We start from the raw sequence: 72,089 nt of genomic DNA on the forward strand, positions 1-72,089 counted from the left end.
TTACAAAAAAGCGTAATGATAGAATCAATTCTAATTCAAGGCCCCCTAAACAGTCAGGAATTCAAATCCTACTACACCCTAACAAGTGTAAGGTCCTAGGATTTTAAGTGGCCATGGGCATTTAAGGAGAGTACCCTTTACGATGGGATCACCCTCCTTACAGTGGCGACTCCACTGGGGAATTAAAGGTTACATGATTAATTCGTAGTTATGGTCCAAGGTTTCCAACACCAAGTTGCCTATGGGTTGTAACAAGAATTAACTTGGATAATCTCTAATTAGAAGCGAGACTTGAGCGCATATCTTCCTTTTGCACAAGATTAAAAACCAAACAAGCAACATTGCATCATGCATAAGCATAGCACACTTAAACAATTGGGGATTGGCTCATTGACTAGGGGTCGCCAACACTAGGCTTCTATCCCGAAATCAATAACAATCATCCCACCCATATTGTCAATAAAATGTTGGGAGGGTGATGCCATAAGTTAACACGTTGAGTGATTGATTTGTGCGCCGTTTCTTAAGATATGGTTCCTTTGGACACCCAATCCTTTTTTGACCTTAGAACGACATTGAGTGAATCTTGACTTATGGCATGCTTATGTGATTATGTGACTATATGCAACGTGTTAGGATAGTATTCTTTTTCTCTTTTTAGTTTGGTCTAGGTTCCCAATTACGAAGTTATTTCTTTGTGATTTAGTGTCATATTCAAAGGATAGCATAAAAAAATCAAAAAAAAAAAAAAAAATCGAATAAAAAAAAAATTAAAAAAATGCTCGAATTAAAAAAAAATCCTGCGAGAAGGTGGCGCGCGCAACTCAGTGAGCTGCGCGACCCCTCCCAGCGCAAGAGGTTACGTTGCACGCGACAGCCGCGCGCAATTGAGTCACTTGCGCGCGCCCACTGGACGAGTCAATTTTGATTTCACAAAAAACAAATTGACTCGTCCGAACAATATCTTCATTGAAGAATTGTTAAGGGTGATGTTATCCGTTTGAATATATTTTTCGCCTTTTTTTTTCTTTTTAAACAAGCGTATCGATTTACTTATCCTTTTGTACTCCTTTAGGGCCGGTTTCCAAGCTTGGGAAAGAGGACCCCCGGGCACTCGCATTCTACGTTTACCACCCAAAGATCAACTCCTTTCAAACCACTTTTCTTCAACAACTAATCCTAGTCCAACAACAATGCCAACCATCGAAGAACTTCAACAAGAGATTCTTCGTTTGAGAGAGGAAAAGGCTCAAGAGGCCGAGGAAAGAAGAATTAAGAAAATGGAAAAGGCTGAAAAGAAAAATGCTGAAACTTTGGCCTTGCAAGAAAAGATGGAACAATTATCCATCAAAGAAAAGTCGTTGGAGAAGATAGTTCTTCCTTATACAATGGGGAACAAGTAATTTGACGCAGAAAAGTTTGCTCATCCCCCAGAACTTGCTTTACCGGAAAAGTTCGTAGCTACGGACTTGCCAATATTTAAAGTGACCAATAATCCACAAAATCATTTAATGTGTTTTACTGGCACTATGGCATTAAAGGGAGTTGATCCTAAGCTTTATGTTTTGACTTTCCCTTTATCCCTAGACCCAACTACGAGAGAGTGGTACTATGGGCTAGATTCAAAATTCAAAGCAACATGGGAAGATGTAGTTTTGGCTTTCATTACCCAATACGAGAGTAAAGTAGAGTTTAAGTCAACTTTACGTGAACTCGAGATGATTAAGCAAGGCGACAATGAAGGTTTCCTTGCTTTCTATGGTAGATGGCGAGAAAAGGCGGCCCACCTTGCCCAAAGGTCGCATGAACTCGAGTTAGTACAAAAATTCATTGACAACTTTCATGAAAAGTACAACAAACATCTACGTTACCTTGGTCTAGACGCTTTTCAAAAGGTCTATTCTGTGGCTACTAGGATTGAAGATGATCTTGCTAAAGAAAAAGCAAACAAACCTTATCATCATCATCAACCTAAGAATAACTAAAAGAAGGGGAATGATAATGCATCATCCTTTATTGACGTATTTGCGACCTCCACGCAATACAATAACACAAATCGATATAATGATCCTAGAAAAAGATGGACAAAAGAAAGAAAATTTACTCCATTTCCTGTAAGTTATAAAGAATTGTTAGAAAAATTAAATGAAAAAGGCTTACTTGTGCAAACAGGGCTAACACCACCTACTCCACCAGAAAGAAGATTTCCTCAATGGAATGGTAATGCTTATTGTGCTTATCATAGAGGCGTTGGACATGATACTGACCGTTGCTATGTTTTAAAGCACAAAATACAAGATTTAGTTGACGATGGGAGAATTCCCATGCCTAAACCTAACAATAATGCATCCTCCTTAGGGATGTTTCACATCGATGAGGACATTATGGGGAGTGATATGTTCAATCCTTTGGATTATATCACACTTATAGGAGAACCTCTATCCACAATACTCATAGGGGCAACTAATGAAGTATGTGGACTATATGGGATGACGACTTTCAAGACTTATATGTCTCTAAGTATGCCGCCGTCCCACCTCCATCTTGTTTACAAAATGAAACAAATGGAGCGCTTGATTGGGATCATTTCTTGGGGAAATTGCAAGATTTATTGAATCTCTCCTTGGATGAACAATGACATCAAGCACAACTCATGGAACATCATGAAATGGAGGCATACCCAAAGCCTCTCGAAGAAAGTTGGTTTATGAGTCCTACAACTAACTCAAATGAGATAGATCATTTAACTCATTCTGGGCGAGTCTACCAAGCACCACCACCAAATGGATCTTCGACCACACAAAATCAAACTCAAGGTCAAGTACAAAAACCCAATACCACCTCCACTTGAGGTGGAAGATCCATTGGTCAAACAACTTCGCCAATCCAAGGCGAATGTTAGTGTAGGGAATATTTCAAACATTACCCCAAACTTAAACCCCACTGTGATCATACACTAAAGTACAGTGACGTCCAAAGGGAAGGAAGCTAGAGCAAAAGAGTCGCCAACAAGTTTTAGGAACTTGTAAACCGTTCACGAGGTGAAGGTTACACCCCTTAATGATCTAGGAGATCGTCAACTCCAATAGGTCTGGAACCATGACTGGTAGTTCGGGGATGAAGGTACAAATACAACCTAAAAGAGATTGAACTTTCCCTAATAATAGGCCTCTACTTTATTTTGATCGTAATCATGTGCGCTTTCTGACTAACATGCAATCAATAGGATTAACCCTAAACCTGTTTATCTATGTTGGTTGAATATTAATGCACAAATAAATCTATTATTGGCGATCACTTAAATTATAATCATATTAACCCTATACAAGATTATTAATTATCTTATTAAGCGTGATTACAAGTACAAATTTCCTTTAAACATGCCTAAAAGGCGTGATCAAGCAATAACAATAAATATAAGCAACATAATAAAAATAAACAACAATAATAATCATCATAATAATAACAATTATAATCATCATCATAATTAATCATAATTATGTTAAAGCATAATATTAATAGCAAGATCCTAGGCATGATACTAACAAGATTAATAACAAACTCTAGCATGTCACTAAACAATAAAGATCAAATATATAGCCCTAACATGACACTATCATGAATATTAGAAAAGAAAATAGGGCGCATCGCAGGAATCATAATAAGCATATTTGATATTAAAACCTTTTCCCTAAACATGATACTAGGAATCATAATAACAATCTAGACATGATTTCTATATCATAATATAAATTAAAATCAATTAAAGCACTTACTTGGATGCCTCGTATCTCTTTCTAATAACAAAATACACACGTTATTAACTTCAAGGAAAATAATAAAATTAAAGAATTAAATTAAATAATGATTAAGAAATTTGGGACCAAACCCTCATAAATATCAAACCTTTCACATCTAGGGCGAAGACAACTTCGAACTTGGCTAGGTGTGTCTAAATCTAATGTAAGAGGAATTGTGTTTGTAAAAGGCTAGACTAGGCTAGAAAGAGGGAGAAAGAATCAAGAAATTCTTGATGAGAGTTGGTTAGAATTAGATGGAGAATTGATGATTAGAAAAGGGGAGATATGACCTTTATTTATAGAGAAAAAAGAGGGTCGAAGAATAAGAAAAGAATCCGAATTCGAATCGAAATAAAACTCGATGGACAACAGTTTTTGCGAATTTTGTTTTTATCATATCTTTTGATCCAGAAGTCAAAATAAGGCATATAATATGTCCTTGGAAAGATCTTGAAGTCTAATTTTCAACCCAATTAAAATCAGATTAAAATATTTTGTATATAAAAAGATATGGCCGAAATAATGGAAGGGTATCAGTTTTGGATAGAGTTTCATATCTCATTCGTATCTTTTCCGTTATAGCTCGGAATTAATATTATAATATATCATTGGAAAGATAATTTCAAGGTCTATCCAAAAATATAAAATTTGGATAAATATTATGAGGCACAAAAATAATAACTGACTGTCTTTGAACACCTTTAAATTCGAATAGAATTAGGATTAAAAAAAAGGAAAATGATTATAAAAGGAAAGTTTTTATTTAACTCAAATTCTTTAATCTTATCTTTTCAAAAAGGATAATTAAGATCTTTTAGAAACTTATAGAAGGTTCTAATTAATCCTAATTAGTTAGGGACAGGATTAGACCTTTGGACCCTCCACATGATCATTGGGCCGTAGGTAAAACCCAGTTTGGACCCAGTTTAGTATTTTGGCCATAACTTCCTCATTATTCATCGGAATTGGGCTTATAATATATCGTTGGAAATGTATTTTCAACCCCTATCCAACTACACTATTAATGGACCCTTATCATGGACCAAAATAAAATGGAATGCACGTTTTTCATAAATAAGGTAAGAAAAGAAATATTTTCAAAAACAGAAAGAAGAGATATTTTAATAAAAACATCCTCATCACTAGACTTTTCACACTTTCACCTTGTTTGATAATAAAATGACATGAAAGGTATTTATCACTGGGTTTGGTTTTGGGGAGACACAAATGGGTGTCTACAAAAGCCCCCACTTTGACTGAGTTAGGAGAAACGCAAGTTTTGAAAACAAAAGTCAAAGTAGCAATAGGGACGAAGAATGATTCAGAACATTCTGCGATCCTAAACAACTCTTGTAACGCCAATACCTGCAAACTAGCATTAGTTAAAACAGATAAAAGAGTTAAGAAACGCTTATCTTGCACCGTCGAGCACACGTCTCTGAAGGTAACCGATTTGTTGCCGTTGCATTTGCTGTTGTTGTGACAACCTTCCGCAAGCTAGGGAATGCCATCCTGCTGTTTGTTTTGACGATATTTTGCAAGTTGGAGAATACCGCCTGAAGACTACTACGCCTGTAACTGCCTCCAATTCTGCCGTGATAGTCTTCGAAAAGACCACTGCTTGTTGATCCTTAATGCTGCTTGAATTTTGCTGTTGATGCTTTGGGTGATGACAATCCTCTTTTCTTTGGGAATAGTTTCCAACACAACTCTTGTATGATGTATGACAATCCGATTGTGTCAATGCTACTAACAATCCGTCGTTAGAAATGTTGCTACGATGAAGCGACAAGCTCGGAAAATTTGCTAAAATCCAATTTTGAGAAAAGTTGCCAATGCTTCGTAACAATCTGTCATAAGAACTTTGCTACGATCGACAATCACATCTTGGAATATAACTCTCGAAAGCAATCCACCTTGGAAATTTGCCAATTCTATGCGACAATCCTTTTAGGAAAATATTGCCACAATTGACAATCCGTGTCTTGGAACATTTGTAAAAAAAAAAATTCGATCGACAATCCACTTCGAGAAAATTTGCCACTTGCTGAAATGAATGACAATCCACGTTGAGGAAATTTTTCCGAAATTTATGATGAGTACAAACCTACGACAATCCTTTGGGAAATTTTGCCATAAGGAACTGGGTGTATGACAATCCAATATCGGAAAACTTGCCAAAGATCCATGAATGTATGACAATCCGAACTTGGAAAAACTTGCCAAACAAAGAAGGAGCACGACAATCCACGCTTGGAAACTTTACCAGGGATGACAATCCAATCTTGGAAAAATTGTCGTTTGAAGAAGATGCTCTACATTCCATATTTTGGAAATATTGTCAGTTGGAGATGACAATCCAATCTTGGAAAAATTATCGTATAAGTGACGCGCTTGCTTTTGAACCGATGCCTTGGTGTTTGTAATGAGCCAATGCTTAGGCACTTAAGCTAAGTGAGAATTTTTTTTCAGGTCAATCACTTACTACGATTGTAATCGAGCTGACTACTAATCATGTCAATTTGCTTATAGGGGCTAACTGGCATACCAAGGAACTCGAAATTGCTATGTGAGGTCGAAATAACCATTATGAGAGGCTTCGAGCTCTGTTCCTGCTGAAATATCGCTGGCGCCACGAATTGGCTCTGTCGCCAGACACTGGGATCTAGCGCCAGGCGCTGAACTTTGTCACCAGGCGACAACCTTGTCGTCTGGTGTTGGAGTCGGGTCTTCCCTATTTTGCTCTTGCTGCCGTTGTTGCTTGGTTTTTCTTCGAACTTTGAGCTTGGTAGTTTCCTTTCAACCAAATCCGCTCAAATCTTTTGTAAATTAAAGCTCTTTATCTATAATATACTGATCTATGTAACTCCTCTTATCTTGGAGGAATATCCTGTGTCATATTCGCGGTTTTTTTTTCGAAAAAAATTCGGGAATGTCCTCGCTTGTTGGGATGCACCTGCATTTATATCTTTGACTATAAGACTTTTCTTATCTTTTTTTAGGGTTGACCTAAGACTTAGTGTTGCTTGACTCATTGACTTGACATGACTCAAGGTATAAACTTGACTCACTATGACACTACTACAAATCCCGTGATTTCTGGACGCTTTACTTTCGACGCTGGCCTCTTAGCGTCAACATGAAATTGTAAACTCCGTGTTTAGTCGACGCATTTTCTAGTCTAGAAATTTGTGGACAATGAAAGGCGTCAAGGATTCTACATGCTTTGCACGTGACCGTAATTTTCAGCCCACTCAAAACTTAACCGCCCTTCTACACAAAATAACTCCTGTAAAACTCTCTCATTCATTCACAACGAACCCTAATTCGCCGCCAACCCTTCTCCAATCTTCACATTTCATCTCTAAAGACATCGAGATTGAGTGAATTCGGCTAGAAAACTGTGAAAATCGCATCTCTTTGTCAATATCGCCAACTCAATTCATATTGTAGTAACATCCTTGCTGTTGTTATCGATTGATTTTGCTAATTTTTTGCTTATATCTCACTGAAATTTCTTTTATTTATCTTGATATGTGGTTTCTTTTTGTTCAATTGAATCTAAATTTATTTTAATGTTGTGTTTTTCTACCGATTGTTTTTGGTTCTTTGGGGATTTATCGGTTGAAATTGTGTTACAATGGGACAGATAAGTTTCCAATATGAAGCTTCTATGATGCTCCAATATCGTCTAATTATAAGAGGTATTGATTTTTTTCCCCTCTCAAGTTTACATTTTTAGGATTTTTAAAAGTAATTTATCTTAAGTTCAAATGTTTCCAGATCTTGTTGTTGAAGTTGTTCCAGGTTCATTTTTTTTTTTTCTTTTTTTCCTCTCATTTTCAATTCTTTGTGTTATAAATAATCCGAATTTTGCATTTGTACTCCAATTCGTACAATTATTAAAATTCCCAATTTTTGTTTTGTACTAACAGCTTCAGTCTCCTCCGATCCACCTCTTGCACATCGCACAACTTCCGACGCTGCTTGCTACAATATCTTGGAGTTATTAATTCAGATATATTGAGTCAAATTTATCATTTTAGTTATCTCATAATTGTTCTGATAGATCCTTTGTTTTCATTTTCTTTGTAACTTAACTAGTAACAGAGATATTCCCTCTTCTTTCTTGATCTGTTGGGTGTTATTATCTCTGAAATTGTGTAGATTAGGCTTGAATTTCCTGGGATTTAACTAATCAGGTGGCTGTTAGTTTAATCTTGTGAAGCTGGGGTGAAGAAAGCTTGGGGTGGGTAAGGTGTGATTGATATAGTGGGAAAGTCGAGTTCTTTGGGAAGCAAGTTAATGGACTTGGGGCTCCAAATTGAACACGCAGAAACGACTCTAAAAAAAAAGGTGGAATTTAAATATTGTACCATTTTACATGATTATTTAGAGTCTTAGAGATATATTGATGCATTATTTATCCGGTTTGTCTTAGCAATTAACTTGCATGAAAACTGCTGTTTATGGTTGAAATGCACTGTAATTGTTCAGACTTTAATTTAATTCTATTAAGCTTTATTTAAACTAGAAACTGAAAGAACACCATGTAGATGATTGCCCTCTTTCTAGTTTTAATTTTCGCGAAAATGCAAAGCTTCACTATGAAACAAATGGCCTACATGTGTCATAGAAATTAGCAGTGAACTTGTAGATTTTATTTTGCTGTATAGTGCATGCATTCTTCAAGTGAGGTTTAATTTCAGCAAATTAGAATGATTGATACTGATGATGACATTTCTTGGTGCAATATTTTTAGTTGGGTTTAGCTCGTAATATTGTTCATTAAGGTAGTGATAGAAAGTTTTTTTTTTTTAATTTTACTGTATATTCACTTTATGTTACAATCCTTCAAGCTCGATTTGTTGTATGGGCGTCGCTTTCACCCTAGGAAGCTACTGCTGTGTAGAAATAAGAAATTAGGGGTGGGATTAATAGTGCATTGTTATTTTATACAACAAAATGATGACATGAGTTATATGTGAAATGTAAAATGTAAAACGTTACTCCGTAGTATATTGAGCTGAGGAGTTGTAGATTATTATGATCCCTTGCTTGATCTTTGTTTGAAATGCTTGATTTCTCATACATTAGAAATGACTAGGTATCTTTGTAAACTACCTCCCTAGTTAGAAATTTGATGTCACTCGTAATTTAGATTATAAATGGTGAAATATCTCAATGGTATTATTAGGTAGTGAACTAAGTTTCTTACTCAGGCTGACTTTATGAACAATGCACCCAATGTTCAGCACCCAATGGGATAGGATGCATTTGGGCTGCCAATAGAGCAACATGCTATTGATGTATGTTTTTATTTTTATTTATTTTAAATCCTAGGACATGGCTTTATCACATTTTTGTTTACAGTTGCTTTTTGTCACAAACCATGGTCATCAGGTTGAATGTTTTGTGATAATAATTAGGTGATAAATATATTTTTTTGTGTGAAAAGTTTGGTCTTTGATATGAGAACCCGCCGTAAAAAAAAGTTTGCAGTACCTTTTTGTGTGAAAAGTTTGTCTTTGATATTAGAGCCTTGTTTAAGTATTTTTATTTTTATTTTTGGTTTTTGCAAAATGAGAGTCCAGAGAGATAGTTTCTTCATCTGAAATCAGTCCACAAATAAAGGAACAATATTTCATCCCTCATTTGGAAAAGGCTTTAAGTATCAATTTGTAATTTGTTGTGTATTGAGTTTAGATAACTAGGCTTAATCATTCTAATGGGATAGAGCAGTTATATTTTGATTCGCTTCCACAAGAGGTGATTAGTTTGGTGGAATTTGATTGTATTTGACTGATACTTAAATTTCAATATGCTCACTAATTAACCCCTCTTATATTATTTATCCATAGAGTTTTTTCTCTAAATTAATTAAATAAGTGTAATAGTTTTGCTTTGCTATGTAGCTTAATAAACTTAATAGGTGATTAGGGAGTAGTAATATCTGAAATTGATATGAAACTTTGCTTTCTATTTTTTTTTTTCTTTGATGTGATTTATTATTGGTGATTTCTCAACTTAGCTGGGATGAATTCAATTTTCTGAATAAGAAGAGTTCTTGATGTTGATATTTTTTTTTATTTGCAGATGAATTATTTCAGATTTAGTATTAGATTCTAAAATACTCAGCTTCATTATTTTGGCTGTATTAATTTTTATTTACTGTTCAAATATTGCTTTCGTTATAACTATGCTGCTTGTTTGGAGTGCTTGCTTGTTCCAATTGTTTCTGCTCCCTATGTTCCCATTATTGTGAACTGTTATTAATTTTGGGTAGTGTTTTGCTTTTGTTTTTGTTTAGACATGCCATGAGTATTACAGCTTGAGGACAACACTGTTACTGTTACATGAACTCCAAGATTTTCCTAACTGAGAGACTGGCTTCTTACATAGAATTGTAGGCTGAAAACTCAACTTTGCTGAAGAGCTATGGTAAATTGCATTTCTTGGACATAAGATTGATCTTTGTGGTGTTTAATTTTGAGCTTTACATTTTTGTGAAACAGATTCCAGTTCAACTAGAATTTTTCATCGATATTGTTGATGTTTCAGGATGTGAAACAACTTTACATTTTTGTGAAAGAGCTTTACATTTTTCATCGATATTGTTGCTGTTGCAGGATTTTTTCATCAATATTGTGAAACAGCTTTACATTTTTGTGGTGTTTAAGATTGATGTTGTTGTTACAGGATGCTGATCAAGCTCCATCTTGCGTTGTTGCTCCATAATATTGTTGCTAATGTTGTTGGTCCATGATGATGAGGATCTACAAACATCAAAGGGTGTGCTGTGAATTCAAGTCCAACAATGATTCGAAACAATATGAACTTTGCTTTACGGCCCTTGCAAGAAGTTTAAGGAGCAGCTAATTGGAGATCGATTGATTGAAGTTTTTTTTTTTTTTTTTTTTTTTTTTTTTTTTTTTTTTTTTTTTTTGTTGAAGAAATGAGCAGATTTATTCCACTAGCTAGTACTAGTCATGAGTGAAGTGTAGGTTGGAATTATATTTCTTGTACTACCTAATAGCAAACTCATTACATTGAGATATTGTCCATGTACTATAACATATTTATATGCAATAACAAAATTGGCTTAATTTTGTTGTGTATATATTGGTAATACTAGTATATACTAGTAAATTTGTAGTGTGAAATAATTTTTTAGGTAATTATATTCTAGATATTTTTGTAAAGACTCTGGACAAAAAAAGTCACAAACAATGAGAATATAGACAGAAATACGCATCGCCAAAATATAAAACATCTAATATATGAGACTATGGACACAGTAAAGCGTCGCCAAATTTGAGGTTTCAGACACAAAAAAGCGTCAGATAAACTTGAGAAAGTGCGCCAAAACTGCAAATTCGACGCTTCGTATAAAAATTTGGACGTCTTAAAGCGTCGAGATTTGCGACGCTTTTTTGTGACGTCTAATTTTCTCGACTCACATATTTTCGACGCTTTTTTGAAGCGTCGAGAAATATATTTTCGACGCTTTTTTGAAGCGTCGAGAAATATATTTTCGACGCTTTTTAGCGTCGAAAAATTGCTTGAAAAGCGTCTAAAAGGACGGATTTTCTAGTAGTGTGATTGACTGACTCGAGGTGGACTCGACTCGATGTGACTCGTGTGTGCGTAGGGTTGACTCATGAAACTCAATAAGTACATGACTCGAAATGCAAAAAAAAACAAAAATTTCCGTCATTTTTGTGGAGGGTACCGACTTTCTCTCGAAAAAGAAAGACGCAAAAAAAAAAAGGAAGCGAAGTTTTTGAAGGTGCATGTTGAATGAGCTTAGTCAAATGTTGTTTCTCACAATACAAGGATTGTAACATCTTAGACTATCCTAGTTGACTCGATAATGAAAGTATTTAGGTAACTTAGGCGCGGAGGCTAAGTACTTCATACTTTGTGATGCAATGATGATTGATGTTGATATGACAAGGCATGCTTCAACGTTGTGTTATGATCTCATGACAAAGGGTTCCTAAGGGAAAGTATATTTGGTCATGTATATGTGCAGTGTGTGAAAGTGATACTAAAGTTAGGCCGCAAGGGCTAAGTGTGTGGGAAATATATTGAAAAGAGTCAAATAATGGTACTCTTAGGCTGGGTAAGCTAATGATATAAGGATCAAGCCCCCATGTCTAGCTCTAAGTAGAAAGGGATGAGCATTGGAGATCCCTTGATATGATCATGGTGTATGAATGTGAATATGAATGCATGTTTATTACAGTCGTACCCCAATGTGAGGTTGCCTATGTATCCTTTAGGAATCAGGCCAAACGTAGCTCTAGCCGAACCTCGCACAAGTGTGTGTATACCTCTAAAAGGTCTTTTAAAGGGTTGTAACGTGCTTAGGCTAAAGGTTGAAGAAGAAGGGGATAAAAGGCTCAAGACCCTAGATAAGCCCCCTAAGGTGTGCAACCTTGCTTTTGAATCTTTATATTTTTATGCTTGAGGCTTTCTACTCTTTTTCAGCTCTTTTTTGATGCTTTATTTATTTTATTTTAATAAGTTTGGGCAATCCCGATCATGCGGTCTATCACTCACCTTGCATTCATGTTTCTCAGGCACGGTACCGAGCACTCGATAAGAGATACAATCCGAGACGTGTTCTTATCGAATATATTTTCATATCAAAGACATTGGAATACTTGCCCTTTTGTACACTTTTATTAATATTATTATTTATTTTTTTTTCTATTTCAATCTTTTGAAAACACTCAAGCTTTTTATGAAATTAAAAATTGCATAAGTTGCACACCATGCCATCCTAGGGTTAGGTAAATATGGGTTGAAAAATGAAGGTTCTATCGTTAGACGAGGCTCAAAGTGGTTTATCAAAAAAGGATTGCATTTTTGAAGGTGAAAGGTGATACAATGTGGCTACAAGGGGTGCGTCAAATCATTGGTATACCTTGTGCTTAGTTTAACATGGATTTTTTTTAATGCAGTATAATGAAATGATCATATATAAGGAAATAAATGCTCATTTTATTAAAAGGAGAAAAAGAAAGAATCTACAAAATTAATCTAAGGGAAAATAAAGGTGTCTATGCTAGACTTATTGGGAAAAGGAAAAAAATGAAAAAGAAAAAGAAAAAAAGGTTATGAAATCTTGTTGTTGCAGCTCGCCTCTTGTCTTATGTTGTTTGCTTCATCATCACCTAGTCTTCTCGTTAGCTAGAGGGAATGGGATTTTATTTGCTTCTATGAGATCTTGAATGAGATTTTGAAGCATTCATCAGTAGTATGACCGCGTCCTCAATGGTACTTGCAATAAGAGTTGGGATTCCATCTCGAAGATCGATTTTCTGGCGTTGGATCCTCGGTAGGGCCAATAGTTTTGATTCATCCTCGATCATAGAGACGATCGAAAGCAGCATCGTAGGTCATTCTAATGGGTGTGAACTCTCTCCTGGGTTTCCTTTTAGGTCCTTTATTGTCCATGGCTAAGACACCATTATGGTCAAAGGTACTAACATTATTACTAGAGTGGGCGTTTTTGGAAGAAGAAGGATTTTCATTCTTCTTTCCTTTGCAGCCACTGTGGCTACTATTGTTAGTAGCTTTTTGTTTTGCGAGGTCATCTTCGATTTCAATTCCGATGTCATAAACGACCTTGAAAGTATTCAGATTGTGTTGATATTTTAAATGCTTCGAATACTTCTCTTGGAGATTCTTGATAAACATCCTCACAAATTCTTTTTCGGTGGGCGCCTCAATCATCTCAGCGGAAGTTTCCCTCCACTTATTGAAGAAGGAAGTAAAGCCTTTGTTCTCTTTCTGTCTTAGCATCTCGAGTTGTCTATAATCGGTTTCGACTTGAATATTACACTTATATCTATTAATGAAAGCGTTTACAATAGCATCCCAAGTAGAGGTGTTTTCTTTATCAAGAGAAAAGAACCATTGTTGACAAACGGTTTCAAGAGATAAAGAAAACAAGGAATGAAAGACTTTCCTATCAATCCCCTTAATGTTGATTATAGTTCAAAGGATCTTAAGTGAAGATAAGGATTATCTGTTACCTTGAATTTAGGGATGTCAGTGGCATTGAACTTTTGCAGAAGAAGCTCCTTGTGCACCAAGACCCCTTGCGAACTGATGCCCTGGAACTTGTAGTCACTAGATAGCTTGCTCAAGCTTTCTTCCATGAGCTCTATTTGTTGTTGCTTCACAGGGTCATTGATTTGAAGGGTTATAATCTTCAACACCTCGGTTACATTAGTCAATTGATTCCTAAGTTCGTTGACTTCTTCTTGAGTTGCCATTATCTTCTTAGCTTTTCTTTTCCGACTTACTAGTTTATCAAAAAGTTGAACTTGAATGAAGGTGTCGTCCTTGATTAATCGCCCTTCTCTCCTTGACCAAGTTCTTTGGAAAGGGAAATTAGGGATATTGACTGTTAATTATTTGATTCAAACTCTATTCAACATGCAATAGATGAAAGAAGGTAGGAAGAATGAAGGTTGTGATACGGAGAAAGCATGTATATAATGGAAAGATGATGTAGATGGAGAAATATGACAAAATTAGGAATAGATAGTACCCTCAACTCAAATGACGGAAAAAACCGACTCATGCATGAACCTAAGACATGGTCATGGTGACATATATGAGGTGTGTGCTATATATTGTGAGTGAAAGTGACATGTTAAGACGCGTGTCATGACCATGTGACTAGACTATGTGACTAGACTCGAACAAAGACTAAGTTAAGACCTCACGTATATGCATTAAACTGGACAGACTGTGGTATTTTAGTAATACCTTTTGATCTGTGACTTTGATTGGGATGAAACCAACGCCAAATTAAAGATAAAATTCGGGGCTACAGATCCATCAGTTGTAACACTCGTAGTTCTTTCTAGAACTCCGACTATGACCAAAACAAGTTGACTCTTGTGCAGTATACGGGAATAAAAATCCAGGTTGACTTAAAGGAACTATGACTCGATTTTAAGGTATATTTATTAGCTCAAATTAATTAATTAATTATTTAATCAAAGTCCTTTAGTCATTAATTAGTTTATTAAGACTTATTTACAAACACAATTCAAACCAAACGGTTAGTTTAGTCACATATTAAGTATGCACAAGTAAGAGATGCACAAGTAGTCAAGTAGTCACAACATGATGCAATGAGTTTGCAACCTAACCATGGCTCTAGTTCTCTAAAGTTCGGGATATGGGTTAGTCAAAGAGGGTCCATGGTTAATTGTCCGGATGCACCGCGCGGAAGCCTTACCTTTTGAAGGGTTGGCGCGAGTGGATGGGACACCGCGAGTTTAAAAACTCGCTTCCATGGTTTGGTGAATTAAACATTCTCGGATGTACCCTTTGTTGCATAGAGCGTTCAATCAGGTAGATGGAGCATTAATTCCCAGAGGGTATGTCCATATGTAGAACACATATGGGTTTCAGAAAAGTGAGAAAAACTCAATCAGGAAGTAGGATCGATCAAACAGTGCTAAAAAACTGATCAAAATTAGAACGCTTATTTCTGGCTCGGTATTGGAAGAACTTGGCACCAGCGAACAGAGGCCGACGCCGCGATTTGGCCTTAGCGCCTGGCGCCAGAGTTAAATCCTCAGCGCTAGACTCTGTTTTCTAACGCTAGTTCCTACATGCCTCAGCAGCTTTCTGTGCTCGATAAAATTTTCCAGTTTCGCGCAGCATTATTTCGATCCTAGTTGTGAAAGATATTCCTCAAATTTCCTACGTGTAAAAATCCTATATTTTTAACTCATTACGGATGGTCTTTCCAATGAGATCTTTTTTATGCTTATGACAATACTGCTAATCAAAATTACGCACATGAAATACTTAGAACTTTTTGAGTCTCATCCACTTATTCTAAATCATTGCCAAAATAAATTTTAGGAATTAAAATAGAAATCCTCCCCAGTGGAGTAGCCAAAACTATAGGAAATATTTCAAGCATTACCCCAAACTTGAACCCTACTGTGATCATACACTAAAGTACGGTGGCGTCCAAAGGGAAGGAAGCTAGAGTAAAAGAGTCGCCAACAAGTTTTAGGAACTTGTAAACCGTTCACTTCGTACCATCATCCCCGATCCTCCTTTCGTGGTTCCGAACCATATGGAGTTAGTAATCTCATGGATTATGAATGGGGTGTAACCTTCACGGGTCAATCGTTGTTGCCTTAGTTGTCCCTTTATTCGTGGTTGCCTTTTATGATCCGTGAACGGTTTACAAGTTCCTTAAAAACTTGTTGGCGGCTCCCTACTTTATTTGTCCCTAATCGTATTATGTCAATTCCCACTTCCTAATAGTGCCAAGCATATTCACCACACGCTTTTAACGTAGGTGCACTTCGAGCGACGCCTACAATTTGGCGACTCCACTGGGGAGGATTCTTGATTATTTATCAATTTGAGTGATCGGTATTTAATTAAGATGAGTGGATGAGACTTGAAAGATTCTTGAAAAAATATTCCTGTGATTAATTTGGCATTTTTGCATCTGCATAGACGTTTTAACGTCGCATTTAGGTCCGTCTCGTAGGAAAAATTGGATAACTTGGTTGCGCACGAAGGAAAACAGGGCACCAGTCAGATCTTCTGACTGTCGTGCCACGACAAAGTCTGCCGTGTCACGGTACAGTGCACCGTCTGACGGTGCACAGTACCGTGGCACGGGAATTTCTGCCGTGTCACGGCAGTCCTAAAATCAGTCCGGTGGCTTATTTTCTCTTCGCATAGTAAACTTCCTTCGATTTTTCTGAAAAAACGTATGTGTTCTACATGTGTCTTATCCCCGGGGAATTTAAGCTCTATCGACCCAAAAACGCTCATGGCAATAAGGGTTCATCCGAATTATTAAATTCACCCAAACCATGGAGTCGAGTTCGATTTCATCACGAACTCGCGGAGCCGCCCGTTGGCATACACTCTCAAGGGAGGCTGCCTTGCTAACGTGTCCAAACTCTTAACCATGGTACCCTTTTGACACCCAAAGCTTGACCAATAGTTGAACATAGATCTTGACTCTAGATTGCGAACGTTTTTTACATCATCGTGCCTAAATGCTATGTGGTTGTTTGGTGCTAACCTTCATGTGTTTATTCTTTTGTTTAACCCATGACCGAGGGTTTTTATTCTCACATAGTAATTAGTACGGACCTAAAATCGGTTAAAATCTGGAAAAACCACAAAACTGACCTGGAACTGCGCACCGTGTCACGACATGTTCTGCCGCGCCACGGTGAACAGTGCCGTGACACGGGGCTCACTACCGTCTGACGGTAGACTGCACCGTGTCACGACAGTCTGCACCGTGACACGGTGCCCAGGAAAAGTGTCCTGTTAGTCTTTTTTTTTATTCTTGTGCGTACGTATGTGGATGCTGTGTCCGGTTTGGTGTCATGTCTAGCTGTACGGTCAAAACACGCGTCCATAACCTCACCTAATCACTCACATATCGTGTTCATCACACTTTTTTCTTTAGTCGTGCACTACTTTTTGACCGTATTTTAGGGTAGTCTTGTTTTTTGTGTCATTTTTTCGGAGTAAGTCGGAAGGTATCCTCCCTTTAAAAATAAACAAGTAGAATTTCAAGATTATAGATTTTTTTTTTTAAAAAAAAAAAAATTCCCCGTGCCACGTCAGCATCCACCGTGGCACGGTGGAGTTTCTCGTGGCGCGGTAAACAGTCCCGTGCCACGGCACAGTCCACCGTGGCACGGTGGACCTGCAGCAAAAAAAAAAAACCACCGCATCACGACAGCTCGTCACGTGACACGGTACAGTTTTCCGTGTCACGGTGCCCTTGAAATAAGTCCAGTCAGTTTTTTTTTAGTCTTCCGTGTTAATTTGGTCCTCGCGTCAGTCATTTTGGTTATTGTTCACATGTCTAGCCATACGATCATACCACGAGTCTTATGACATCACTTAGTCACTCACGAGTCAAGTATAGTCCACACACTTTCTTTATGTTCCGACTCGAGTCGTGCACCAGGTCGTTTATGATCGTATATTAGGTTCATGCATCCTTTTTTTGTCATAATAAAAAAAATGAGTGGAGTTTTCTCATCTGTTTTTAAATGGATATTTTTTTCCTTCCTTTCCTATCTTGAGCAATGAGTCAAACAATTAAGTGAATTATTTTATTTCACAGTACTTGGTCAACGAATAGGGATAGATTAATACAGTTCGAGTCATTACCGCAACAATCTCTCAGATCTAATAGGCGTTCAAAGAGAACTTTTCCATCTCCATTACTCATCACCTTACAATGGCCACTAAAGAAGATATTGAGAACATCAACAAATCCATCGAGGCACTGTCTTCCATGATGCAAACCCTTACCACTAGGGTCACTACCATGGAACAAAACAAGGTCACTGTTTCCACCCTTGACAAACTGAAGGAACAAATGAGTAAGATTTCTGAGGATTTCACTTATGTGGAACGGCCTCCCACTCCTTTGGATGTGAAGGACAGACTCCCTAAAAAGTTCTCCACTGTTGATATTCCAAAGTTCAAGCCTACTGACAATCCAATATTCCATTTGAAGGCGTTCTCTGCAACCATGGCTCTTAAGGGATTGGACGTAACACTCTTCCCTACGGTGTTCCCTCTCTCCTTAGAACATGCTTGCCAACAATGGTTTTATTCCTTAGATGCCAAGCATACTGCGACTTGGCAAGATGTCACCGACAGTTTCATGAATCGTTACAAGTGTATCATTCAAACTAAAACTTCTGAACGTGAACTCTCCATTCTCAAATCGAAAGAGAATGAAGGCTTCACCACTTACCTGAGCAGGTGGAGGGAAACAGCTTCACTCTTGGTAGATCCCCCCAAAGAAAGAGAGATGGTTCGCCTCTTTATTCAAAATCTGACTCATAAATATAGGGAACATCTCAAATTTCTTCCACTGAACACTTTCAAAGCTGTATACGACATCGGCATCAATATCGAGGATGAGCTAATAAAGACTCCTGGTAGTAACAATAATAACACTTGGAAAAACAAGAAGAACGACCATCCTTCTTCTTCGTCTTCTAACCACGAAAATACTACCAACAATATAAGCCAAGTTGATCTCAATGAAGTGTTAGCTCTTGATACTCCATTGCCCAAGAAGAAAAGAACTTACACTCCTTTAGGAATGACTTATGATGCGGCCTTTGATCGCCTTTACAGTCAAGGCTTAATCACACCTATTGGGCCATTTCTAGAGCCAAAACCTGAAGAAAGGAGCGCCAAATGGAATCCCAACGCCCATTGCAAGTACCATCAAGGAAGGGGCCACACTACGGAACAATGTTGGAATTTGAAGGACGTCATTCAAGACTTGGTGGATGCAAACAAACTTTCTGTCCCTCTAGGCGGCAAGAAGTAATGAACACAAGGCGTACAGTAGATCCTTCGTGCAAGATTTCATGATTTCTTTCTTTATCATTCATCTCCATTCCCCATTCATGTCTAGCATAGGTTTTCCATTTTGAATTTTTATATGTTTCATGTGTTTCGTTCACCTTTTCCATTAATAAAATGAGCAATTTTCCTTTACATCTCGATCATAGAATTTTTCATTCATTCTCAATTAAAAAAAAAATCAATTACCGAACTAAACCCAAGGTACACCAATGACTTGAGGCACCTTTGCAACCATGTCATTCCCTGTTAACCGTTCAATCACATTCCATTTCTTCATCAACCAGTTTGAGCCTCGTCTAACGTTTGGCCTTCATTTCTTCAACCCACATTCACTTAACCCTGGGATTGGAAGATGTGTAATTGTATAACATTCAAAAATCAAGTAAAAAAAAAGGAAAGCAGCAAAGCAACAATAAAACAATGTCTAAAGGCAAGTGTTCCAATGTCTTTGATATGAACACGTCTCAAATTGCGTCTCTCATCGAATGCTTGGTACCGTGCCTGAGAAACATGAATGCTAAGTGAGTGATGGACCGCATGATCTGAGATTATCTACATTGATTCAAAAGAATAAAAAAAAAGAGAAAAAAATAAATTCAAAACAAAAAAAAAAAAAAGTTGAAAATAAACTTGCAAAATTCAAAATTTTCAAATTCAAAATTACACATCTTGGGGATTCTGTCGGGTCTTGAGCCTTTTACCCCTTTCTTCCTTAAACCATCAACTTAACCACATAACAACCCTTGAAAGACCTCTTTGAGGTGTACATACACTTGTGCAAAGTTCGGTTAGAGCTACGTTCGGTCTGATTCCTAACGGATACGTAGGCAACCTCACATTGAGGTGCAACCACATTCATATTCATATCTATACATGATCGAGTCAAAGAATATCCAATGCTTATCTCTATATCCCTACCCATTTAGAGCTAGACTTGTGGGCTTGAACCCACATCACATTAGCTTACCTAGCCTAAAGAGTCATCATCTTTGACTCTTCTCACATCTATTTCCATCACCATAACCCTTGCAGCCATCCTTAGTATCACATTCACACACTTCACTCACACATACATATCCATATCACCTTTCCTTCTAGGAACCTTCTATCATGAAATCTTACTTCAACGATGCACATGTTTCGTCATCTTTCAAGACAACATCAAAAGAGACATTGTATACTTGCCTAGCTTCTAGACCTAAGAAATGTTCATTGTTTCATACATCGCATATTGTGCTTAGCTCCTTGACCTATGTGACATTCATTATGCGATACTCATCGATCACTTCATTTATATACGTGCTTAGCTTCCAAACCTAAGTAACGTTCAAGATCGTTTCTTTACACCATATGTGATTCTTAGCTCCATGACCTAAGTTCATTCATCTATCGTGTCACATGACGTAATTGTCCTTAGCCTCCTAGCCTAAGAACATACATCATGCATACATTATACTCAAGGCGGGCAGTTCAATATGACAAGAAGAATATCCACGTGATTCATTTCGTCTTGCTCAACAAGGAAGTTCAAAACTTCTTCCCTTTTCTTATCATGACTTTTATTTTGGGGAAGTTAAAAAACAAAACTTCATTTTTCACGTCTTTCTTTCTCGGGAGAAAGTCGGTACCCCCACTCATGACAAAAATGACGGAAAATTTTTACTTTTGCATTTTTTGCTTGTGTTAGTGCACACACTCACTCAAGACACACACAATCACAAGTCATACACATGTCATGTCATGTCAAGTCAAACTTGGTCAAGTCAGTTGGTTAAGTCAATCACAGTATATACGAGTCCCTTGGCAAATTTTATTTTGCAGGTCTCATTTACAGCCCACGTCCGGGGACAAGCAGACCATCTACAGCCCACGTCCGTGGACAAGCGGATCATCTACAGCCCACGTTCGGGGACAAGAGAACCATTTACAGCCCACGTTCGAGGACAAGCGAACCAACTACAGCCCACGTTCGGGGACAATCGAACCACCATCATTTCATGACGCAAGGTTCTCGATACACAGAGACTTGCAATCTCATCATCTCTCGACTTTCCTCAAGCATGGAAAGTATTATCCGGTGGATTTCTTCAAGCATAGAAAACCGTCAAGTCGGCTTTCGTCAAGCATGGAAAGCGTTATCGGTGGATTTTTCTTCAAGTATAGAAAACCGCCAAGTCGGCTTTCCTCAAGCATGGAAAGCATTATCTGTGGATTTTTCTTCAAGTATAGAAAACCGCCAAGTAGTCGGCTTTCCTTAAACATGGAAGGCATTATCGGTGGAATTCTTCAAGCATAGAATGACACCAAATTCATACGTCGACTTTCCTCAAGCATGGAAAGTGTCATCCGGTAGGTTTCTTCAGGCTTAGAAAGCTACAAAACTCATCTGTCGGCTTTCCTCAAGCATGGAAAGTGTTTCGGGGTTTTCTGATGTCCTGCGGGAGAGTTACAATTCCGAGACTGGAACCGGACGCCTGTACCTGCAAAATAACGGAGACTCCTGAGAGCTCCGCCTCCAACGGTCAAGTTAGTACCTGATTAAGGAGTAATTAATACGGAAATTAAAGTAATAAGACCTCTCTAGGTGAGAGTGTTTAATGTAGGTAATTTGCTTTGTTAGCGAGATTAGCCGGTTATTAGTGTTCCGTAATGTTTCTGTTCTTTTCTGTTCTTCAGGTGAGATTAATTGCTTGATCCCCTTTAATGAGGATTAATTAAGTATTTATAGTCTTGAGAAGCGTGCCACTCTCTAGGTTTAGGGTTAACCTAGGGCTGACCGGGCCTCTAGACAGGATTGGGCCTTGTTGGCCGGTTTTCCCATTTGGCATGGGTGGACACGTGGCGTGTCTCAATTGGTCCGTAGAGGACGTATCTGTGATTGACACGTGGCAGGCTCCTATTGGCCTACGTGAAGGACACGTGGCGGAACCTGGTTGGTCCACTTGTCAAACGGTGATTGGAGGATAAAAATCCCCTAATCAGAAAGCATTTCAACAAACGTCATCTGGTGGATTCCTTCAAGCATAGGAAAATACCAAACTCATTTGTCACCGATACACTGGTGTCAGATAAGCGTTCTATCCCTATACTCTTTTATCTGTAGAACTAACATTTTTCTGCAGGTATCGGCGTATACAGAATGATTTAGGATCGCAGAACGTCTTAAATCATTCTCCGTCCCTATCGGCTACTTTGATCGTTTTCGAAACTGACGTTTCTACAAACTTAGTAAAAGTGGGGGCTTTTGTAGACACCTAAAAATGTCTCCCCAAAACCAAACCCGATGATGAACAACCTTTCACCGCCACTATTGGTCGGGTTCAGTATTTAATCCCGAGAGTGCTTAAAAAATCATATTTGATTAAATTCATATTTTTGAACAGTCCATGGATTAGTCTTGATGTTTGGTAAAAGCGTAGTTTTAATTTTAGCTAAAACCTTTTTTATTGTTTTATTATTTATTTTTGGCCCAAACCTTTTATTTATTTTTATTTAATTATTTTCTTATTTTAGCCCAAATAATAATAAGTCAGAAAAGGCCCGAAATTATCAATCGGCATTTAAAATGCCGAATGAAATTAGGGTTAAAAATGTATTTAGACGGAAAAGTGGGCTGGGAATTCCCGCGCCTCGGCAGGTACCCACCGTGTCACGGGAATCGGTCTCGTCTGACGGTGGGAATTCCCGTGACACGGGAAATTCCGTGTCTTTTCCGCGTAAACCCTTAACGCGTTTTCTTCCCCGTTTTCTGAAAATTTCCCGCGTCACACCAAAAATGTACCGTGTCATGGGAATGTTTCCCGTCTGAGGGTGGGATTTCCTGTGTCACGGTACAGTTTGCCGTGTCGCGGGATACTTTTTTAGGGTTTTTATCATTTTAGGGTTCCGTGTGCTCCCTCAGCACATTTTCCCTATAAATACCCCCTCATTTCTGATGTACGGGGCGACAATTAATTCTCTAGTTTTATTTTTCTCTCTTCTATGCTTTAGCCTAAATACTAGCCTACCCTTCTCATTTCAAAATTCCTTCTTCAAGTGCTCAAAGGAGTCCATACTTTACTCGTGGTTCCATCCTTAAGCCAAGGCGTGAAAGGTAGAACTGTTTGAGGGTTTGGCCCCAAATCAACTCTACTTTGTTTAATTTAATTTAATTGTTGTTTTATTATTATTTCCTTGAAGTAACTAACTCGTTTATTATTTTGTAGTTGCAAACAAACAGAATCAAAGTAAGAATTATGTTCCTTTTATTTCTATTATTTTTCTAACGATTTTTATATTGTTGGAATTACTGTTAAATTGCTTCCAATATTAATGTTTATTCTATTATTATTTTTATGATCACCATTTTGCATGTTAAAGGGAATATGTAATTGAAAATCACGCCTAATAAGATAATTTGGACAACCGGTTTAGGTTCCTTTTTAATCTTGTTAATTAATTCAAGTGATCACAAATATTTTAGAATTATATGTTGCATTAATATTCAACCAATTTAGCTTAATAATAGATTGGAGCAAATTGAACCTTTGTTTGTATGCCTTTGAGATCGCAGGAATCATTTTTCACTATAAGAATCGAGTAGAGGCCAATACGGGCGAATGTGACTCCATGACTCACTTCGTACCATCATCCCCGATCCTCCTTTCGTGGTTCTGAACCATATGGAGTTAGTAATCTCATGGATTATGAATGGGGTGTAACCTTCACGGGTCAATCGTTGTTGCCTTAGTTGTCCCTTTATTCGTGGTTGCCTTTTATGATCCGTGAACGGTTTACAAGTTCCTTAAAAACTTGTTGGCGGCTCCCTACTTTGTTTGTCCCTAATCGTATTATGTCAATTCCCACTTCCTATGAGTGCCAAGCATATTCACCACACGCTTTTAACGTACGCGCACTTCGAGCGACGCCTACACTTATCAAGCGTGATTACAAGTACAAATTTCCTTTAAACATGCATAAAAGGCGTGATCAAGCAATAACAATAAATATAAGCAACATAATAAAAATAAACAATTATAATAATCATCATAATAATAACAATTATAATAATCATCATAATAATAACAATTATAATCATCATCATAATTAATCATAATCATGTTAAAGCATAATATTAATAGCAAGATCCTAGGCATGATACTAACAAGATTAATAACAAACCCTAGCATGTCACTAAACAATAAAGATCAAATATATAGCCCTAACATGATACTATCATCAATATTAGAAAAGAAATTAGGAAGCATCGCAGGAATCATAATAAGCATATTTGATATTAAAACCTTTTCCCTAAACATGATTCTAGGAATCATAATAACAATCTATACATGATTTCTATATCATAATATCAATTAAAATCAATTAAAGTACTTACTTGGATACCTCGTATCTCTTTCTAATAACAAAATACACACATTATTAACTTCAAGGAAAATAATAAAATTAAAGAATTAAATTAAATAATGATTAAAAAATATGTCGTTGAAAAGCTCTTGAAGTCTACTTTCCAACCTAATTAGAATCAGATTAAAATCTTTTTTAGATAAAAATATATGGCCGAAATAGTGGAATGGTGTCAGTTTTGGATAGAGTTTCATAACTCATTCATATCTTTTCCGTTATAGTTCAGAATTAATATTATAATATATCATTGGAAAGATAATTTCAAGATCTATCCAACCGTATAAAATTTGGATAAGTATTATGAGGCACAGAAATAATATCTGACTGTCTTTGAACATCTTTAAATTCGAATAGAATTAGGATTAAAAAAAGGAAAGTTTTTATAAAAGGAAAGTTTTTAATTAACTCAAATTCTTTAATCTTATCTTTTCAAAAAGGATAATTAAGATCTTTTAGAAACTTATAGAAGGTTCTAATTAATCCTAATTATTTTAGGAATAGGATTAGACCTTTGGACCATCCACATGATCATTGGGACGTAGGTAAAACCCAGTTCGGACCCAGTTTAGTATTTTGGCCATAACTTCCTCATTATTCATCGGAATTGGGCTTATAATATATCGTTGGAAATGTATTTTCAACCCCTATCCAACTACACTATTATTGGACCCTTATCATGGACCAAACTAAAATGGAATGCACGTTTTTCTTAAATAAGGTAAGAAAAGAAATATTTTCAAAAACAGAAAGAAGAGATATTTTAATAAAAACATCTTCATCACTAGACTTTTCACACTTTCACCTCGTTCGATAATCAAATGACATGAAAGGTATTCATCACTGGGTTTGGTTTTTGGGAGACACAAATGGGTGTCTACATTTAGCATTTGGAAACTCCTAAGTACTTCTAAAGGACATAGGAATTCTCTCATGAACGCTCTAACGGCTTTGTGTGTAAGCACAGACACAACCCCTCAAGATCTTGTTAGCTTGCTTACTAGCGAGAAATCCAACAAGTCAATCATTTTCACTAATGATAATTTGCCTTCAAAAGACACTACCCACAATAATGCATTATACTTAACTGTGGGATGCAAGGGATACAATATCCCTCTAACTTTGTTAGACAATGGGTCAGCTGTAAACGTATGCCCATTACGAATGGCAAAATACTTAGGCCTAAATCCAGAAAAAGATTTTCAATCAACAACACAATGACAATTTGAGAAGATCGGTGTGTGGAACTGTTAAGCTACCAATTACCAAAGGCCCAATTCAAAAGATGGTTGAATTCCATGTGATGGACATAAAACCTACATTCAACCTTTTACTTGGACGTCCTTGGATACATGAGCTTGGTGCAATACCATCCTCACTTCATCAAATGATTAGGTTGAACTATCAAAGGCTTCTTATGACTATACATGCTTCTCCACTCAAAATAGCAATAAATGATCAATCACTCTTAGAAATAAACCATGATAATTATGAAGAGGACATGTGGGGATTTGTCGTGGAGCCAATCTTCACAATTGAAATGGAAGAAGAATTTGAAGAACCATTCAAGCTTGATCCATATTCCACTCGGATAGTAAACAACATCTTACTCAAGAGTAGTTACTTTCCTAGGATGCCTTTGGGAATAGGAATGAAGAAATCTCTCTTACTTCCTATCCCAAAGAAAAGCTCGCTTCTCCTTTGGATTGGGATATAAACCAACCAAAGAAGAATTGGAGTCTCACGATGCAAAAAACAAAGCACGTAGAGACAATAATAAGAAAGGGATAATCATCTTACTCCAATCCTATCAACAAACCCTTAATGGGCATTTCATTAGGGAGGGAGAAGATTACCCATGATACGACTTTCCAGAACCCTTAGTTCTGGAAGGAATCAAGAAGCCTGGATTTTAAATATTTCATGATTGCTACTTCTTGGATGACGATCTTAGTATCGTTAAATCAAAACACCCAATTCCAGGGTACTATGATGGGCAAGCATTTAACTTGCTATTTGGACTAGAGCAAAATCATGTCGTTACAATGACCAATCAAAATGCCATTCAAGATGAAGCTTTTGACCCAACCTCGTTGATCACCCTTTCAAACGAAACTTTTGAGCATGGATGGAGGAAATCTTTCAAATGGACTAATCACAAAGGCGATAAGTTGGAAATCGTCACAGGCGAAGGGAAGATGTTTGAAGAATCGGACGATGAATCTATTATAGACTCTAGGGAAGCTGAAAATCTAGGCCTTGTGGCCATTAATGAGTCTTTATTTTCTAGTTCTAAGGACGATGATCCCAAAAAGGATTCTTATCTTGATGTACTCTCTTTTGATTTTAATAATATGAGTTCTATTTCCGAGTATATGCCTTCTCTTGAATCTTTTGAATGCTATAACAATCAATCTAATGAAGATGATAACATTAATAAATTGGTTGAACTAATGAATGAACGAGAATAAAAGAACCCTATCGTTGAAGAAACTGAAATAGTTAATATAGGAACTAATGAAAATAAAAGAGAAGTCAAAATTGGCTTAACTCTAAATCCGGAAGAGCGATTGACCGTCATATCAACGCTCAAAGAATTCAAAGACGTGTTTGCTTGGTCATACAAGGACATGCCTAGAATAGATAGGGAAATTGCGGAACATACCATTCCCTTGAACCCTACCTCTAAACCAGTAAAGCAAAAACTTCGACGAATGAAACTTGATGTCGCATTAAATATAAAAGAAGAAGTACAAAAACAGTTAAACACAGGTTTTATTCGCGTATGTAATTACCCAGAATGGGTAGCAAACATTGTCCCATTCCCTAAAAAGGATGGACGAGTTCGCATGTGTGTCGACTTTAGGGACCTTAATAAAGCTAGCCCTAAAGACGATTATCCTCTACCACATATTGATATATTGGTAGATAAGACGGTTGAACATGCGATGTTATCCTTTATGGATGGATACGTAGGTTACAACCAAATTTTAATGGCAAAAGAAGACGAAGAAAATACATGATTTATTACCCCTTGGGGTACGTATTGCTACACAGTCATGCCATTCGGTTTAAAAAATGCAGGAGCTACGTACCAAAGAACGACTACGAATCTCTTGCATGATATGATGCATAAAGAAATAGAAGTGTATGTGGATGATAGGATCGTGAAGTCCAAAGATAGAATGGGACATATAAAAGCTTTACGCAAATTTTTCACTCGCATAAAAGAATACAAAATGCGATTGAATCCACAAAAATGTGCCTTCGGAGTAACTTCTGCAAGTTACTCGGATACGTAGTAAGCACACGTGGCATTGAGATTGATCTCTCTAAAATAAAGGCAATTGTTGACATGCCTCCCCCTGAAACAAAATAAGAAATTAGGGGATCCCTTGGCAAACTACAATACATTAGTCGATTTATCAACAAATTGACTATGACTTGTGAGCTAATATTTAAAAAATTGAAAAAGAGGAGAAACATGAATGGGACGATCAATGCCAAAAGGCCTTTGAGAAAATCAAAGATTATCTCAAAAGTCCACCAATTTTAGCACCACCAGCACCCAAACTACCTCTTTGGCTATACATTACAGTTACATACACAGCCACAGGTGACATGTTAGCATAAGAGGTAGAAAAAGTCGAGCGTGCAATATAATACATAAGTAAAAAATTCATCCAATATGAAACAAAATATAGCACCTTGGAAAAGACAAGCCTAACATTAGTGTGGGCAACCAAAAATATAGCACCTTGGAAAAGACAAGCCTAACATTAGTGTGGGCAACCAAAAATATAGCACCTTGGAAAAGACAAGCCTAGCATTAATTTATTTAATCTTAACACAAGTCAAACAAACGGTTAGGAAAAATCACATATGCACAACAAATAATGCACAATTAGTCAAGTAGTCACATCATGATGCAATGAGTTTGCAACCTAACCATGGCTCTAGTTCTCTAAAGTTCGAGATATGGGTTACTCAAAGAGGGTCCATTGTTAATTGTCCTGATGCATCGCGCGGAAGCCTAACTGTGAAGGGTTGGTGCGAGTGGATGGGACACCGCGAGTTTAGAAAAACTCGCTTCCATGGTTTGGTGAATTCAACATTCTCGGATGTACCCTTTATTGCTCAGAGAGTTCAATCAGGTAGATGGAGCATGAATTTCCAGAGGGTTATGTCCATATGTTGAACACATATAGGTTTCAGAAAAGTGAGAAAAACTCAATCAGGAAGTAGGATCGAGCAAACAATGCTAAAAATTGGTCAAAATTAGAACGCATATTTCTGGCTCGGTATTGGAAGAACTTGGCGCAAGCAAACAGAGGCCAGCGCCACTTTTTGGCTTTAGCGCCTGGCGATAGAGAATGTCGTTTGGCGCTAAAGTCAAAAAGTTGGCGCTAATGTTTGTTCGCTGACGCTAGTTCCTACATGCCTCAGCAGCTTTCTGCGCTCGATAAAATTTTCAAGTTTCACGCAGCATTATTTCGATCCTAGTTGTGAAAGATATTCCTCAAATTTCCTACGTGTAAAAATCCTATGTTTTAACTCATCACGGATGGTTTTTCCAATGAGATCTTTTTTTATGCATATGACAATAATATTAATCAAAATTACGCACATGAAATACTTAGAACTTTTTGAGTCTCATCCACTCATTCTAAATCATTTCCGAAATAAATTTCAGGATTTAAAATAGAAATCCTCCCCAGTGGAGTCGCCAAAACTTTTAGGGAATATGTCAAGCATTACCCCTAGCTTGAACTCCACTATGATCATACACTAAAGCACATTGGCGTCCAAAGGGAAAGAAGATAGAGCAAAAGAGTCGCCAACAAGTTTTAGGAACTTGTAAACCGTTCACAGGGTGAAGGTGACACCCCTTAACGATCCAGGAGATCGTCAACTCCAATAGGTCTGGAACCATGACTGGTGTTCAGGGATGAAGGTACAAATCCAATCTAAAAGAGAAAGAACCTGCCCTAATAATAGGCATCTACTTTATTCTTCTCGTATTCATGTGCGCTTTCTGACTAACATGCAATCAATAGGTTAACCCTAAACCTGTTTAATCTATGTTGGTTGACTATTAATGCACAAATAAATCTATTATTTGCGATCGCTTGAATTATAATCATATTAACCCTAAACAAGATTATTAATTATTTTATTAAGCGTGATTACAAGTAAAAATTCCCTTTAAACATGCATAAAAGGTGTGATCAAGTAATAAAAATAATATATAAAATCAAGCAACATAATAATAGTCATAAATTATAACAATTATAATCATAATTAAAATAATCATTTCAACGCTAAAGCATAATAATAGCAAGATCCTAGGCATGATACTAACAAGATTAATAACAAACCCTATCATGTCACTAAACAATAAAAATCAAAGCTTTAACCCTTACATGATACCAACATGCTATTAGGAAAGAAAATAGGAATCATTATAGAAATCATGATTGATATATGAAACTTATTCTTTACCGTAAACATCATACTAAGAAAAGCATCCTACCATGATTTTAGGAATCAAAATAACAACCTAAACATGAGTTATATATCATAATATCAATTAAACATTTGAATCACTTACTTGGATGCCTCGTATCTCTTTCTAAATACACACGTTAGTAACTTCAAGGAAAATAATAAATCAAAACAATTAAATTAAATAATTGAAATAGGGATTTGGGACCAAACCCTCAGAAATACCAAACCTTTCACGTCTAGGGCAAAGGCAACTTCGAATTATGCTAGGTGTGTCTAGATCTTGTGAATGCGGAATTTTGTGTTTGTAAAAGGGTTGGTTTAGAAAGAGAGAGAGAAAGTATCAAGAATTTCTTGATGAGATTAGGTGATTACAAACGGAGGTCTAAGGACGCTATTTATAATGAAAACATTCCGAATTTGATAAAAAATAATCGGATTTTGAAGAGGAATAAAACATGCCTTTGTCGCCGCGCGACAGGCCTGTCGTCCGGCACTGCAAGATAGTTTTTGCGGATTTTGTTTTTAACATATCTTTTGATCTAGAAGTCCAAAAAAGGCATATAATATGTCGTTGGAAAGATCTTAAAGTCTAATTTCAACCCTATTAGAATCAGATTAAAATTTTTTGTAGATAATAAGATATTGCCGAAATAGTGGAAGGGTGTCAGTTTTGGATAGAGATTCATATTCCATTCATATCTTTTTCGTTATAGCTTGGATTTAATATTATAATATATCATTGGAAAGATAATTTCAAGATCTATCCAAACATATAATATTTAGATAAATATTATGGGGTACAAAAATAATATCTGAATTTATTCCATTTTGTACAAAACAAGGATCCTAAAAAGGAGTAGTTTTATTCAATTTCAAACTCTTTGAAACATAATTATCAATCCTAACTCCATTAGGATTTCAGAGAACTTTCTAGAGTATTCTAGAAGAGTATAATCAATCCTAATAGCTTTTGGAATGATAATTAATAATAGGTCATCCTCTAGATCATTGGGTCGTGTAAGAACCAAACCTGGCCCAGTTTAGTATTTTGACCATAACTTCCTCATTATTCATCGGAATTGGGCTTATAATACATCGATGATAAGGTCTTTTCAAGCCCCATCCAACTTACTATTATTGGACCCTTTTCATGGACCAAACTAAATAAGAATGCACGTTTTTCATAAATAGGGTAAAAAAAGAAATATTTTCAAAAATAGAAAGAAGAGATACTTTAACAAAAACATCCGCATCAATAGACTTTTCACACTTTCACCTCGTTGGATAATCAAATGACATGAAAGGTATTCATCACTAGGTTTGGTTTTGGGGAGACACATTTGGGTGTCTAAAGAAGCCCCCACTTTGACTGAGTTTGGAGAAACGCAAGTTTCGAAAACAAAAGTCAAAGTAGCGATAGGGACATAGAATGATTCAGAATGTTCTACGATTCTAAATCATTCTTGTAAAGTTGATACATGCAAACTAGCGTTAGTTAAAATAGATAAGAGAGTTAAGAAACACGTATCTTGCACCGTCGAGCTCACGTCTCTGTAGGTAACTGATTTGTTGCTGGATTTGTCATTGTGACAACCTTCCACAAGCTAGGGAATGCAATCTTGCTGTTTTGATGTTCACTCGTCTCTGAACAAAGAGCTTTTTTTGATATGTCCACGCGTCTCTGAACAAAGAGCTTCTTTTGTTATTTAGCGATCTTCCTCAAGCTAGGGGATACCGCCTAAAGACTGCTACGCTTGTAACTGCCTCCAATTTCCGCTGTGATAGTCTTCTGCAAGCCAGAGAATACTGTCAAAGATTTCTTCGGCTGAAATGACCTTCTACCGCCTTGTGACCATCATCTGCAAGCCAGGGAATATAATAGAAGATTGCTCGCTTAAAGCCACCCTCAGTTGTTTGTGACAACCCTCCGCAAGCTAGGGAACACTGTTGAAGACATCTTCGTTTGAAGTCATCCTCATTTGTTGCGATAATGTTCCGAAGAAAATCACCGAAGACAACCGCTTGTCGATCTTTAAGAGCTCGCTTTAACTTTGCTGTTGCGATACTTTGGGTGATGACAATTCTCTTTTCTTTGGGAATAGTTGCCAATACAACTCTTGTATGATGTATGACAATCCGTTTTGGGGAAAGTTGTCAATGCCACGTAACAATCCATCCTTGGAAATGTTGTTACGATGAAGCGGCAATCCGTATCTCGGAAAATTTGCCAAAATCCAATTTTGGGAAAAGTTGCCAATGTTTAGTAACAATCTGTTATAAGAACCTTGCTACGATCGACAATCCACACCTTGGAATGTAACTCTTGAAAGCAATCCACCTTGGAAATTTGCCAATGCTATGCAACAATCCTTTTGGGGAAATATTGCCACAATTGACAATCCGCATCTTGGAACATTTGCAAAAAGAGTCGATCGAAAATCCACTTCGGGAAAATTTGCCACTTATTGAAATGAATGACAATCCACGTTGAGGAACCTTTGTCGAAATTTATGATGAGTAGAGACCTACGACAATCCTTTGGGAAATTTTTCCATAGGGAACTATGTGTATGACAATCCAATTTCGGAAAACATGCAGAGATGACAATCCGTACTTGGAAAAAAATTTCCAAACAGAGAAGGAGCACAACAATCCACGCTTGGAAACTTTGCTAGAGATGACAATCCAATCTTGGAAAACTTGCAGAGATGACAATCCGAACTTGGAAAAGTATTGCCAAATAAAGAAGGAGCACGACAATCCACGTTTGAAAAATTTTCCAGAGATGACAATCAAATCTTGGAAAAATTGTCGTTGAAGAAGATGCGTGACAATCCATATTTCGGAAAAATTGTCATCTGTTGGGGATGACAATCCAATCTTGGAAAAATTATCGTATAAGTGCTTGATTTTGAACCAATTCCTTGGTGCTTGTAATGAGCCAACGCTTAGGCGCTTAAGCTAAGTGAGACGATCATCGTCAGGTCAATCACTTACCGTAATTGTAATCGAGCCGACTACTAATCATGTCAATTTGCTTATAGGGGCTAACTGGCGTATCAAGGAACCCAAAATTGCTGTATGAGGTCCGCATATTATGGGGCCATATATCTCATCGCTGCCCCGGCTCACGCAGGAAATCGCTGTCGCCGCGTCCTCGCTCTGTCGCCAAGCGACAGATTTTGTCGCCAGGCGACAACCTTGCCATCTGACGCTGGAGTCAGGTTTTCATTCGCGATTTTTCGAAAAAATTCGGGAATATTCTTGCTCGTTGGAATGTACTTACATTTATTTTTTTGACTATAGGACTTTGCTCTTGTAATTAGGGTTGACCTAAGGTGATTGACTGACTTGAGGTTGACCCAAGTTGAGTTGACACGTGTGCCTCATGACTTGTGTGTGCATTGCATTGTGATGTGCTTGACTCAAAATGCGAAAAAGAAAAAATTCAAAAAATTTCCGTCATTTTTGTGGAGGGTACCGACTTTCTCCCGAAAATAAAAGACACAAAAAGAAAAAGTTTTTTATGGTGCATGTTGAATGAGCTTAGTCAAATGTTATTTGATACTATCTTTCAAGGTGCAAGGATGAATTCATCCTAGGCTATCTTTGATGAAAATATTTAGGTAACTTAGGCACGGAGGCTAAGCACTGCATACTTTGTTATTCAATGATGATTGATGATGATGAGTTATTTTGATATGACAAGGCATGCTTCAACTCGTGTAAAGATTTCATGACAAAGGGTTCCTAAGGGAAGTATATTTGGTCATGTATCTGTGATGTGTGTGATAGTGACACTAAAGTTAGGCAGCGAGGGCTAAGTGTGTGGAAAAATATATTGAAAAGATTCAAATGGCGGTGACTCTTTAGGCTAGGTAGACTAATAATGTAAGGATTAAGCCCCCAAGTCTAGCTCTAATTGAAAAGGGGTGAGCATTGGAAATTCCTAGATATGATCATGGTGCGAGTGTGTGAATGTGAATATGACTGCATTTTTATTACGGCCGCTCCTCGATGTGAGGTTGCCTACGTATACGTTAGGAATCAGGCCGAACGTAGCTCTAGATGAACCTCGCACAAGTGTGTATATACCTCAAAAAGGTTTTTTTTAAGGATTGTAACGTGGTTAGGATAAAGGTTGAAGAAGAAGGGGATAAAGGCTCAAGACCCTAGATAAGCCCCCAAGGTGTGCAACCTTGCTTTTTAATATTTGTATTTTCATGCTTGAGGTTTCGTACTTTTGAACTTTCTTTTGTTTATTTATTTTTTTTCTCTCTTTTTTTTTTTTGCTTTTGCATTTTTTTATTTTGAACCTTTTTTCCAATAAGTGTGGGCAATCCCAATTATGCGGTCTATCACTCACTTGACATTCATGTTTCTCAGGCACGGTACCGAGCACTCGATAAGAGACATAATATGAGACGTGTTCATATCGAAGACATTTTCATATCAAAGACATTGGAACGCTTGCCCTTTTGTACACTTTTATTATTATTATTATTATTATTATTATTATTATTATTATTATTATTATTAATTTTTTTATTTATTTTGATCTTTTGAAATCACTCAAGCTTTTTAAAATTGCATAAGTCGCACACTGTCCCATCCCAAGGTTAGGTAGATGTGGGTTAAAGAAAGAAAGGTCTATCGTTAGACGAGGCTAAACGTGGTTTATCAAAAAGGGTTGTATATTTGAAAGATGAAAGGAGATATGATGTGGCTACAAGGGGTGCCTCAAATCATTGGTATACCTTGTGCTTAGTTCGACATGGATTTTTTTTTTATTATTTTTTTATGCAATGCAATGATCATATGCAAGGAAATAAATGCTCATTTTATTAAAAGGAAAAAATAAAAAATCCTACAAAATAAATCTATGGAAAGTGAAAGGTGCCTATGTTAGACTTATTGGGGAAAGGAATAATAAAAGAAAAAATAGATAAAGAGGTCACGAAATCTTGTCTTTGAAGCCCGCCTTATATCTTTTGCTTTATCATCACCTAGTATTCTTTCTAGCTAGAGGCAATGGGATCTTGTTTTCTTCGATGAGATCTTGAATGAGATTTTGAAACTTGTAGCATTCATCGGTGGTATGACCATTACCTTGATGGTACTTTTAATAAGAATTGGGATCCCATCTTGAAGATCGCTTTATGGCGTTAGATCCTCGGTAGGGCCAATAACTTTGATTAATCCTCGATCATAGAGACGATCAAAAGTAAAATCATAGGTCACTCCAATGGGTGTGAACTCTCTTCTGGATTTTTTTTAGGTCCTTGATTATCCATGGCTAAGACACCTTTATGGTCAAAGGTACTAACATTGTTACTAGAGTAGGTGTTTTCGAAAGAAGAAGGATTATCATTCTTCTTTCCTTTATTTCCAGCCACTGTTGCTACTATTGTTAGTAGCTTTTTGTTTTGCAAGGTCATCTTCGATTTCAATACCGATGTCATAGACGGCCTTGAAAGTATTCAAATTATGTTGATATTTTAAATGCTTCGAATACTTCTCTTGGAGATTCTTGATAAACATCCTTACAGGTTCTTTTTCGGTGGGAACCTCAATCATTTTAGCGGAAGTTTCCCTCCACTTATTAAAGAAAGAAGTAAAGCCTTCATTCTCTTTTTGTCTTAGCATCTCAAGTTGTCTATAGTCAGTTTCGACTTGAATATTACACTTATATCTATCAATGTAAGCGTTTACTATGGCATCCCAAGTAGAAGTTTTCTCTTTGTCAAGGGAAAAGAACCATTGTTGACAAACAGTTTCAAGAGACAATGAAAACAAAGAATGAAAGACTTTGCTATCAATCCCCTTAATGTTCATTATTGTCTCGAAAGATCTTAAGTGGAAATAAGGGTTGTTTGTTTCCTTGAACTTAGGAATATCGTTGGCATTGAACTTCTGCGGAAGAAGCTCCTTGTCCACCGAGACCCCTTGCGAACTGATGCCATGGAATCTGTAGTCATTGGATATCTTGCTCAAACTCTATTGCATGAGCTCCATTTGTTGTTGCTTCACAAGGTCATTGATTTGGATGGTTAAGGTCCTTAGCATCTCTGTAACACTAGCCATTTGTTTCTTAAGCTCATTGACTCCTTCTTGACTTGCCATTATCTTCTTAGATTTTCTTTTTCGAATGACTGGTTTATCAAGTTGAACTTGAACAAAGGTGTTGTCCTTGATTAATCGCCCATCTCTCCTTGACCAAGTACTGTGAAAAGGGAAATTAGGGGTAAGTTTTTTATTATTTATTTTGACTCAAGATCTATTCAACATGGAAGAGAATGTGGAAGATAATGGGAATAAATTGGACCCCCACTCAAATGACGGAAAACGACTCATGCGTGAACCTAAGACATAGTGATGGTGACATATACAAAGTGTGTGCTAAGACTAGTGAGTATAGGTGATATGTTAAGACTCTTATTTAAAACCATGAGACTAAGTGCTTAGACTCAATTAAGGACTAAATAAGGTTACTGCCTTAAACAAAATAACCAAACTGATCAGTAAATATTTAATTAGACTCGTCGTGGTGACTCGAGCAAAAATATGAACTGTCGCAAAAGCAACAGGACTATCGTCGCACACTGCAGTGCAGCGCCAGACGACAGAGTTGTCGCACGGCGTTGCACAACAGCATTTAGCGCTGCAGCCCAAATTTTTGCACCATTACTAGAACATTAATCTAGGACTGCTTTCAGTGTTTTTACTCTACGGGACAGGCCTAAAGTCGTACTAAGTTAGTTTTGATTAATTTATTAAACTTTAATTACTCAAATTAATTAAATAATTAATTAATTTAAGGAAAGTCCTTTTAGTCATTAATCAGTTTATTTAGGCTTAAACACAAGTCAAACAAACGGTTAGGAAAAACACATAGAGTATGCACTACAAATAATGCACAAGTAGTCAAGTAGGCACAATATGATGCAATGAGTTTGCAACCTAACCATGGCTCTAGTTCTCTAAAGTTCGGGATATGGGTTAGTCAAAGAGGGTCCATGGTTATGAGTCCGGATGCACCGCGGGGAAGCCTTACCTTTGGAAGGGTTGGCACGTGTAGATGGGACCCCGCGAGTTAAACTCACTTCCATGGTTTGGTGAATTCAACATTCTCGGATGTACCCTTTGTTTCTCAGAGCGTTCAGTTAGGTAGATGGAGCATGAATTTCCAGAGGGAAAAGAAAACACAAATCTTAATTGTAATAATAATAAAAACAAGTTTATTTGATAAGACTAAGATAAGATTCAAATGATTTTTGTCTAAATTAGTGTTGAATAATTTACATCTTGCCTCCAATCTCTATGTTCTACCTGCTTCACCTTCAGTGAGGCCTTCCCCTCATGTTGTAAGTCCCCCTTCTTCCCCTAAGGGAACCCCTATATTCCTTTTTACTCCCACCCCTGATCCAATCATTGCTGAAAAAATGACTAATGTTTGTCTGGTTGATTAAATTTTTGAGGAAAAAATTTATAATCATATCATTGAGAGTAAACATAGGAGTTCTTGGACTTTTCTCAAAGGGGATGTTGACTTTCAACCTCTAGGGAATGGCTGGTTGCTGAACACTTTCTCTAATAGTGAGGATAAAAATAATGCTTGGGCTGGGAGACCTTGGTTTGTACAAGGCTTGAATTTTATTTTGCTTGAATGGTTTGAGACTTTTTCTGCTACCAATACTACTATCATTTCTATTGACCAATGGGTCAAAATTTATCTACTTACTCATCATTATTGGTCATTCTAGTGCATTGCTTCTATTCTCTCTCCAGTGGGTACTTTAGTTAAGCTTGATCATTTTAATGTGACTAAGAAAAAACTTAGATTTGCTAAAGCCTGTGTTAATGTCTGTCACTAAGCCTGTCCCTGGGTCTGTTTTTCTTAACCTCTCTGATGGTATTAAAGAAATCCATCTCAACTATGAGGGTATGACTGAAGTTTGACCTCAATGTGGGGTCGATTCCCATACTTTAGATAACTGTCCTAAGATTGCTCAGTCCTCTATTCATGTTCTCATAGAACGATTGAACAATAGTTCTATCTCCTCTCCACATTCTGGTGGGTCTGCCCCGGGTTCTTCCTCTACCCCTTCTCCCTCTATATTGCTTAAGGTTGTGCCTAGGAGAAGAGCACTGCAGATTAACAAGTGGTGGTCTTCGATGACTTTCCTCAAAAGATTATCAAAATAAAACTGAAGATGGCTACAAGCAGCGGTCTTTGACCATGTCCCGAGGAATAGAGGAGATTGTCTATAGCGGCGAGGCACAACCGTGGCGAGGTACTGCCACAACTGAAGATAGCTACAAGCAGAGGTCTTCGAAGATATCCCGAGTTAGAGAGGAAATTGTCTATAGTGGCGAGGCACAGCCGTGGTGAGACACTGCCACAACCCTGAAGATGACGAGGCACGATCACCTTTGATGATTTTCCCGAGGCACTGTGGAAGATTGTCACAAGCAAATGAAGATAGCGAGGCAATGTTACCTTCAGATGTCGTTCACAAGGCACCATGGAGGTCGTCACAACAAACAAATGCAGCAAAAAAATTGGTTACCCCAAAGACGTGTGCTCGACGGTGCAAGATACGCGTTTATTAACACTTTTATTTGTTTAACTAACGCTAGTTTGCAGGTATCGGAGTTACAAGGATTATTTAGGATCGCAGAACATTCTAAATCATTCTCCGTCCCTATTGCTACTTTGACTTTTGTTTTCGAAACATAAGTTTATTCAAACTCTGTCAAAGTGGGGGCTTCTGTAGACACCTATTGGTGTCTCCCCAAAACCAAAACCAATGATGAATACTTTCACGTCGCTTAATTATCGAATAACGTGAAAGTGTGAAAAGTCTTGTGAAGTGTTTGTTTTAATAAAAATCTTTCTTTCTATTTTTGAAAATCTTCTCTATTTATGAAAATATCCAGCCCAATTTAGTTTGTCCATGACAAGGGTCCATTAATAGTGTAGTTGGGTTGGGCTCATAAAGAGCTTTCTAATGATATATTATAAGCCCAATTCCGATGAATAATGAGGAAGTTATGGTCCAAATACTAATTTGAACCTGAAATGGTTTTATGGCCCAATGATCTACTGGAGGGCCCATCGACTATTATTCCTAAAATTATTAGGATTGATTATAGTATTCTAGAATAGTCCAGAAGGTTATTTTAAGTTCTTATAGCATTAGGATTGATAATTAATATTTTAGAAAAATAATGAATTTGGTTTGAAAAAAAACAAGTGGTTTATTATGATAAAATCTGATTTTAAATTGATTAAACGGAGTTTTAATTTCTTAATTATATTAAGAAAAGGATTCCGTACAAAAGCGCGTTTATCTTTTAATTGTCGCATAACGACAAGCCTGTCGCCAAACGACAAGGCTTGTCGCCATGCGTGATTCCTGTCCCATGGCGACAGGGACCAGTTTTATTCCGATCCAAATTCTGATTTGTTTCTATTGATTCCAGACTATTTTTTTTATAAATAGGGGTCGTATCTCCCCATTTTTATTCATCAACAATCATTCACAATCACCATCTAATCTTTATTCTCTCTGAAAGCTAAGAAGCTTATTCTCTCTCTATTCTTTTTCTAAACCTTTCCCTCTTACAAAATTCCACATTCACAAGTTTAGACACACCTAGGAAAGTTCGAAGTTTCCTTCACCTTAGACATGAAAGGTTGATAATTTCTGAGGGTTTGGTCTCAAATCCCTATTTCAATTATTTAATTTAATTATTTGATTAATATTTTCCTTGAAGTTACTAATGCGTGCATTTTGTTATTAGAAAGAGATACGAGGCATCCAAGTAAGTAATTTAATTGTTATTATTTTGATATAGAAATCATGCTTTGATTATTTAGATTCCTAGTATCATGTTAGAATGTCTTTATTGGTTTCTAGTATGATGTTTAGCTTGTTCCTATTTTCTTCTATCATGTTAGTATCATGTTAGGGATAAAGATATAATCATTATTGTTTAGTGACATGCTAGAGTTTGTTATTAATCTTGTTAGTATCATGCCTAGGATCTTGTTAATATTGTCATGCTTTGATGAGATTGAGATTATTATGATGATGGTGATTGTTGTTATGTTTCTTGATATATTGTCAATGTTATTGCTTGATCACGCCTTTTATGATTGTTTAAAGGGAATTTGTACTTGTAATCACACTTAATAAGATAATTAATAATTTTGTTTAGACTAATATGATTATAATTCAAGTGATCGCCAATAATAGATTTGTTTTTGCATCAATATTAAACCAACATAGATTAAAAAAGTTAAGGGTTAACTTAATGATTATATGTTACTCAGAAAGCGCACATGAATATGAGAAGAATAAAGTAGAGGCCTATTTTTAGGGCAGGTTTAATCTCTTTTAGATTGAATTTTTACCTTCATTCCCGAATATCCAGTCATGGTTCAAGACCACTATGGAGTTAGCGATCTCATGGATCGTGAAGGGGTGTAACTTTCAACCTGTGAACGGTTTACAAGTTTTTAAAACTTGTTCGTGACTCTTTTACTCTAGATTTCTTCCCTTTGGACGCCACCATGCCTAAGTGTATGATCATAGTGGGGCTTAAGTGTGGGATTCTTGAAATATTCCCTACAACTACCATATATTTACAAATTTACTAATTGTTAATAAGTTAGAAAGTCTAAAACTATAACAGATATCTTAAACAAATTGAATTAGCAATAAAGCAACTAATAATACTCATAGCCTCATGAGATTAAACAACTGAAGAGTATAATGTACCTTAAAAATAGGACATTCGTTTTTGTATATCACCATATGTACTGTGACTATCATCTAACAGTCTATCACTAGTTCATTACTATTTGTTTCACTTATGTACATAGGTATTATAAGTCATCGATAATTATTCAATTTGAATTTTAATCAAAGGTAAATATTACACAAGAAGTGATTGAATAATAAGAATACTAATTCTTCACATTTTGTAATAATTAACCACACAATTTGAGGAATGAAACATGGATGGCTTGATAACGACCCAATAATAAAGTAAAAATTCAATAATTACTCTAGCTTATTAATGACTTTATTTGAATATTGAATTTCGTCTACTCGACCAAAATCTAGACAAACACAAAAGGATTTGAATCGTAATTGACCACATACTGAATCAACCTTATCTTAATCAAACCGAACTTGACCAAACCAAAATCATCTGAACCGAAATCAACTGGACGCAAATTAATCTGACCCAAAATTAAACCGCTGAACCCGTTTTAAACTTGATTCGAAAATTTATCCGAACCAAACATGAACCAATTTGGAGTTAACCCGACCCATATCCGACTTGGACTAGATCCCGATCTGAATTTGATTCGATCCAACCCGATTTCAGTTCAAAGAATAATTTTGACTAGGACATATTGATAAGTCTATATATATATTTTTTTATTCCGCTGTCCCATGGTCATATATGTGCTTTTTTGAGCTTTGCGGAGCAATTTTTATTACTAATACACGTTTTCTAGTATTTTTATAGAGTTGGTATTATTTTGTAGGAATTTGCAAATTTATGATAATTTCTAAGCTTATTGGGCCACTACAAAGATATTAGAATCGGATCGTATTTTATGGACGGGTATTTTAAGCCCAAGACCGAGTTAAATTTAGTACGGCAATTAAGGGGTCGATTAAGTAAAAGAGATCTTACAAATTTTTACCTATACCCTGGGGTAGGGAACACTGCCTACACCCCCGACATCCTCTTCGTGTGTCCCGCCCTTCCCTTTTCATATATGAATTTTCTGTAAATTTTTATAACATGTTGATTTTTGTATTGGTAAATGTTCATTTTTGTATTATTAAATGTTCATCTTTTAGCTAGGAGTTTTTTATTCTAATTAATACTTCACATATTTTCTTATTTGTATTTTCAGAATCTATTATAGATAAACTTGAGAACAAGTTTATTTATAAGGATTATTTTACTAAAATAATTTTTATTATAAGAAGTATACATCATCAAATGTTCATTTTTTTTTTTTGATTCAACATAAGTTCTTTTTTTTATATCATCAAATATTCATTTCAAAAGCTATGTGTAACTGTGTAAGTAATATAATAAGTTGTATGCAAATACATACATCTAAGAATTCTAATTATTTAAATAACAATAACACAACTCTATTCTATTTCATGTAACTGCTTCATAAACATGAAAGTGAACCATTGAATGCTAAATGTACATATGTGTCTTGTTAAATGAACATTATTAATCATTACATTTGGTATAATAAAGTGCCTATATAGAGATATCCTCCTTGTTTCACCTCTAATCATATGAAATTAGTGTGTTTTCATGAAAAATGTAATCCGATGAGCACAATATATTTATCGCCTTCAACTTCCTTGATTGATTATCATGTACAATAAAGATCACGTTTATCAAAAAATAATAATAATAACCATGAAAACATTCCAAACAAATGTACGTGTAAGGATTCAAAATTGAACATTTACGAATGAATAACAATAACGAATTTAAAAATGAACACATTGTAAAGTAATAAATTAATAATACATTTTCTACGAAGAATGAACAATATGTGATGATTTTTGAACATTTTTGATATGTTAATGAACATACACTAATATATGTGTATACATTAATATATGTGTGAACAAACACATATCCAAATGAACATCTACGTATCAGTATTCGAATAAACATTATTCGAATAAACATTTGTCAATAGTAGAGTTAAAATGTATGTATATATTAATTTAATATGAATTTGAACATGTATTATTATAGTCTATGTGACTATTTTCAATATGAGAAGGAACATGTACGTATTTAAATCTAAATGAACAATTGTTTAAATCCCATTATACATTCATTAATATCATAATAATCATAAAAAAAAAAACTAGGGTAGTGTTCTCTCAAGACTAGACCATAGTTGATCTTATCAAAGTGACTATTTTCAATATGAGAATGTACATATATAACAATCCAATTAATCATTTGCAAAAATTCGAATGATCACCAATTAATATGTGAATGAACATATATATATAGTTAGAATTTATTAATATGTGATAGCATGCTATTTTGTATGATTATAGAGTGCTTTTTAATGTTGAATATGTGAGTAATTGATGCCTTAGTTCATTTTTTACTCTATTTTTATGCAATTTTTTGTGTATCCTATGCTTCAAGAGTTGTTAGTGTTTTTTTTGAGTTTTTAGGCCTAAAGACGTCCAACTGAAGCCTATGGATGATAAACCAAGGTTGAAAGCAAGAAGATGATGGAAAGAAGCCAAGGAAAAGGACCCAAGTCAAGAAAAAGGAGAGAGCTGCAGTGGAGAGGCCTCTCCACAGAGTGGCACATCCTCTCCTAAGGCGCGGCCTCTCCAGGTCAGTGGAGAGGCCTCTCTACCTCGCTGCTGTAGCTGCTGCATCCTTGGTAGAAAGTATGAATTTTATGGGGAGAGGCCTCTCCAACATAGGTCGCGGCCACTTCGCCTATTTGGAGAGCCTTCTCCACCTCAATGAAGAACTTCCTACCTCCCATGTAATATTTGAAAGAAGAAATGCGGAGAGGCCTCTCCAACATAGGTGCGCGGTCTCTCCACCTGAGGAGCGGCCTTTTCACCTTTTTGGAAAGCCCTCTCCACACTAATACGGAACATTCTGCCCCAATTTCTCCCAGTTTGGAGTGGCCTCTCCAAGACATGGAGAGGCCTCTCTAATCCTTTGGAGCGGCCTCTCCATGCCTTGGAGAGGCTCCGCCCGATAGGTCCTGTAAGCTTTCTATTGCAGAATTTATTATGTAATTGGGGGTTATAAATAATTTTTGGGGGCTCATTTGTACAGATCTTCTTCTTCCCTTTAGTATTCTTAGGCCCTTAGTTTCTCTAAACCCTCTTTAATTAGTTTAGATCTTTTCAAACTCAATCATTGTAATTGTTAATTGAAAATTATTCTCTTGAATTCAACATTTCCACAACTTTAAAGCATTTTAAGTTATCTCTTTCCTCTATATCTTGTTCTTTATTTTCTAATTTTAATTACTTTGAATTGCTAATTTTATCTTTAATGTTGTTTAATTTTTGTTACATGTTAAATCTACCTTGTTATTATTACTTTTATCAACTTGTTAGATTAATGTTATAATTAGAATTTGTTGTTATGATGTTCTTCACCATGATTAGTGAGTAGCATTAATTAGCTAAGGGTTGGGTGAAGACAAAACCAAGCCATGGGTTGATTGATGTTTGTGATTGCATGTTCATTTTGGTTTGATGATTGATTGTTAAAGAATTGGTTAATTGCATGTGTAATTGGATAGCCACTTATTGTTCATGTATTCACTTTTATGCTTGCATTGAGAGATGGAGTCTAGTTGTTAGCCTTTTCTGATATTATTATGCTAAATTCCTCTTGATTACGGTTCCTTGTTTGAATGATGTAGTAGTCTTAGTTGCAATAATTAGGTGAGAAATCCCAATTGCTTGTGCCTTAATGCTTTCTTGGACTGATTGAAAGACAAACCTGAGTTAGTAGTCTACTTCCCATCGTTAAGACTTGGTTGACCTATCTTGTTAGTTGAGTTTTGTTTAGGAATGCTTAGTGTCGTGTCTTTGAAAGGAGGCAATGTTGAGTGCCCTTTCTATCACCCAATTTGTGTTCATGCTTGCCTATTGTTTTAATACGTTGGTTTGGTTTGTGTCGGTTCCCATTTCCCCCAAGTGTTTGTCTCCATAGTAGTTATTTAATAAAAACCCCCATATTTGTGACCGAGCTGGCTTATAACCGTTTCATACTCTTGGTGTTCTTGACCCATTCCCTGTGGATACGATCCTTTACTTACCCTAGACTTGTCTTAGGTTGGTTTAGGTAGAAACATTGTTTTTTTTAGGGTGATTGTCCAACGACCGATTTTTCCTTTACTAAAATGGCGCCGCTGCCGGGGAATGGCGTCAAGCATTGAGTTACTTGTGAAATATGTGAGACTAGTTCATTTTATTTCTTTATTCTTCTTTGTTTCTTTGACTAATCTACTAATCTCCCATCTAGTCTTATTTGTTCTATGCCTAAACGCAACAATAGGACACTTCCTCTTGTGCCGTTGAATCTTAAGCTTGAAAAAGTGATGAGGGCAAATCGAAGAGAAAAGAGGGCGATAGCTAGTGGTGCTACTTCAAGTGAGCCACAAGTGGTAATTGAGTCCGATCATTCTAGTTCTAGTGAATCTAGTGGAGACACCATTCCATTATAACCACCAAGGACAAATTCTCCAACTTCTCCACCTCTTCACACATTAGAAATGGCTCAACCTAACAAGACTTTGAGAGAGTTTGGTGTCCCTCCACCATATCATGAAGCAAGTGGGATCGCTACTCCCGCTATCGAAGATAATAATATTGAGATAAGGCCCTCCTTATCACCTTGATAGAGGGTCATCAATTATCCGGGGCAAAGAATGAGGATCCCATCGTGCATCTTAAATAATTCACACGGTATTGTACCACCGTGAAGGCGAATGGGGTGACTCCCGAGTACATTCTCTTAAGCATGTAATTCTCTTTAACGGGAAAGGTAACTGATTGGCTAGATAGGTTGCCTCCAAACTTATTGAACACATGGAATAAGGTGACTTCGGCATTCCTTGGGAGGTTATTTTCTCTTGGGAAAACGATGAAGTTGAGGTCAAAGATTTCGAACTTCCAACAAGACCCTGACAAGTCTCTCTATGATGCTTGGGAGAGATTCAAGAGTTACCAAAAAAAATTCCCCCACCATGGCATGGAGGATTGGCTCTTGCTCCATGGGTTTTATATAGGTCTTTTGAGAGCGGATCGAATATTGTTAGATGGAGCATCGGGAGGACCTATCATGAACAAGCCACCCACTGAGGCATTAAAGATCATAGAGGATGTAGTCCAAAACTACACCGATTGGAGCCCCGATGAGAGAAGCACTTCCAAGAAAGGAGGAAAGTATGAGGTAAATGTTATCAACATGATTAATTCAAAATTGGATGTTTTGTCTTCTAAATTTGATCAATTACAATCCTCTTCTCTATCCCCTTCTTCGCATCATAATTCACATGCATCTAGTTCATTAAATGATAATATGTTAATACAAATGATGTCTTGTAATACTTGTGGAAGTGATGATCATGTGACTTCGGAATGTTATTTGCTAAATGATTCATGCTCCCTAGCCTTCCCCATCCATGGAACAAGTTAATGCAATCAACAATGGTCAAACCAATCCTAGGTATGACCCTTATTCCAACACTTACAATGAGAGATGGAAACATCACCCAAACTTTGGTTGGAAAGGAGGCCAAACCTAAGGAAATGGTTAAGAGGTCAATATAGTGGCCAAAGAAATGTTCAAAACAATAATCAAGGAAATTTTAGGAACCACGGTAATGGTAACTATGTCAAATAATCAAGTGAACATCAAAATGACAATAAGTACCACCAAAAATGTCAATATTCTTCTAACAATAACCCACCCGGTTTTAATGGAGGAAATAGACCTATCCTTGCTCCTATCCCTCAACCTCCTCTCCAAATTCAAGCTCCCCCTCCTAGGTCAAGTCTGGAGATAACAATGGAAAATTTTGTTAATGCTCAAAGCAAGAACACCAATGACTTAGAGGAGAGTATCAAGCAAGTGCAAGTCCATAATAAGATGCTAGAAACTTAAATAACTCAACTGGTTAATGCTCTTAAAAGTAGCAATTCTAGCACCTCTTTGCCTAGTCAAGCCATTTATTCTACGGACAATTGTAATGCAATCATGACTTGATGTGTGACTAGCATAGATTAAACTCCACCAATGAGCTTGCAAAATGAGAGTGAGAGTGAGGAGGTCAAAGAAGAAAAACAATGTGAGGTGTCTAAGTGAAGTGAGGATGAGATGGTTGTCATGAGTGAGTCCACCACGGTGAGTTTAACTAAAAATTGTAGTGCAATTATCAAGAACCACTCCCCAGTAAACTAAAATATGCCAGAAGTTTCTCTATTCCTAGCTCTATTAAGAACATTTCTTTTGAAAATGCCCTATGTGATCTAGGAGCTAGTGTGAGTTTGATGCCTTTTTCGATTTATGAGAAGCTTGGTATCGGTAGTTTGGTACCAACTAATTTCACTCTACAACTTGCCAACCGATCCACCAAATTCCCTAATGGTAAGGTTGAGGATGTCCCTCTTAATGTAGGTAATTTCATCATTCCGGTTGACTTTATTGTGCTAGAAATGACGGATGATGCTCACACCCATATCATCCTAGGTTGACCTTTCTTAGAAACGGGTGGTGCAACAATTGATGTAAGGGAAGGAAAACTCACATTGAAAGTGGGTGATGATAAAATTTGTCTTACTATTGATCCCAAGAGAGGAAGTCCTTCTTCAACAAAAGATTGCATGACACTAGATGCTATTAATGAAAATGATTTGCATGATTTGAGAATGCTTTGTGCTACTAATCTTTTTTCAATGTCCATGAGTCAAAGCAAGGTTTGGATAGGTTTGGATAGGTTATTTCCATGCTTTCTTGCCTCAAGAAAATGCTTGAAAAAGGCGAGTCTAGTGCTCACAAGGGCGAAGAGGGTGACATCAAATCTTCAAAAAAGAAGAGGAAGAGAAAATCAAAGAGAAAAAGGAAGAAGAAGGATTCAAAAGAAGTTGAGAATGAGCTTGTAGTAGGTGTTAGTGAAAAGAACAATTTGGTTTTGCCAAAGATGGCAAGTTGTAATGATGAAAACAATAGTGACAACATGGTTTCGAACTTTATCCCACCTTAAGGATATTTTTCGAATTTGCGACATGCTAGTGATGTTAAAGAAGCGACTCAGGGAGGCAACCCGAGTATTTTTGTAGTGAAAAAAAAACAACACAAAGTGCAAGTCTTCCAACAACAACCAACAAGAACAAAGGTACCAAGGAGGTTCAAGATTCAAAGAAGGCCCGATCCTTGAGTTATTCTTCTTTTTCCCCCTTTTTATGTGCTTTTATTGCTTAACATTGAGGACAATGTTTATGATAGCTTGGGGGAGGGGGGGAGTCATTTGCATGCCTTCTTGACATGTTGGTTTGTTTTTGTTACATACGTCTGTTTTGGTTGTTTCATCATTTCTCTAATATCCAAGGCCCTAAATCCAAAATTTGCTTCCTTGAAATCCAAATTCTTATAATGTGAATATTAGTTTCCCCTTTTCTAGTTAATATTGTGAATATTTCAAAAAAAAATATGAAAAAAGAAAAAATTACCCAAAGATGAGACTCATATGACGATATTTATGTGGTTTGCTTGCTTGACTCTTAAGTGATGAGTAAAATTTCTCTTAGAAAGGTTATGCTAGAGCTGGGGTCACTTAGAGAATTATTAACCTTGATTGCATTAGTGTCTATGAAATGAAAACCGATGAATGCTCAATTGCACATTTAGCATAGGATATTGTTTAAGCTTTCCCAAAGAAGGATATGTTTGATTCCCTTGTTCCCTTGATGTGCATCCTCCTCTTCCCTGAAATGAAACTCTATTAGGGAATTGGTTCTACTTGTATTATGTGTAATAAGTGGCATAATAAGCCACATGTTTTGGATAAAGAAAGAGTCGTTCATAGTTAAATGAGGTGAGGGCAATGAAATTGAAAAAAAATAATAAAAAATAAAAGAAGAGCATAGAAAAAGAAAAGGGGAGAACAAAAATTCCCCTTAAATTCTCTATTTTTTTTATCTTCTCTTCTTTAGAGGTCAACTTGTGGATGCCTCCCGTACCGTTTCTACATTGTTATATCTTGTGAAATTCCCGAGTTAGAGTGTAGTTAAAGGGCCTTGGGTGAGCATTTTGGGAGGTGGGCTAGCATTTTGAGATTTTATAACCGAAAAAGGGCTTGTTACAACTTTTGAATATCTAGATGTGCTCTAATGAACTAGTAAAAGGTCTAAGGAAGTAGCCTAGTGGAACCTTGCTTAGTCTTTCTCTTTACCCCCTACTCATGTGTACATTTGTCTGATTGGTAATTCTCGAAAGTTACTCACTTGTCTTGCTTGTGATTCATATCCCAATGAGTTGACTTGGGCGATGAAAACATTGGAATATTGTGTAACCATTGATGGTTTGTTTTTGGTTTTTGTGTGAGTTGTGGGTTAAACTCAAGGGAAACCCTCACGAGATCAAAACTGTCCCGTAAGGCAACTTGTGGGTTTAAATGGCTTCTTACTTGTGCTAAAAATGATTCGTGTTTTCTTTAAGTGATTTTGCTTACCTTTCCTCACTCTCTTGTTGTTTTCCCTTGGCTTGGATTTAATAAGTTCTTTCCTCACTATGGTGTGTTATGACTATTTTGCTCGGGACGAGCAAAAGCTTAGCTTGAAGAGATTTGATAGCATGCTATTTTTGTTGATTTTAGAGTGGTTTTTAACGTTGAATATGTGAGAAATTGATGCCCTAGTTCATTTTTAGGCAATTTTTGTGTATCCTATGCTTCACGGGTTGTTAGTGTTTTTGTTGAGTTTTTACGCCTAAAGACGACCAATTGAAGCCTATGGATGATGAACCAAGGTTGAAAGCAAGAAGATGATGGAAAGAAGCCAAGGTAAGGGAGACAAGTTAATAAAAAGGAGAGAGCTGCGGTGGAGAGGCCTCTCCATAGAGTGGCGCGACCTCTCCAGATTAGTGGAGAGGCCTCTCCACCTCGATGTTGTAGATGTTGCCTCGTTGTCAAAATTTAGGAATTTTGTAGGGAGAGGCCTCTCCAACATAGGTAGCGGCCTCTCCAACTGGAGCAGCCTCTCCACCTATTTGGAGAGCCCTCTCCACCTCAATGCTGAACTTCCTACCTCCCTTGGCATATTTGAAAGAAGAAATGCGGAGACGCCTCTACAACATAGATTCGCGGTCTCTCCACCTGAGGAGCGGCCTCTCCACCTTTTTGGAGAGCCCTCTCCACCCTACTACGGAACATTCTGCTTCAATTTCTCCTAGTTTGGAGCGGCCTCTCCAGTCCTTAGGAGCGGCCTCTCCAGGCCTTGGAGAGGCCGCGCCCGATAGGTCCTGTAATTGGGGGTTATAAACAGTTTTTGGGGGCTCATTTGTACAGATCTTCTTCTTCCCTTTAGTTTTCTTAGGCCCTTAGTTTGTCTAAACCCTCTTTAATTAGTTTAGATCTTCTCAAACTTAATCATTGTAATTGTTAATTGAAGATTATTGTCTTGAATTCAACATTTCCTCAACTTTGAAACATTGTAAGTAATCTCTTTCCTCTATCTCTTGCTCTTTATTTTTTTATTTTTAATTACTTTGAATCGCTAATTTCTTCCTTAATCTTGTTTAATTGTTGTTGCATGTTCAATCTACCTTGTTATTATTACTTTTCTCAACTTGTTAGATTAATGCTAAAATTAGAATTTGTTGTTATGATGTTCTTCACCATGATTAGTGAGTAGTGTTAATTAGCTAGGGGTTGGGTGAAGACTCAACCAAGCCATGGGTTGATTGATGTTTGTGCTTACATGTTCATTTTGGGTTGATGATTTATTGTTAAAGAATTGGTTAATTGCATGTGTAATTGGATGGCCACTTATTGTTCATGTATTCACTTCTATGCTTGCATTGAGAGATGGAGACTAGTTGTGAGCCTTTTCTTATAGTATTATGCTAAATTCCTCTTGATTACGGTTGCTTGTTTGAATGATGTAGTAGTCTTAGTTGCAATAATTTAGTGACAAATCCCAATTGCTTGTGCCTTAATGCTTTCTTAGGCCGATCGAAAGACAAACCCGAGTAAGGACTCTACTTCCCATCGTTAAGACTTGGTTGGCCTATCTTGTTAGTTGAGTTTGGTTTAGCAATTCTTAGTGTTGTGGCTTCAAAAGGAGGCAATAATGTTGAGTGCCATTTCTATCACCCAATTTGTGTTCATGCTTGCCTATTGTTTTACTACGTTGGTTTGGTTTGTGTTGGTTCCCATTTCCCCTTAGTGTTTGTCTCCATAGTAGTTATTTAATCAAAACCCCCTATTTTTTGACCAAGCTAGCTTACAACCGTTTCATACTCTTGGTGTGGATACGATCCTTTATTTACCCTAAACTTGTCTAAGGTTGGTTTAGGTAGAAATATTGTTTGGTTTTAGGGTGATTGTCCAACAACCGGTTCTTCCTTTACCAATATGAGAATGAATTATATATATAAAAAATCCATTATTAGTCATAACAATCATAAGAACTAGAACAAGTTGTACACAATTTTTTAAATTTTAGGCCAGCAATTAATAATATAAAATCATACCTTAACACAAAATTAGTTAATATCAAACAATAACATAATTCAACTACAATTGTAAGACTCATTTACTTACACAAAAATGTGTAAGAAGCCACAAATTCTTACTCAAAATCTTCAATTCCAGAGAAAAAAATTTAATGGAGAAGACAACAATATGAACATATATTAGAAATTTAATACTCGTATATTAATATGAGAATGATCATTTACTAATACGCTAATGAACATTTATCATATGGAAAGTGAACATTCTTTAACTATTATTTTCCACACTTAACTAAATTTACATCTCAATAATATGACGAAATAGATCAAACTATCCAGAAAATTAGGTCAACATTACTCTGTTTCAATAAGTTATGTCTAATAATTATATAATATAATAACACACCATAAACTAATTCCACACAAGAGTACATCCAATATTGATATAATTTAATCAATATATTAATTTTTTTCTAAGATTTGACAATCAATTAGGGGGAAAAAATAGAGTAATCAAATCAATATTTAACAATTATATCAAATCAATGAAATGAAGAAAAGGGAGATAAATTAGTACCTTATCAATTATTTGCGTCAACAATGAATCTCCCATAAGAAGGGACATGAATAGATGATGATTAAATTTCTATGATAAAAAATATGAAGGTTTTTAGAGAGTGAAAATTAAGGATGAAGGTTTTTGGAGAAAGAAAGTGAATATGATGAAATTTTTTGGGGGGAAAAAAAAGGATGATGGTTTTTGGAGAGAGAAATCATAAAATGAAGCTTTTTAGAAGATAATAATGGTGATATACATATAATATGTATTTATTTGGAAGGGAGGTAAATTGGTGGTGGTGGTGGTGGGGAGGAGGGTGTAGGTATATTTACCTACACTAGGTTGTAGGCATCAGTAATTAAAGAGATCCAAAGTATACTCAAGTTAATAAAGCTGAAGATCGAAGCCCAATTCCTGCAAATCAAGACCCAGCTTGCTGCGAAGTTGGTCTTGGGATGCAACATGCAACATGCAAGTGTAGAGATTGGGATGCTGCTGTCTGATATGGGCCCGCCTATTTTATTACTTTGGTTTGTTGGATTTTGATGTAAAACCAATCTGATGCTTTTTTAAGGCAGTGAGTATTTGTAGTTTGATTAGGATTATAAATCCTAACTATAAATATTTTGAGATTTTTTTTTTGACGTAGGTTAGTAGTAGATTAGTATTAGGTAGTTTTAGTTTTGTCTTTTATTCAACTTTTCATACGAGTATTACTAAGCTTTATTCTCGTTCTGTTTTCTTACTAGTTTAATTATTTTATTACTTTAGTTTTATTTAATTCTTGTTTTTATTATGCTTTATTTAATTGATTTGATCTTTATCGTGCTTTCTTAATCACTTTGATTAGTTTAGTTTTCATTATGTATAACTAGTTTAATTCTAGAGTTGTGGGGATCCATGATTAATATGAAGGGATAATTTATTATTTTTAATTGTTAATGTTTGATTTATTTCCTATTGATTGATTTGATGCTATGCAATTAGATTAGCGTTGGTTTAATTATATGAGTTATGCAATATTAATTCGAGATTCGAGAGATGAGAACTGTTGTTTAGGCTTAGTTTAAAAGACAAGTTAACTTATAAATGGTTAAGTCAAGATTCGATAGATGCGATTTAATACCAATAGAGTAATTATGTGATTATAATACGTAGCGAAAGCCCTTTATAATCTGGTTAATTTATGCATTGATAATTGATTGTTATGTTTTATCTCGGAGTATTGGTATACCTATGACCCCTAGGACTTTTATTATTGATTATTTTCCATAGTTTAATTATTGGAATAGTATAATTATCACTATTCGTACTTATTACTTGATAATTTAGATTATAATAATTTATTAGAAATAAAAGAACATTATTTCCTCGTGGATTCGACCCTACTTCCTTATCTATTTTATTTAGTGGTTTTAGGAATTACTTTTGATTAGGTGATACGACTTTAGCTTGTCACATATCTAATCCAAACAGACCTGATCCAAATAGACTCGATCCAAACTCCATCCGGTTATGCGAATTAACAACTCTAATCTAGAACTTATCTCCCTGTGATCGTAGCATCACACTGACTCACACCATACATTTACAAGGACACTTACATTGAGATTTTTTTTTTGGGCCCAATTTTAAGATGTTGCACAAGGCCCCGAAATTCTTGCCTCGCCCCTGTTTGTTATTGGTCGACCCTTGACGGTCTTTATGCTAATAATGAACACATTAGTTTCCACTTAATGTGTCTATTGAGACTATTGTTTATTTCTTCATACATTTTAGATTGAATAATTACGTGACTCATCATAGCATTTTAATTTGGTGATATAATAAAATTAAAGCTGGTAAAAGTTGATCCAATCGGATATTCACTCGACTATAACCCGGTGTGAAAATAGTGGGTTTGGGTTAAATTGTTGTTGTGTGAGTGACTTCAATTTTTAATCATTTATGCTTCAATGATGTCATTAATGTCATTGCCTACACCCGTAATCCAAATTTGTGCTACCTATTACAAATCCCTTACTTTCTAGACGTTTTTGGGTCGACGATGTGTATGAGGCATCAACACAAAATTAAGTATCCGCATTTTTCAACGCTTTTCTGTGTTGAATTAGTTTTTTGATAAGAAAGAGCGTCGAAAATATCATATGACTTGCACATGACTCAAAGGCAATCCACAACTTCTAAATAAGTGGTGTATAATAAAATTTAAAAACATTAAAAAAAAAAATCAGAATACCGCCCCAGAAACCCTCTTTCTCTCTCTCTCTCTCTCTCTCTCTCTCTCTCGCTCTCTCTCTCTGTCATATCTAAAAACTCCAGACACTCAACCTATTGTTCATCACTATCCTTGATTCTTATACAATCTCGGCCATATTTAATGTTAGTTGTTTAAAAGAATATGTGTTATTCATAAAATGTATTTGTAATTTTCTTTTATCATTCTAGCTTAATTAGATCAATAATGTTAAATCATAGTAGTTTTTGGCACTTTATTGTATTTGTACTCTTCTTAGATTATGAATAAAATTGAATTAGAGTAAAAATATCTTTTGATTTTTTTTAACTCTGATATGGAGTATCTTTGCTAATTATAATTATTTTCGGTTATTGAGATAACTTTGATTTTTGCTGAAAAAAATATTCACATTAGATATATTAAGAATATGGACTAGAAAAAGCGTCGCAAAAATTTAAAATATGGGTAAAAAAAAAGCGCCGATGAAATATAGGATATCTAATTGAAACTAGTGTCACAAAAAAAGCGTCGCAAATTTTGTCATTAGAGACAAGAAAAAGCGTCGCCAAATCTGAGAAAGTGCGCAAACTGATACAAGTTTCGATGCTTCGTATGTAAATGTGACGACGCTTTTTATGTAAATGTGACGACGCTTTTTTGAAGCGTCGAGAGAAAGATTTTCGACGGTTTTTTGTGTCAAAAATGAGCCTTAAAAGCGTCCAAAAACCACGGAATTTCTAGTAGTGACCTGTTGGTACAAGTTATTCCTCTTGTGTGCGTCTTACACATAATTGGTGTTATTATGGGAAATTTTTCCTATATATTACAGTATCACTTTTATTTGATGTTCTTCATCAAAAATATTTCTGATATTTTAATTAATGGGAGGTTAGTCTACAAGCCTTTCAAACTTTACAAATTGCAATTGCATTGTTGCTATATTAGTAATTAGTTATTTTTTTTAAATTTAAAAAAAAAATGGGTCAATTTCATCATTAATAGTCCATCCATTTGAAATATTAGTATTTGGGCCAGATAAATTAAAAATTAAATTAATCTTGTCAAAAACTCTGAAGTTATGAAATGAGCTATGCTCGCATACCTAACCTTGTAAAAGGCAAGCCAATACACACAATATATGGGTCGGGATCTGGTGAGTACCACCCTTTATATCCTTATTTGCAATCATATATTGTTTTTTAGGAAAAAATTGAAAATGAGCAAACCTAAATATGTGTTATAATATAGAAAAAAAATAATGAGCAAACATAATTAAAATGAGCAATTTGAACATTCAGTGATCTCAATGATGCTATGAATGGTGTGTTGATTGCCTTAGGCTTTTTCAAGTTGCGTGAGGAATCTGGTATTTACAATGCAACAATTTCTGGAGCAAAACCTCAGCTTGATGTCCGATCAACAGCTAGATGGGTTCCTTTGCCTAGTGATGTAGTCAAGGTGAATGTTGATGCTCATATGATGAGTGGTGTAAGGGTGAGTTTTGGGGTAGTTAAAAGGTATGCAAAGGGGGATTTAATGCTTGTTGTTGTAAAGAAGACCACCAATTGCTGACAGCCGAATTTGGCAGAAGTTGCTTCTGCTAGATTTGGTGTGGAGCTGGCTGTGAGGATGGGCTACACTTGAGTGGTGTTGGAATGTGATGCTATTGGTGTGGTGCGTGCTGTCAATAAGAAGGTCATTGGTACTGCTCCTTTTTTTTTGTTTGATGATATTGTATAAAGATGTCAAATGCTTTTATTCTTTCGATAGCGTTCATGTTAGAAGATCAATAAATACGGTTGACCACTTGGTTATTAGATAGGATACCGATTTTGACTCTAAACATATTTGTATGGGTTTGTTCTCCCAAATATTTCAAAATTTAGCAAACCTTGATTTAAGTAGATACTAATTCACCTTAGGTTTTTCTCCTTGGAAGGGTTTTTTTGGTTCCCTCTAGGGTTTCTCCCTTGGGAGGATTTTCCTAGCCTCCATTGCTAGGTTTTTTTCAATTCTTTTGAAGGTTTTCCTTCACTCCTCTCCCTTTTCTCTTCATCTTTACAAACTCTTTTCCTCTTGATCTCAGTTGTGAACCTTTGTAGAGGCCTCCACTGGTGTTCGTGCCGGTGGTAAGCCCCAAAAACCTTTAAATTGCTTTCAATAAACAGATCTCATCTTCGAGATGATGATTTTTCTCTTGAGTTTATTTTCTTTTTATGTTTATATGGTAAGATTTGAAGATCTAGGGTTTCATATTATCTTCAAGAATCCGAAGGACCACATGAATATTTTCACTCAAAAGACTACGCATCCGTGGATTTCAAGCCGAATCAATGTGAACTCACATATTGTTTTGATTCAGATGAAGTTTTTTTATAAAGGCGATTGTTAATCAATTCTACGATGTATTTAGTTTTAAGGTGTGTACTTGTGCTGGAATTCTTGATTTCTTAAGAATTATAGGTAAGTACCGTTTGACGATATTTTATTTATGAAATTCCTTATTCTTCTTGTCAAAAAAAAAGATACTAATTTACCTTTAGCAACATATGGTTAAATATGAACAAACAATTATTTGCTCATTTATCAAATGAGCAACAATTTTTTCCTCATTTTGTCAAATGAGCAAACAATTATTTGCTCATTTATCAAATGAGAAAATAATTCTTGGCTCATTTATCAAATGAGTAACAATTCTTTGTTCAATTTGTCAAATGAGCAAACAATTCTTTGTTCATTTATCCATCGAGCAAACAATTGTTTGCTCATTTATCAAATGAGCAACAATTCTTTGTTTATTTTGTCAAATGAGCCAAAATTCCTTGTTCATTTATCAAATGAGCAAACAATTCTTTGCTTATTTATGAGATGAGGAAACAGATCTTTGCTCATTTATCAAATGAGCAACAATTCTTTGTTCATTTTTTAAAATGAGCAAACAATTCCTCGTTCATTTATCAAATGAGCAACATATGGTTAAAAATTTATAATATAGAAAAATAATTTAAAACAAGTGATAAAACCTATTAGCTTAATTGGTAAAGAATTATGCAAATGCATAGGGGATTTAGGTTCAATTCCTACATAAGCTATCTATTAAAAAAAAAAAAAACAAATTCGCACTTAATTATACGAGCAAAAAATTGGTTTGAAATGATTTATAACTATATAAACTTTATTACAACTAAACTCTCATACAAACTTGTGTCTCAACAGTACATTACATATATGAACCTACGTGGGATTCAAATCCACATTTTTTGTGCATTTACACAATGCTCTACCCATTGATCTAGTAGGCTAATGTATTAAAAAAAAAACCACCAACAAAAATTATCTAAAAATGAAATGTGAAAGACTTACGTTATATTTTATTCAAACCTAAATCCCACTTTTGCAAACCCATGCCTCATCATTGCAATTCCGATTGCCCTTTAATTTTCCTTCCCTACAAAAATAGCCAAATCAACCATTTAAAAAAATTTGAGAAGACTATTCGCCTAAACAATTACCCACCTACTCCCTGAAAATGTCTAACCGAGTTGCCTGTTCTGCACAGCCTCACCAACAAATGTACAATACTAGGGGAGTACCCATGCAACCACATCCAACTGAGCCTATCTTCTACTTTCGCCCCTTAGTTGCACCCAACGAACTTGAGGTGAATTTCAATGAAACTCCGTATTACATAAAACATATGGACTTCTACCAGATGCGTCACTTAATCTCGGTGAAGGAGCTTCGGGACCAGTTGATTGAATCCCTTGATTATCACACCACCACTTTTTTCTGAGAAAGTGTGATGGAGATAGAGGACAATGATGCTCGCCCAACTTTACTACCAAATCCTCTCTTATCTCGAAGGGTACATGAAGAAAGGGGTCGGTGCCTACGTAAAGTGGGTAAGTGCAACACAAAGAGGTGAGGATGAAACCTTTTTTTCTCAAGAACTTGTATCCCCGATGAAAATGATCATCATTTGAAGACTACCAGGGAATATTAAGCACAACATACTCCATATACTTTATCTCTTTCGACAAAACAACACTTTGATTACTTCCTTCACCAACCATAAAACATGAAAATGCACTTTTCTGAAAACTAACACATCAAATTAAAATAAGAATGAGCATGGTCATTCGTCAAATGAGAAAATACTTAATTGCTAATTTAGCAAATGAGCAAACACTTAGTTGTTCATTTGTTAAATGAGAAAATACTTAGTTGCTCATTTGTTAAATGAGAAAACACTTATTTGCTCATTTGTGAAATAAGCAAATAATTAGTTGTTTATTTGTCAAATGAGCAAACATTTCTTTAATCAACAAGCATTTCTTTGCTCATTTGTGAAATGAGAAATCATTAGTTTGCTCATTTGTAAAATGAGCAAATAATTAGTAACTCATTTGTAAAATAAGGAAACATTTTTGTAGGGAATATTTCAAGCGTTAATCCCTAAGTTGAACCCCACTGTGATCATACACTAAAGTACGGCGGCGTCCAAAGGGAAAGAAGATAGAGCAAAAGAGTCGCCAACAAGTTTTTTAGGAACTTGTAAACCGTTCACGAGGTGAAGGTTAGTCCCCTTCACGATCCAAGAGATCGTCAACTCCAATAGGTCTTAAACCATGACTGGTGTTCGGGGATGAAGGTACAAATCCAACCTAAAAGAGATTGAACCTGCCCTAATAATAGGCCTCTACTTTATTCTAATCGTATTCATGTGCGCTTTCTGACTAACATGTAATTAATAGGTTTAACCTAAACCTGTTTATCTAGGTTGGTTGAATATTAATGCACAAATAAATTTATTATTGGCGATCACTTGAATTATAATCATATTAACCCTAAAAAAGATTATTAATTATCTTATTAAGCGTGATTACAAGTACAAATTCCTTTTAAACATGCAATAAAAGGTATGATCAAGCAATAACAATAAATATCAAGCAACATAATAACAATAAATTATAATTATAATCATAATCATAATCATAATTATAAAAATAATCATAATATTCTTGTTAAAGCATAATAATAGCAAGATCCTAGGCATGATACTAACAAGATTAATAACAAACCCTAGCATGTCACTAAACAATCAAAAATCAAATATTTAGCCCTAACATGATACTAATAATCATAAATATTAGAAAGAAAATAAAAGGCATCATACTTTTAATCATACTTGATATTAAAGTTACCCTAGACATGATACTAGGAATTTATTATTGTCACCCTAAACATCAAATTAAGGAAAATGTCCTAACATGATACTAGGAATTGAAATAACAATCTAAGCATGATTTCTACATAATAATAACAATAAAAACCATTAAAGTACTTACTTGGATGCCTCGTACCTCTTTCTAATAACAAAATACACACGTTAGTAACTTCAAGGAAAATAATAAACAAAACAATTAAATTAAATAATTGAAAGAGAGATTTGGGACCAAACCCTCAGAAACTAAAACCTTTCACGTCTAGGGCGAAGGCAATTTCGAATTAGGCTAGGTGTATCTAGGTCTTGCGAATGCGGAATTTTGTATTTGAGAAAAGCTAGTTTAGAAAAGAGAGAGAGAGAGAGTAATCAAGAAAATCTTAATGAGAGTTGGTGAATGAATAGAGAGAATTGGTAACAATTCATGAATGAAAACGGAGTTTTTAGAAAGCTATTTATAAAGAAAATCAACCAAAAAGATTAAAAAATAAAAAAAGAGTTCTGACGCGTAAAATGGAGGTTAGCGCCAGACGCTGACATTAGCGCCAAGCGCTAACGCTAACGTCATGCGCCAAGCGTAGCGTCAGGCGCTAATGCTGGCCTTTGGCGCTAACTAAAATATTGACGCGTTTTCTAAAATTAGATAAAAATTGCCGTACAGGAGGATAAAATCGTATTTTCCTCAAAAACATTCTTTTGTTCTGATTAAAACTCTAAAAGTCAACAAAAGTCAATTTATCAATGCTAATTGAATTAGGAATGAAAAGAACCTTCTAGAAGAATTCAGAAGACTAAAACCATTCATAATTTCATTAGGAATGATAAATCTATATAAGGCCCTCCTCTAGATCATTGGGCCGCATATGAGGCTCAAACCGGGCCCAGTTCAGTAATTTGGTCATAACTTCCACAATATTCATCGGAATTGGGCTTATAATATATCGTCGAAAAGCTCTTTTCAAACCCTATCCAACTACACTACTATTGGACCCATATCATAGACCAACCGAACTGGATTGACTATTTTCTTAAAATAGGTTTTCAAAAATAGAGAGAAGAGAAAAGAAATTAAAACTATCCGCAACACTAAACTTTCCACACTTTCACTTCATTCGATTATGATTCAACGTGAAAGGTACTCATCACCGGTTTTGGTTTTGGGGAGACACAAAAGGGTGTCTACAGAAGCCCCTACTTTGACTGGGTTTGGAGAAACACAAGTTTCGAAAACAAAAGTTAAAGTATCGATAGGGACGGAGAATGATTCAGAACGTTTTGCAATCCTAAATCACTCTTAAAATGCCGATACCAGCAAACTAGCGTTAGTTAAACAGATAAAAAAGTTAAGAAACACGTATCTTGCACCGTCGAGCACACGTCTCTGGAGGTAACCGATTTGTTGTTGCATTTGTCGTTGTGACAAACTTCCACAATCTATGGAACGCCATCTTGCTGTTTTGATGTTCACTCGCCTCTGAACAACAAAGCTTTTTGGATATGTTCACGCGTTTCTGAACAATAGAGCTTCTTTTTAGTATGAACTTCTGAATGATGTTTCCACGCGTCTCTGAACAAAGAGCTTGATAATAGGATGCCCACGCGTCTCTGAGCAAAAGACCTTGAAAGAAATGTCCACGTGTCTCTGAACAAAAGAGCTTGAAAGAAATGTACATGCGTCTCTGAACAAAAGAGCTTGAAAGAAATGTACATGCGTCTCTAAGCAAAAGAGCTTGAAAGAAATGTCCACTCGTCTCTGAACAAAAGAGCTTGAATACTTGAATTTTTGTCGCGATAATATTCTAAAGAAAACTTTTGAAGACCAACGCTTGTTGATCTTTAAAGCTCGCTTGAACTTTGCTTCAGCTATGCCAGTACGGCGGCGGTTTGCTGCTTGTGAACCATTATGTCGGTGCCTCTGCTGTTTATGAACCAGTGCGTCGATTTCTCTGCGATGAGCCAATGCTTAGGCGCTTTAAGCTAAGTGAGACGATCTTTCGTCAAGTCGATCACTTATTGCGATTGTAATCAAGCTGACTACTTGATCATGTCAAATTGCTTATAGGGGCTAACTGGCGTACCAAGGAACCCAAAATTGATGTATGAGGTTGAAATAACTGCTCAGAGTAGTTGAGCGTTCTGTCGCTGCTAAAATATCTCTGGCGCCAAGAATTGGCTCTGTCGCTAGACGCTAAGATCTAGCGTCAGGCGCTAAAATCTATTTCCAGACGCTAGATGTTGTCGTCTGGCGCTGAAGTAGGGTCTTCCCTATTCCGCTGCACTTGTATTTATTTTTTACTATAGGACTTTGCTAATTTCTTTAATTATCTTAGGTTTGACCTAAGGCTTAGTGTCGCTTGACTCATTGACACGACACGACTCAAGGCATAAACTTGACTCGCTGTGATTGACTCGAGGTTGACTCGACTCGAAGTTAAATGACACATGTGACTCACGACCCGTGTGTGCACAGTGTTGATTCAATGTGACTCAAAAATGCAAAAAAACCAAAAATTTTCCGTCATTTTTGTGGAGGGTTCTCCCGAAAAAGATAGACGCGAAAAAGAATCGAAGTTTTGAAGGTGCATGTTGAATAATCTTAGTCAAATGTTGTTTCTCACAGTACAAGGATTGTAACATCTTAGGCTACCCTAGTTGACTCGATAATGAAAGTATTTAGGTAACTTAGGCACAGAGGCTAAGCACTTCATACTTCGTGATGCAATGATGAGTGATGAGTGATGTTGATATGACAAGGCATGCTTCAGCGTTGTGTTAAGTTCATGACAAAGGGTTCCTAAGGGAAAGTATATTTGGTCATGTATCTGTGCGGTGTGTGATAGTGACACTAAAGTTAGGTCGCAAGAGCTAAGTGTGTAGAAAGATATTATTTTTAGAAGAGTCAAATGATGGTGACTCTTAGGCTAGGCAAACTAATGATGTAAGGATCAAGCCCCCAAGTCTATCTCTAAATGAATAGGGATGAGCATATGAGATCCCTTGATATGCTCATTGTGTGAGTGTGTGAATGTGAATATGAATGCATTTTTATTACGGCCGCACCTCGATGTAAGGTTGTCTATGTATCCGTTAGGAATCAGGCTGAACGTAGCTCTAGCCGAACCTCGCACAAGTGTGTGTATACCTCAAAGAGGTATTTTGAAGGGTTATAACGTGGTTAGGCTAAAGGTTATGGAAGAAAGGGAAAAAGGCTCAAGACCCTAGATAAGCCCCCAAGGTGTGCAACCTTGCTTTTGAATCTTTGTATTTTTATTCTTTAAGGCTTGCTTTCTCTTTTTTTTTAGCTCTTTTTTTTTGCTTTAGCATTTATTTATATTTTTATAAGTGTGGGAAATCCCGATCATGCAGTCTATCACTCACTTGGCATTCATGTTTCTCAGGCACGGTACCGAGCACTCGATAAGAGACGCAATCTGAGACGTGTTCATATCAAAGACATTGGAACACTTATCCTTTTGTACACTTTTATTATTATTACTATTGCTTTATTATTTTTTTGAAATCACTCAAGATTTTGAAGTTGCATATGTTACACACCATCCCATCCCAAGGTTAGGTAGATATAGGTTGAAAACTAAAAGGTCTATCGTTAGACGAGGCTCAAAGTGGTTTATGAAGAAAGGATTGTAAATTAGAAGGGTGAAAGGCAATATGATGTGGCTACAAGGGGCGCCTTAAATCATTGGTATACCTTGTGCTTAGTTTGACATGGATTTTTTTTTTTTTGGGCAATGCAATGCGATGATCATATGTAAGGAAATAAATACTCATTTTATTAAAAGGGAAAAAGAAATAATCTACAAAATTAATCTAAGGGAATAGAAAGGTGTCTATGCTAGATTTATTGGGGAGATGAAAAAATGGGAAAGAAATAGAAAAAAGAAAGATCATGAAATCTTGTTGTTGAAGCTCGCCTCTTGTCCCTTGGCTTATCATCACTTGGTGTTCTTGCCGACTGGAGGTATTGGAAGCCCGTTATTGTCGATCAAATATTGGATTGCTTCCTTTAGCTTCCAACAACTCTCAGTAGTATGACCCCAACCTTGATGGTACCTGCAGCGTACATTTGGGTTCCAACTAGGCAATCTCTTCTCAAGTGGGGGATCTTGAATGGGTCCAATAAGAGTAACGAGTCCCTTTTCATGGAGTCGATCGAAAGCATCATCGTAGCTAATTCCAATAGGGGTGAAATCCTTTCTTAGTTGCTTTCTAAATCCTCGATTATCCATGGCTAAGATTTCATTAAGGTCGAAAGTACCAATATTGTTACTAGAGTAGGTGTTTTCGGAAGAAGAAGGATAGTCGTTCTTCTTTCCTTCACAGCCACTGTTGTTATTTTTACTGATCTTGGCCTTCTTGTCGCGCGGAGGAATATGAAGGAGATTTGAATCAACGAGATCTTGAACACGATCTTTGAGGGCGAGACATACTTCGGTGGTGTGACCACAACCTCTATGGTATCGACAATAAGAATTTGGATCCCAATTGGGAAACCGTTTTTCAGGCGTAGGGTCTTGAATGGGACCAATGGGGTGAATAAGACCTTGACCGTGAAGACAGTCAAAAGCTTCATTGTAAGTCATTCCTATTGGTGTGTATTCTTCAATGGTCCATTTTTCCCGTGGCTTAGGAGCATTGAGTTCTTCATTAAACCCTTGGCAAGAATTTTGTTCAATGACCATTACCCGATTTGCTAATCCTTCTACCACATTCAAGAGCATGGCAACGACATCTTGCAGTTTTCGAACGTCCTCTTTTAGACTTGACGAGTCTTCCCTGGTATTATCTAAGAAAAGACTTTCATCCTCCTCAATTATGGCCACTTCATCGAGAGAGGTTATATAAGTTGTCTCGATCATGGGCTCACCTACAGGTGTGATAAGAAGTGATGGATCAAAGGATGTTTGATCTTCTTCGATAGCTAGAATCCCGGAAGTTTCATTGTTATCGATCAGATCTTGAATAGCTTCTTTGAGCTTCCAACACTCCTCAGTATCGTGACCCTTTCCTTGGTGATATTTGCAATGTTTACTAGGATTCCACTTAGGTGGCCTAACTTCTAGAACTGGGTCTTTGATAGGTCCTATGGGCATGACCAGTCCTTTGTGATGTAGCTTCTCGAAAGCTGTTTCATAACTCATACCAAATGGAGTGAACACTCTTTTTGACCTTTGGATTTGCGATTTAGAGGCGTTCGTAGCATGTACCTCATTAATGGGAGAGGAAGAAGAAGGATGGTCGTTCTTCTTTTGATTGTCATTCTTCTTTCCACTAGCACTATTATCTTTCAGAAGGTTATCTTCAATGTCAATGCCTATATTATACACAGCCTTGAAAGTATTCAAGTTGTGTTGGTATTTTAAGTGCTTTGAATACTTCCCTTGGAGATTCTTGATAAACATCCTCACAGATTCTTTTTCAATAGGAACCTTGACCATATTAGCAGAAGTTTCCCTCCATTTATTGAAGAAAGAAGTGAACCCTTCGTTTTTTTTTGTTTTAACATCTCAAGTTGTCTGTGGTCTATTTAGTCTTGAATGTTGCACTTATATCTATCTATGAAAGCATTTGTTATCGATTCCCAGGTAGAAGTTTTCTCTTTGTTAAGGGAAAAGAACCATTTTTGGCAAACAGTCTCAAGAGATAAAGAAAACAAAGAATGAAATACTTTCTTATCAATCCCCTTAATGTTCATTATGGTTTCAAAAGCTCTTAGATGAAAGTAAGGGTTATCTGTTGCCTTGAATTTTGGGATGTCGTTGGCATTGAACTTATGCGGAAGAAGTTCCTTGTCCAGCGAGACCCCTTGTGAACTAATGCCCTGAAATTTATAGTCACTAGATAGCTTGCTCAAGCTATCTTGCATGAGGTTCATTTGTTGTTGCTTCACAGGGTCATCAATTTTGAGGGTTAAAGCCTTTAACACCTCGGTCACGTCAGTCAATTGACTCCTAAGTTCATTAACCTCTTCTTGACTTGCCATTATCTTTTTAGCTTTCCTCTTTTGACGAATCGGTTTATAAAAAATTAACGCTTGAATAAAGAGGTTGTCCTTGATTAATCGCCCTTCTCTCCTCGACCAAGTACCGTGTAAAAGGAATTGGGGGATATTCATTGTTAATTATTTGACTCAAACTTTACTCAACATGCAATGGATGGAGGAAGTGAATAAAGATGATGTACATGGAGGGATATGAAGAATTAGGAATGGAATGTACCCCTAACTTAAATGATGGAAAAAACCGACTCATGCATGAACCTAAGACATGGTTATGGTGTGAAAAGAGTATGTACAACGTGTGTGCTAAGACTAGTGAGTGTAAGTGACATATTAAGACTCGTTTCATGACCATGTGGCTAGACTATGTGACTAGACTCAATTAATGACTTAACAAGGCATAATTAACAGAATTAGTTAGCAAACTGTTTAATTAGACACAAGGTGATGACTCGAGTAATAAACTGAACTGTCGCCAAAACGACTGGACTGGTGCCGCACTGTGTAGTGTAGCGCTGCAGTCCAAATCTCGGCGCCAGTGCTGGAACGTTGATCTGGAGCTGCTTTTGGTATTATTACTTAACAGGGGTATGCCTAAAGTCGTACTAAGTCAACTCTGATTAGATTATTAGACTCTAATTACCAAGATCAAATAATTAATTAAGCAAAGTCTTTTTAGCCATTAAGCAGTTTATTTCGTTCTTAACGCAAGTCAAACAAACGGTTAGGAAAAATCACATAGAGTATGCACAACAAATTATGCGCAATTAGTCAAGTAGGCACAATATGATGCAATGAGTTTGCAACCTAACCATGGCTCTAGTTCTCTAAAGTTCGGGATATGGGTTAGTCAATAGAGGGTCCATGGTTAATTGTTCAGATGCACCGCGCGGGAGCCTAACCGTGAAGGGTTGGCGCGAGTGGATGGGACACTGCGAGTTTTAGAAAAACTCACTTCCATGGTTTGGTGAATTCAACATTCTCGGATGTACCCTTTGTTGCTCGGAGCGTTCAATCAGGTAGATGGAGCATGAATTCCCAGGGCTTATGTCCATATGTAGAACACATATGGGTTTCAGAAAAGTGAGAAAAACTCAATTAGGAAGTAGGATCGAGCAAACAATGCTAAAAACTGGTCGAAATTAGTACGCATATTTCTGGCTCGGTATTGGAAGAATTTGGCGCCAGCAAACAGAGATTAGCGCCAGCTTTTAGCTTTAGCGCCTGGCGACAGAGCTTTTGTCTAGCACTACAGTCAAAAGTCTGGCACTAACTTCTTTTCGCTGATGCTAATTCCTACATGCCTCAGCAGCTTTTTGTGCTCGATAAAATTTTCCAGTTTCACGCGGTGTTATGTTGGTCCTAGTTGTGAAAGATATTCCTCAAATTTCCTACGTGTAAAATCCTATGTTTTAACTCATTACGGATGGTCTTTCCAATGAGATATTTTTTTTATGCATATGACAATAATGTTAATCAAAATTACGCACATGAAATACTTAGAACTTTTCGAGTCTCATCAACTCATTCTAAATCATTGCCGAAATAAATTTCAGGAATTAAAATAGAAATCCTCCCCAGTGGAGTCGCCAAAAACTATAGGGAATATTTCAAGCGTTAATCCCTAGCTTGAATCCCACTTTGATCATACACTAAAGTACGGCGGCGTCCAAAGGGAAAGAAGAAATAGCAAAAGAGTCGCCAACAAGTTTTTTAGGAACTTGTAAACCGTTCACGAGGTGAAGGTTACACCCCTTAACGATCAAAGAGATCGTCAACTCCAATAGGTCTTGAAACATGACTGGTGTTCGGTGATGAAGGTACAAATTTAACCTAAAAGAGATTGAACCTGCCCTAATAATAGGCCTCTACTTTATTCTGATCGTATTCATGTGCGCTTTATGACTAACCTGTTTATCTATGTTGGTTGAATATTAATGCACAAATAAATCTATTATTGGCGATCACTTGAATTATAATCATATTAACCCTAAACAAATAATTAATTATCTTATTAAGCGTGATTACAAGTACAAATTCCTTTTAAACATGCAATAAAAGGTGTGATCAAGCAATAACAATAAATATCAAGCAACATAATAACAATAAATTATAATTATAATCATAATCATAATCATAATTATAAAAATAATCATAATATTCTTGTTAAAGCATAATAATAGCAAGATCCTAGGCATGATACTAACAAGATTAATAACAAACCCTAGCATGTCACTAAACAATCAAAAATCAAATATTTAGCCCTAACATGATACTAATAATCATAAATATTAGTAAGAAAATAAAAGGCATCATAAATATTATTGTCACCCTAAACATAAAATTAAGGAAAACGTCCTAACATGATACTAGGAATTGAAATAACAATCTAAGCATGATTTCTACATAATAATAACAATAAAACAATTAAAGTACTTACTTGGATGTTTCGTACCTCTTTCTAATAACAAAATACACACGTTAGTAATTCAAGGAAAATAATAAACAAAACAATTAAATTAAATAATTGAAAGAGAGATTTGGGACCAAACCCTCAAAAACTAAAACCTTTCACGTCTAGGGAGAAGGCAACTTCGAATTTGGCTAGGTGTATCTAGGACTTGCGAATGCGGAATTTTGTATTTGAGAAAAGCTAGTTTAGAAAAGAGAGGGAGAGAATAATCAAGAAAATCTTGATGAGAGTTGGTGAATGAATAGAGAGAATTGGTGAGAATTCATGAATGAAAACGGAGTATTTAGAAAGCTATTTATAAAGAAAATCAACCAAAAAGATAAAAAATCAAAACAGAGTTCTGACGCGTAAAACGGAGGTTAGCGCCAGACGCTGACATTAGCGCCAAGCGCTAACGCTAGCGCCAGGCGCCAAGCGCCAAGCGTAGCGTCAGGCACTAATGCTGGCGTTTGGCGCTGACTAAAATATTAACGCGTTTCCTAAAACCAGATAGAAATTGCCATACAGGAGGATAAAATCGTATTTTCCTCAAAAACATTCTTTTGTTCTAATTAAAACTCTAAAAGTCAACAAAAGTCAATTTATCAATGCTAATTGAATTAGGAATGAAAAGAACCTTCTAGAAGAATCCAGAAGACTAAAACCATTCCTAATTGCATTAGGAATGATAAATCTATATTAGGCCCTCCTCTAGATCATTGGGCCGCATATGAGGCTCAAACCGGGCCCAGTTCAGTAATTTGGCCATAACTTCCTCAATATTCATCGAAATTGGGCTTATAATATATCGTTGAAAATCTCTTTTCATGCCCTATCCAACTACACTACTATTGGACCCATATCATGGACCAACCGAACTGGATTGGATGTTTTCTTAAAATAGGTTTTAAAAAAACAGAGAGAAGAGAAAAGAATTTAAAACTATCCGCAACACTAAACATTCCACACTTTTACTTCATTCGATTATGATTCGACGTGAAAGGTACTCATCACCGGGTTTGGTTATGGGGAGACATAAATGGGTGTCTACAATTTCTTTGATCATTTAGGAAATGAGCAATAAATTTTTTGCTCATTTAGCAAATGAGCAAATACTTAGTTGCTAAATTAACAAATGACTGCAATTCCAAATAGATTATACATTCATCAAATACGCTATACAAAATGAAAAACCTGATATTTCATAAATGAAAAACAAAACATAAAATGAGCAAGTTTTATCCAAACAATAACTAATATACTGATCAAGAAAACATAAAATGAACAAATAAGAAAACACATACATTTTCCATTCCAAAGGTACAATAGTGCATTATTTAACATTGGTAGAATCAATAGTATCAGTAGAATCCATAGCAACTGAAGAATCCATAGCACTGAACATTTCTACAATTTTAAAAAAATGTAAGCTAACTAAAACAAAGGAAACATAAAACATTATATTTCTTCAAAAGCATATATGTTTCCATATGTCTCATCATTGCCTTTGTGACATGTCGAGATGATCCAGGTTAAGAAAAAAGTGACATACCGGCAGTAGCAGTCCAAAACAACCTTTTGAAGTTGGGCTGTGTAATATTTGTTACGGACTAACTTAATCTAGACTAAGATAGTAACTCTAATAAGAAAACAATGATAATAAGAAGTTAAAGAAGGAAAACAAAGATAATAAGAAGTCAAATGAGAATAATGAATTTGCTCATTTAGTTTCTGTTTATTCATTATATAGTCAAATTAGAAAATAAAAATAAGCAAATTAGAATGAACAAACAATCAGACAATTTATTATTCAATACACTGTTAACATGTTAAAATTAATGGACATATAGAGTCAGAAAAGTTGATTAATCAGTTTACCTATTGTTGTGCACTTATATAGCATGTGTAGTTAAACCAGCTTTAGACACAAAAATATAACTATTGTACTTGTAGATGTACTAATTTAATTGAAATGAGCAAGCTGACATAAAATGAACAAATTAAATTTAAATGAGCAAAATGAAATAAAATGAGCTAAAATTGATCTAAGACACTTATGTTCATCTCTAGAAAAAAAAAGTGGACCACTAAGAGTTCATACATGTATATAGGTATCATGTTACTAAGATAAGACATGTTTATATTTGAAATAATGTATGAAAGGATAGTAAAAATCAAATATAGAAATATGGAAGTGAATAGAGGAAACGATAAATCGGATGATTAGGTAGTAAAAGTGATAATGAAAGTCAAGTCCGAAAATCTTAGCTCTCATAACAAATTCATAATTATAACTCTAGCAAAAGTGCATACTCCCTAAAGTGCTCTCAGTAGTAGGACAAAACCTTGGAATTGGTGAACCAGCAGGTCTAGGAAAAAAGCCACTTCCAAGAAGACCAGCATGTTCATGGGGGCTTTGCCATGACCTCCTTGTCTGACTTCTATAAGACCTTCAAAATATTATAATAGAAGAGAATCAATATTTAGTCTAACTTCTCAAAACTACTTCAACAAACTCATAATTTAGAAACGCCCAAATAATCCTACATTTCTACTTCTGTAACTGTACCATTTTATCAAAAACAAACCTTTTTTTAATGATCAGAATGTATTAAATTCCTTGGACAATATAAAATCCACATAATTTGAAATGTTGAGGAATCATCATAGGCCATTCGTATCAAATTAAAATGAGAAAATTAAAATAAAATGAGCTAATTAAAATTGTTAAATTAAAAGAAAATGAACACCATTCATCAAATTTCATACATCATTTGCAAAAATTAGATATATTGATTTTAATCACCGTATTTTAATTCTAAATTCCAGAATACAAATGAAATACAAAACACAATTCTTCAATTGCTCAATTACTATGAAAAAATCGAAAAAATCAATAAATTGATTGTGATGGCAGATAAAAACGCTACAAAATATTAAAAAAACAATAAATTGTTACTTACATTCTTTGTTCATAAGTAAGTATTGGAGATTTTCCTTCGTCATTGGGAGCTCATGTTGAATCCATTTAGCATTTCACGATTTCTAAGGTTTAAAGTGAAATAAAAAAAAATATAAGGTAATAAGTAATTATTACAAACCTAACAAAATAGTCGAAGATTTAAGCTGAAAATTGATGATATTGAGGCATTACAATCGAAGAACTATGGGAGAGAAGAGAAAGAAAGGGAAAGCTAGATCAATTTCTAGAGAGAGGGAAAGAGAATTAGCAGCAACAATTTTAGGAAAAGGGATAATGTGAGAACAAATCCTTTATGTGAGAACTCTAATCCATATGAGAACAAATCTAGACCATTGCTTGATTAAATTAAATCTAACCATCCAAAAAAACATAGAAGTGCCATTTTGTAATTTTGTGAATTACACCTCCTTCATTCTTTGCTATTCTTCTTGGCTTTCACGTTCAACATCTCTTTCTCTCTAACCTTTTTGTTGCTCTCTCTCTCCTCAAATTAGTTTTTTTGGGGAAATTTTATACCAGTTTGATGTAAGTTTATAAATATTATGATCTAATTTGTTTTCAAAATTTGATTATTTTACGGAATTTGCTGAAATTCGATACAAACTTACATTATTTATGAATTAGGTTTTCACCTTTTTTTTTGCTTCGCCAATTGCAAATGAATTCAGAGTAACATGTTAACGAAGAACGAAGAAGGTATGTATCAATTGTACAAAATTGACAATCAATTTTTGATTGGGGTTAAGCTAAGGAATACTGATTTGTATGTCTTAACTTAATGACTTTGGTTTAAGCTGTGTTTTCAATTTTACTTGGCAATATTTGAGTTTCAATTGAGTAATGAATATGCATTAGTTAGTCCTCTGTTGTTTTATTTAATATAGTTTGAGCTGCTTGGTTTTGTTATTTTTGAACTAAAATTTTCGTTATTAAATTTTGGTTTCATGTACTTATCATTAATTTAGTTTAATCAAATAATTTATCAAACAAGTTAAGGAAATTTTGGAATTTGGTACCTTGAAAATGGGGAGTGTTGAATTTTGCTACCCGTTTAATTTTTTTTGATACCCATCAAAGTGTAAAACTATAGGTTTTGGTACCTTCGTCCATGTTCCGTTAAGTTTTTCGTTAGTGGGGCCCATTATCTAATTATTTAATAGTTTAATTGATTAAAAAAAC

The 72,089-nt window shown here is 35.9% G+C and overlaps 1 long non-coding RNA gene across 1 annotated transcript; it reads left to right on the forward strand.

Moving 5' to 3' along the window:
• Positions 1–7,087: 7,087 nt before the first annotated feature.
• On the forward strand, positions 7,088–10,906 carry LOC110713368. Its single transcript, XR_002509893.1, has 4 exons — positions 7,088–7,504; positions 7,736–8,156; positions 10,111–10,241; positions 10,500–10,906. It is a non-coding gene; the product is annotated as an uncharacterized LOC110713368 (long non-coding RNA).
• Positions 10,907–72,089: the final 61,183 nt, after the last annotated feature.

Source organism: Chenopodium quinoa, unplaced genomic scaffold, assembly GCF_001683475.1.
Source record: "Chenopodium quinoa cultivar QQ74 unplaced genomic scaffold, ASM168347v1, whole genome shotgun sequence".
NCBI lineage: Eukaryota > Viridiplantae > Streptophyta > Magnoliopsida > Caryophyllales > Amaranthaceae > Chenopodium > Chenopodium quinoa.